Source organism: Triturus cristatus, chromosome 2_2 (genome assembly GCF_964204655.1).
Source record: "Triturus cristatus chromosome 2_2, aTriCri1.1, whole genome shotgun sequence".
In the NCBI taxonomy this organism is placed as follows: Eukaryota; Metazoa; Chordata; class Amphibia; order Caudata; family Salamandridae; genus Triturus; species Triturus cristatus.
In genome coordinates this window covers 158,140,008-158,212,096 of record NC_140582.1, presented here as the reverse complement: position 1 = coordinate 158,212,096, position 72,089 = coordinate 158,140,008, and positions in this window count along the sequence as shown.

The following is a 72,089-nucleotide window of genomic DNA, read 5'->3' as shown; positions in this document are numbered from 1 at the left end:
GAGTTTGTAGGGAAAGTTATGAAGAGTGTGTGTGCGGGTCTGGGTATTAATCAAAAATTCCACAGTGCGAATCACCCACAGTCAGCGGGTTTGGTTGAAGGGTACAATGGCACCCTGAAGCTGAAACTTGCTAAAATTCAAGCTTCCACTGGTCTCTCTTGGCCAGACGCACTGCCTTTAGCTCTACTGTCCACCAGAGCGACTGTACACTCTCGAGTAGGGCTTAGCCCATATGAGATTGTGTTCGGTCGTCCTGCTAATGTCTGGGGAGTCCCTAGGCCAAAGGAATTCAAACAGATTGAATACCCAATGTTGATTGATTATCTTTATGATCTGACTGCTAAATTAAGCCTTATTCATCAACAGGTATTCGAATCCTTGCCGAAACTGCCAGAGAGTCCAGGCCACACGTTGAAACCAGGCGACCAAGTTGTAGTTCGGAACTTTGAACGAACTCGAAACCTCCAGCCAAGATTCGTGGGTCCGTTCCAGGTACTCCTCACAACAAGAACTGCAGTCCGCCTAGCTGGAAGGAAAAACTGGGTACACGCTAGCCATACAAAGCGTGTCCCTCTCCCACTCCCCTATGACAATTGGGTTAGACAGGGACTTGGTGTATCCGAGACAGAACCTGTTCCTAGGCACATCCCTTTCAGTGATGCAGAGTACATAACGGACCACCCACGAACTGAAACACAGAACTTTGACATCTCAGCAGGAACCGCTCCTTTGAATCCTGGACCGAGTATTGCACAAAGTGAACATTTGCCACCTGTGGAGTCGAACATTTCCGCACCTGTAGACCAGCTATTTCAAGATCAGACAAGACCCGGAAAGTACAGATATAATCTACGTTCTCATGTTATGAACCAATGACATTGCATAATTGCCTTTCCGTTTGAAAATTGTTTTGATCTTACTGCATTCCATTCAGTCAGGAAGTTTGCTCTAAATTTTTATCTTTTTGTTTTTATTGTTTCTCTCACCTTGCCGCCTGGGTTACCGTAGGGTCGTAACGTGTGCCTTGTTTTAATTTGCAGGGAATCAGACATAAGGTCGGTTTCTTCTGTCTATCTTGGGAATCCCCGGGGTAAACAGAGGCAAGTTTTTAACAGGTACAAACCATCCGTTGCGAACGGTTGTAGAAGATGGAGCTTCCTGAACTGCGACGGGTTAATGTCATAAATGTGCACAAGACAAAGCTATATGACATATTGTATAGCAAATGTTTTCTAATGCAATGTACTCTGACACTTCTAATTGTTTTGATAACTTTGGTAGGAGGAATTATTTTTGGTATTCAGTTGATCTTTACACCTGTTACATCTACAGTATCCCCCCATGTTCCTGTTTCTCCGACTGTTGTTTCTCTTCATTCTTTCCACCCTTTTCCTGCCCACGAACAAGCTCGAAGCTCTGAGTTTATAAATAACACTTTCATTCAACTCTTGCACCAACATCAACTAGTGGTTAATACAACAAACTGCTGGGTGTGTGGCTTGATACCACATACCATGGACAATGTTATGTTATGTTATGTTATTTGGTATTTTTATAGCGCACAGCTGCCCCAGCAAAGGGGCGTCCTGGCATCCCTTATCTGGTCCTGCCCTTTAGTTATAATGGATCATTCTGGGCATTTCAGACCATGTTCGCTTATGCCCTAGAGACCTATCCTCCACGACCTCCGCGTTCCACTCGGTATAACTCTGCTAATAGAGCCTTGGTAAAAGGAATCACTGACATGGTTAGAGATGTCAATAATACTCCGTTAATTCCCAAGGATGAATTGCGAGTTTACATGGGTTGGAATGTTACGGAATATGGCATTACTCTGGGTGAGAACAAACGTAAAAGCTCGACTCCGATCTGGGTCGTTCCCCACCAAGGTCAGGTCTGTTTGCAAGGAAATGGGAGGAATCCGAAAGCTCGACTAGGGAAGAGTGACTGTATCGAAACATATGTTTTCCCGTCACAGTCTTCCCCTGCATTCTTAGCTGCTAAGGGTACTTATTTTGTTTGCCAAGACAGAGCATACACATGGCTGCCTGCTGACTTCTCAGGCTCATGTTATATCGCTCAACTGCTACCTCCGACATACACTGCTACACCGGACTATCACAAAACTAGAGCTGTGAGAGGTGTTTTCAGTAAAGAAGATACTACTGGCCAAGAAGCAGGAGACTTCTTCAAAGGTTTCCTTCCGTTCTGGGGGCCTATGGCCAACAGTAGAAACTTACGTCAACTAACACGGGTAGTTGAATCCACTATCACCGAAACAGCGGGTGCCCTTAGTAACCTGACAGCTGAGCTTCAAGCGGATCGCCTCATGACGTTACAGAACCGTATGGTTCTTGATGTTTTACTTGCAGATCGAGGTGGAGTGTGTAAGATGATCCAATCGAGTTGCTGCGTTTTTATCCCAGATAATGCGCCAACGGTGTACAAGGCCATCTCTAAGTTACATAAGATCTCTGACTCTATTCATGTAGAGGAAGGTGACTGGTCATTAATGGGATGGTTCTGGAGCCTGTTGTCTGCGTGGGGATGGAAGGTTCTGATAGTCACTGGTGTTGCATTAGTATTTTTATTTTCGTGCTGTCTCATTGTTCAGTGTGGTCCTGCCTTATGTAACGTCTGCATTTCAACATGCGTAAGAAGACCACCTGTTTTTAGACATACGCCACGGGATAGAGTAATGCTCCAACAACATATCAGTGACCTGATGAATATAGAAATGGATTCTGACATAGAGTGAGTTATTGCCTATGTAAGGGCAAAAGGACGGTCTGAGGTTCTGTAGCGATCCGAACCCGTGAATTCGGTATCGTAGTACTGACACGGTTTTGGTACCAATGAACCGCAAATGATCCATTACATGCATGACAGTGTTTTCGCTACGCAACTAGCATGAATTCACTGAGAAATAGGGCATTCTGTTGTAAAGTCATGGCATCCATTTTAGTTACGGCATCCATTTTGTTTCTTGCCCTCACATAGTCAATGAACGGGCGATGACCCCGGCAGAGTCACCTTGTTAAGGACACGTAAGCCGAGCCCCGAGAAAGGCTGACACTACATGACTAGGCAGAATCAAGCTGCCTCCCCTGCCTGAGGCCAGCCCTGCCATACTGGTTCTCGTGTCCGTTGTCCTGACTGAAAGGCCGAAGACGGTAGCCATGCCCGTTTATGATCCATAAACACCTCTTATCCTCCTTTTCAATCCTTTGCACCTGGCTCTGCTCCTCTCCTTCTGGGCTTTTACAATGGGGAGGTTACGATTTTTATGATGGGGAGGATCGGGTAAAGAATGGAAAACTGACAAGGGGATCTGATCGAATACCGAAATCCTACAAATTATTGTTTGATGTCTATTTACTGTTTGTTTGGGATACCGGGTTGGGCATGAGAAATATTCGTGTAATGTAGCCTAAAGACATTTTGCGTGTATTTAAAGAGTAACCCACTTAACACAATTTGAACAGTCTCGTAGATTCTGCCTCTGTGTGGTTCCTATGACTTCTGTGTCTCTGCAGTAAATAAACCTTGGTCTTTGACGCCACCATCGAGAAGCCCGTGTCTCTGTTTATTTGTGCACCGAGACAGGAGGAACTCAGGGGTCTTTGGGTGTTGTTTCCCAGACACCTCTGGACTCTTAAAAGTCCAGAACCTCAAATGGTATTAGCGTAGTAGAAGCATGCAATGTAAATGCATGCGCAATAAAGAGACCTACGAAGAAAAAGATGCATGATAAAGGAAAGTCGAAGTAGTAGTCTCGTTGTAATGGTAGTTTACCCCCGCCACAGGGTGCAAGGTTTGCTCCAAACACCTCTTTTTTCAATGGGAGCCTGTGTACTTATTCAGAACACAGGCTCCCATTAAACACAATGTAAGTCCAACTGAACGATGTTGGGAAGCATCGTAATTGAACATTTGGACTTGCAGGACCCAATTCATTCAGAAAAGTTTCCGAACAACATTGTAATTGGCAACTGAATATACCAAAAACGAACAAACAGCACAATAAGGCCCTGATCACAATTCTGATGGTCCATGGACCTCCAGAATCGTGGGGCATGGCGGTCTCCCAACTGCCCTATTACAAGTTGGGTGTTAGGACCGCAACAGCCCCACAGCTGCTGTCAGGGAACCACCGTTCCTGGCAGTGTTGCGAGTGTCAGGAGGCTGTAATATGCTTGGTGGGACTACGGCGGTCCCATCAAGCATGTTAGAAGTTTCCTTTATGCCACAGTTTTCGTGGTAAAAACCGTGCTGGAGAGGAAATAAATGGGGCCCTACAGGGCCCCTGGGGCCTAACACCATGTGGATGCACACAGGGGGGCACCACTTGTGTCCCCCTGTGTGCATGCACACCAGTTCCTCACATGGCATGTGTTAGACCTGGCGATTTCTGGTTGGCTAAGGCTTGCGCCAAAGTCAGGCAGAAACCACCACTCTAGTCAGGGCAAGGAAGTTACACGCCAAAGATAACCCCTGCTCACCCCCTTGGTAGCTTGGCACGAGCAGTCAGGCTTATCTCTGAGGCGATGTGTAAAGCGTTTGCGCGCGCACCCAGCAACAACACCCAAGGCCCACCACAAAGGAAACTCCACACAAGGTATTCTATAAAAATAGCCTTTGTATTATACACAACACATTAGATAAAAATACACACTTTACAATGTGCCAACAGGCATGGGCAGAATTTACAAGGGATTATGTACAAGACAGGGCCACCTGGACCACTGTCAGGAAGTAGCACTTTTTAGATATTTAGCACACAAAATATATACGATCACTGTAGCACAAAAATAATCTGTATAGCACACAACCAGTACTTACTGGTATCGGGGAAGTACCACCTACGTAACCCTAACTACTTTAGGAGACTGTCACGCAGGGAACTAGAACCTCACTAGCACCACCTGTACTAGGAGAAAGCAACAACCACCTACGTATCCCAATACCTGTAGGGGTAATAGAACGTTACACATGATGCATCACATTCAGAGGTGTATGGAAGGAAAACACATGATGCCTAAAACATTCAGAGGTGTAGAGCAATGGCACATGACGCATCAAAACACATTCAGAGGTGCAGGTAGGAACACACATGATGCATAAAACATTCAGAGGTGTAAAAGCAATGGCACATGATGCATCAACACACATTCAGAGGTGCAAGTAGGAACACAATTGCGCAAAACTCCTATGCCACCACCTGTGGCAGTCCCTGGGCCAACTGGCCTGGAAGGGGCTAGGACGCCCTGCGTTCAGCAAAGTCAGGCTGCGCCAGCTGCGCAGACTAGAACAAGAATGGTCCCCCACCTAAACGTGGCAGCTGCCCACTAAGTGCTGGGCAGCTGGAAAACGAACTTTAGGCACTCTGCGTGCCTCTGGAGCCCTCTCTGGGCTCTGACCATTAAAAATGCCCTCTAGAGCCCTCGTGGCTCTGCACAACGTTGGAGCCTCACTGGGCTCAACCCACAATGCCCCGGGAGCCTTCACGGCTCTGAACCAACATGCCCCCGAGGTCGGAGCGTTCACTGCGCTCTTCGTTGGAGTCCCTCTCCGGGACTCGAATCACCACAATGCCCCCGTTCGTTGGAGCGTCAACGCTCGAGGTGCTCAGGCCCCCTAGAGCCTCACGGGGCTCGAGAAATGCTGTGGCCACCTTGTGGAGCCTCACGGGGCTCGATCACTGCCCCCGCACCCCCAGCACATGCGCGGAGTCCCCCAGCCCTTCTCAACACTCACCGGGCTGCTCGGGGACTCCCGCGTCGTCTTCTCTTTCCCTGGTCCTGGCCGAAGGGAGGACTCCGAGGATTCTTCGTCCCGCGGAGGGGCAGGCACCGACAATGTGCCTCGCGCCCCCTCCGCACCAGCTCCGGCCGCACCGTTCTGCAAGGTCCAGCGCGGGGTGGGCTCCTGCCTGGATCTTCGGCCCTTCGGACACCCTGCAACCGCGCGGGGCTCCCTCAGCTCACGGGAGCCCCGGACTTCCTCGTAGCTCCGCCTCTCCTTCCGGCTTAAGGCCCCGCCCACGTCCCAGTCAGCGCTGCCTGACTTCCTGCAAGCCCGGCCGCGGCGGTGATCTCCTCGGCAATGAGAGGGGTAGGCTCCCTCGCCAACGAGTATAACGGCGGGGTGGGCACCCGACGAACTTGGCAAACACCGGCAGAATCGCGGGGTGGGCACCCGCTATCAGATTCCCAAGCGCTCACAGCGCTATAAAGCAACACAGCGCTCCCAGCGCTATGAACAAAGGAAGGTCCAGCAAAACAGCGCGCCCAGCGCTAGGAAGTCCCAAAAGCGCTCCCAGGCGCTGCAAGCAATGTCCAGCCACAAAAAAAGGTCCCTCAGAGAGCAGGGGGCAAAGGCTGGGCCCAGAGCCAGCTCACAGGGCCCTCCAGCAGGGAGGCAGTCCCCAGTGGCGGTCTCTCCTGGCGCCCAGCAGCAGCAGGCCCCCCCTCAAGTGGATCCTGCAAGAGAACAACCCATGTAAGGGGACACAGCCCCTTTTTATACTATACAAGTCTTTGTCTAAGGTGCAGGGAAGGGGCGAACCAGTTACATCTGGTTCCTGAGCACTTTGTTTTGCTCAGCCCCTCTCCCTATTCACTGGCAGGGCTAGAGTCATTAGACGCACCACAGGGGCCGGCGCCAGCATTGTGTGGGGGAATCCCTGTCCTATTCAGGACCCAGGTACACTCCTCCCCAGCCATCAACCTGCTAACTCCCCATTCACCACTGGGTGACTCCTCCTGACTCTGGGGAATTCCCTAGTCCGTCACCTGACCTCACCAGCCAATCGCCAGACAAGCCACACATTTCAGACTGCACACTGAAGTGCCCACTTCTAGAAGTGGCACTTCCACACCAGGTACATGCACACTGCACACATCAACGCGCAGCATTCCCTCCCACGAGTCCGCACATACCAAACACGGGCCTGCACACCCCACGCATCAGGAACTACCGGGACACATACATTCCCCCATGCATTCCTATGGGAGGGCAGGCCACCCTCACAACACGCACGCACTTTACCCTGGGACACAGCGGTAAAGTGCGCCGAAGTCAATAAAATCACTAAACCAAGTCACAATATTAAGCAAAAAAGTTTCGGGGTGAACCGGCCAGAAGGGCCAAGTCCAACACAACCCCCTTCCAGCCAAAACGCAGGGTAGACCAATCACCACCGTGATGGACTTCCCTGCTTGGGGCGATAGAACACGGACGCGGGCCCGCCACTGCCGGGACACCCTCCTGTTCTACGCCACGGTGAACCCCTGGGGTTTCTTCTCAAACCACTCTCCGGACCAACTGGGCTACCCCACTGGTACTCCCAAGCTGTCCGCGGCCAAGACCAGGCCCTAGGCCACCCAGGTGCCACTGGTCCTTGCCTAACCACAGAGTGGGGGGTAGTAACCCCTGGCACATAGCAGCCATTCTCCACTCTACCCTTCATCAGGGCAGTTCTAAACTGCCACTGATCTTCCAGCCTAGGGTCTGTACCCTCAGACTGACCAAAAGTCACGGGTGAGGCTCTCCTCCCCCTACCTCTTCTCCTAGGGTTCCGCCCTCTCCTCCTTTGAGAGGCACCCTCGTAACATACCTCACCAACCAGCTCAGGACCCCTCCCTGAGAGCTGGTCTACCAACCTAGGGTTTAACCCCTCAGGTTGCACCGGGGTCAGAGGTGGGCTCTCCCACCCTCTGCACCCCCTTCCAGAGTCCTGCTCCCTACCAACTGGGGCGGCCCCTCTGGAAGAAGAACCGGTCAGGACACTGGTTACAGTAGTCAGACCCTTCAGGTCAGGCTGCTCCTGAACCTGGCCTTCCAACCTCCGGTCTAAAACCTTCGGTGGAATAATTGCCTGGCACTCCAGGACTTCTGGGGATTTGCACACCATCCCCCCGAGGCTGACACATGACCCATGTGTCGTGTGACTGTCTGTCTGGCGCAGATCTCCCGTCCCCTGTCCACCTGACAGTGCGCAAAGATCCCCCAGAACAGAAGTGGCGCCACCCGGGTCCCCCCAAGAAGATCTAGCCCAACTGGCTAGTCCCTGGTCCACTGGCGCATCCACTGGGAAACTCATCCCCCAACCACTCCTCACGCTGGACTCCTGTACCCTCCCTACCGGAGCGGTACTGCCAGCCTCTAGAACCACAGGAGCCCTGCTTACAGGCGCTCCAGGTCCTCTACTCACTATGTGATCCTCCTCAAATGGGCTAACAGGACAGCCTAGGTCCCCAACTGGGTGTTCCCTCCTGAAACCACCCAAGTCCCGAGGCAGGGTTTCGTACGTCTGGGGACCCTCGGTCACCCACTTACCCCCGCTCCACTGAGCCGGGCCGTAAGCCCCTACACCCTCCTCGCTACTCTGGGACCTAGCTGGGCTACACGGAGCCTCTTCCACCACGCTGGGCTGGAAGGTACCTGAACCACAACTTGAGTCACTAGTGTGGGAAGAACTATCCCATTCCTCATCATAACTGGGGGTCTGTTCCCATCGGTCTGCTTCCGCTGCCAGCTCCCACGGATCAGTGTGCCCCCATGCTAACAGGTGTTGGCGCAACTCGGGATAAAAACTACTGGATAGCTGCTCTCTGACGAGCAGATCATACAGTTTTTCAAAATCCTCCTTCGTGCTACCCCATACCCAATCAAACAGTGCATCCTCGCATTCCTCCACAAACTTCTCCCAAGACTGGTGAGGCAGCTTCTTCCTGCCCCTGAACTTCAACCTACATTCCTCCTCCCGGGAACTAGGTACCATACTGGGGGAACTGGGAATGGGACTCTCTGCACTGGTCTCTCTATTGCTACCACCACTGGACTCAACCCTCCCTGGGGAGCCCAGAAAACTACCACTGCGCTCTGGGGACAACTTACCCTCTAGAGCTAATCTCTCCCTGGCGAAGGCCCTCTCAGCCTCCGCCATCCTCTCCTGCGCTAAGACCCTCTCGGTCTCCAGCTTTTTCTCTGCCATAGTCAGCTGCGCCATCCCCCGGGCATGCTCCAACCTGAGCTTCTCCATGGCCAGCTGATGCTCCCTCTCTTCCCTCCTATCCACCCACTCCTCTGGGGACAGGGAAAGGGATGGGGTGCTGCTCCTGACACTGGACCCAGCAAGGGACTCCCTATCTATGGGGTCTCCACTCTCTACTGACGTCCCTGTCAGGTAACCTTCCTCCTCCTCAGATTCCTCAGGGCTCTCCTCAGACCCACCACCCTCTCGGCGTGCGGCCCGGGCCCTATCTTCCTCGCTGCGCTCCCGCTCCCACTCCTCCTTTTGCCAAAGGATCAGGTTGTCCCTCAGTTTGGACTGGGTATCTGACTCACCCACCTCTATGTCCCTCTCCTCACAGAACCCTACCAGCTCCAACCTACTGTACCTAATACCTAAACAGACTACAGAAGTTAAAAGCAGGCTCCATTTTGGCGGACGTTCCTGAGAAGAGTTCAACACAAGGAACCTGGGGGTCGGAGCTACACAGGAGTACACAATTCACAAAAGGTTTCAGTGAGCTCTCTATCCTGGAGAACTCACACTCACTGTCTAGTGCCCCACACACCATCCACACACAACCCTCCCCTCGGACTGGTAAGGCAGTTTCTACCACCCCTGATCCCTCAACCTGACCACCACGTGACACAGGTACCAAACTCTGGGCGCAGGGCGGGGGACAAATGTACTGGACACAATTACTCAATGATACCTTCAGGGGAAATAAAGGAACTTCAAAAACAATAATCCCTAAAATGTGGTTATCTAATGCAGAGTTTTGTGGTGTAGCCAGTCGCTGCTGCGGTACAGCGCAAACGCAAGTCCAAATCCCACCGCTGAACACCAATGTTAGACCTGGCGATTTCTGGTTGGCTAAGGCTTGCGCCAAAGTCAGGCAGAAACCACCACTCTAGTCAGGGCAAGGAAGTTACACGCCAAAGATAACCCCTGCTCACCCCCTTGGTAGCTTGGCACGAGCAGTCAGGCTTATCTCTGAGGCGATGTGTAAAGCGTTTGCGCGCGCACCCAGCAACAACACCCAAGGCCCACCACAAAGGAAACTCCACACAAGGTATTCTATAAAAATAGCCTTTGTATTATACACAACACATTAGATAAAAATACACACTTTACAATGTGCCAACAGGCACGGGCAGAATTTACAAGGGATTATGTACAAGACAGGGCCACCTGGACCACTGTCAGGAAGTAGCACTTTTTAGATATTTAGCACACAAAATATATACGATCACTGTAGCACAAAAATAATCTGTATAGCACACAACCAGTACTTACTGGTATCGGGGAAGTACCACCTACGTAACCCTAACTACTTTAGGAGACTGTCACGCAGGGAACTAGAACCTCACTAGCACCACCTGTACTAGGAGAAAGCAACAACCACCTACGTATCCCAATACCTGTAGGGGTAATAGAACGTTACACATGATGCATCACATTCAGAGGTGTATGGAAGGAAAACACATGATGCCTAAAACATTCAGAGGTGTAGAGCAATGGCACATGACGCATCAAAACACATTCAGAGGTGCAGGTAGGAACACACATGATGCATAAAACATTCAGAGGTGTAAAAGCAATGGCACATGATGCATCAACACACATTCAGAGGTGCAAGTAGGAACACAATTGCGCAAAACTCCTATGCCACCACCTGTGGCCGTCCCTGGGCCAACTGGCCTGGAAGGGGCTAGGACGCCCTGCGTTCAGCAAAGTCAGGCTGCGCCAGCTGCGCAGACTAGAACAAGAATGGTCCCCCACCTAAACGTGGCAGCTGCCCACTAAGTGCTGGGCAGCTGGAAAACGAACTTTAGGCACTCTGCGTGCCTCTGGAGCCCTCTCTGGGCTCTGACCATTAAAAATGCCCTCTAGAGCCCTCGTGGCTCTGCACAACGTTGGAGCCTCACTGGGCTCAACCCACAATGCCCCGGGAGCCTTCACGGCTCTGAACCAACATGCCCCCGAGGTCGGAGCGTTCACTGCGCTCTTCGTTGGAGTCCCTCTCCGGGACTCGAATCACCACAATGCCCCCGTTCGTTGGAGCGTCAACGCTCGAGGTGCTCAGGCCCCCTAGAGCCTCACGGGGCTCGAGAAATGCTGTGGCCACCTTGTGGAGCCTCACGGGGCTCGATCACTGCCCCCGCACCCCCAGCACATGCGCGGAGTCCCCCAGCCCTTCTCAACACTCACCGGGCTGCTCGGGGACTCCCGCGTCGTCTTCTCTTTCCCTGGTCCTGGCCGAAGGGAGGACTCCGAGGATTCTTCGTCCCGCGGAGGGGCAGGCACCGACAATGTGCCTCGCGCCCCCTCCGCACCAGCTCCGGCCGCACCGTTCTGCAAGGTCCAGCGCGGGGTGGGCTCCTGCCTGGATCTTCGGCCCTTCGGACACCCTGCAACCGCGCGGGGCTCCCTCAGCTCACGGGAGCCCCGGACTTCCTCGTAGCTCCGCCTCTCCTTCCGGCTTAAGGCCCCGCCCACGTCCCAGTCAGCGCTGCCTGACTTCCTGCAAGCCCGGCCGCGGCGGTGATCTCCTCGGCAATGAGAGGGGTAGGCTCCCTCGCCAACGAGTATAACGGCGGGGTGGGCACCCGCCGAACTTGGCAAACACCGGCAGAATCGCGGGGTGGGCACCCGCTATCAGATTCCCAAGCGCTCACAGCGCTATAAAGCAACACAGCGCTCCCAGCGCTATGAACAAAGGAAGGTCCAGCAAAACAGCGCGCCCAGCGCTAGGAAGTCCCAAAAGCGCTCCCAGGCGCTGCAAGCAATGTCCAGCCACAAAAAAAGGTCCCTCAGAGAGCAGGGGGCAAAGGCTGGGCCCAGAGCCAGCTCACAGGGCCCTCCAGCAGGGAGGCAGTCCCCAGTGGCGGTCTCTCCTGGCGCCCAGCAGCAGCAGGCCCCCCCTCAAGTGGATCCTGCAAGAGAAAAACCCATGTAAGGGGACACAGCCCCTTTTTATACTATACAAGTCTTTGTCTAAGGTGCAGGGAAGGGGCGAACCAGTTACATCTGGTTCCTGAGCACTTTGTTTTGCTCAGCCCCTCTCCCTATTCACTGGCAGGGCTAGGGTCATTAGACGCACCACAGGGGCCGGCGCCAGCATTGTGTGGGGGAATCCCTGTCCTATTCAGGACCCAGGTACACTCCTCCCCAGCCATCAACCTGCTAACTCCCCATTCACCACTGGGTGACTCCTCCTGACTCTGGGGAATTCCCTAGTCCGTCACCTGACCTCACCAGCCAATCGCCAGACAAGCCACACATTTCAGACTGCACACTGAAGTGCCCACTTCTAGAAGTGGCACTTCCACACCAGGTACATGCACGCTGCACACATCAACGCGCAGCATTCCCTCCCACGAGTCCGCACATACCAAACACGGGCCTGCACACCCCACGCATCAGGAACTACCGGGACACATACATTCCCCCATGCATTCCTATGGGAGGGCAGGCCACCCTCACAACACGCACGCACTTTACCCTGGGACACAGCGGTAAAGTGCGCCGAAGTCAATAAAATCACTAAACCAAGTCACAATATTAAGCAAAAAAGTTTCGGGGTGAACCGGCCAGAAGGGCCAAGTCCAACAGCATGGAATTTGCAGTCCATGCCGTGCAGGAATTGTTTTTGGCGTTCCCATTGCGATGACCATTTTCAGGGCACCACCATGGGAATGTCAAAAACAAAGGCTGCCATCCAGAAGGAAACTTCTAATCTGACAGATGGTCTGACTGTGGCTTTGGTGGAGCTGTGGTGGGGGGACATGGTGCCGCACCACCAAAGTCTTAATCTGATCGTAAGTAACTTCTAGACCTTCCCTATACCCCCTCAAAACACTTTAAAAAAATATTTAAAAAAAAACCTAACTGTTCTTTTAATAAGCACTTTGGAACACCATCACCTTAGCCACTGATCCCTTTTTGTAAAATTACCATGAAATGTCTATTTGTCTGTTTTAACTACACACATTGATGAATAATGTTCCTAACTGCTTTTTAACAGCATGGGGGATATTCACATCAAACGGCGATAATTATCGCTAAGCTCGGTTAGCATGACTTTTTTTATCGCTGTGTAACACCGGAAATGATCGCCTTTTAGCGGCATATTCCCAACACGCCGCTAGCAGGCGATAGTTCCCTGTACTGGGTCAAAAGTCAAGCGATAAGTTTAGTGTTACGGCAATAAATATTCTCCCGCTAATGTGAAAAAGGTGGCGATGGTCCAATTAGCGATCCGAAACGGATCGCTAACCAGCACCAGGCTTGTATTTCCCAAGGTAGGAGGGAAAAATCACTATAAAACGCCCACTAAGCAGCCCAAACATAAAAAAAGCAGGAAGTTTTGAAAGAAGCCATGGAGGAAGCTGGACCAAGCACAGAGGCCAACAACAACCCCACAAACACCCAGGGGTACCAGCCAGAGACCCTGGGGAGTTCCAAGGAGAAGAGGAAGAGGAAGACGGGGTTCAGTCAGCAGGAAAACAAGGTCCTGATTGCGGAGGTGACCGAACACCAATAACAATTTTTTCTAACCTCCAATGTGTCATTGGAAACCAAAAATGCAATATGGCAGTCCATCGTGTCCAAGGGGAATGCTGTTGGAGAGGTGAGGAGGACAATGGATGATTGCTAGAAGCTCTGGCATGATGTCAAGAGCAAAACCAAGTTGAAACTTGCCAACCTGAAAGCAGCAATCCAGACTGGAGTTGGGAGTCCAGCACCACAGGAGGAGCTGGATCCGTTGGAGGAACAGGTGACCGCTGTCATCAGCGAGGAGACGGTGGTTGGAGTTTTGGGACAGGATACTGCTGAACAGGAGCTGTCACAACAGCAACAGGGTGAGTACCAATCAGGGACTGGGGGGACGGGGATATGGGCCCAATGGCACCCATGGACAATTCAATATATTGCAGTGCACACCCACAATGAACGCGGAACTTGTCATAGATCCCCTTGGCCAAGTTGGCATAGACTGTCTTGACTCCCGGGCCCTGCACTCCTGTATAACACGCAAACTACACCTATGTGCAGAATGCGTAAACTTTCCCCGGTTAAAACCCTTCCCTGTCCTGTGCCAGCCAGCACTCCATAAGTAAATTAAGCCTGGGTGAAGCACTACGCTACGCTCGCGTAGTTTGCGAAGTTCGCGCTACTTCGCACTACGCGAACTGCACGTAGCACAGTGCAAACACGCGTAGCGTAGTGTTGCGTAATGCTGTGGTCAATTTTTGCTTGCTCGCGGTCCTCAACGTCAAGTTGGCGACCGCGAGCAAGCAAAATGACATCCCGGCGAGACTTTTTCCTTGTTCGCAATCAGCAACTTCAAGTTGGCGATCGCGAGCATGGAAAATAAACCTCCCGGCGAGATTCCCAAAGCGAGGAGGTCAGGTTTCTCATTGCGAGTGGTCGCGTATGCTCGCGACCGCTCGCGATGAGAAACTACCAGTTCCCGTTGAGAAAGCTGAAGCTCGAGTAAAAATCTACTCGAGCAGCAGAAAACTACAGCTCGCACTGTGCAAGATGCCATTTTCAATGATTGCACAGTGCCGGTTGCTTGTCCGCACTGTGCAATCATTGAAAACGACATCTGGCACAGTGCGAACAAGGTACTACGCAGTTCGCAAAGTGCTACGCGTAGCTTGCGTAGTGCGAACTTCACTTTGCGTAGCTTCGCGAAGTGCTACTTCGCGAACTACGCCCAGGCCTAAAGTAAATGTGAATGTGCCTATGTGTATTTGAATTATGATTGTATTGTACACCACTGTATTGCTTAAGCCTATTGTCATTGTTTGTTTTATTAGTGGCCTTTGGATGTGTATCAATGCTTGTTTAACTCGTTGCCCCTGGATTTAGCAATTTCTGAACCCTAGATTTAGCAATGACAAAACGGATCAGAAGTCGCGCTGTTTCCAGCACCTTGTTGAACTTAAAAGCGGAACAGAACTCGCGCTGCTTTCAGCGCCGGTGAAGAGACCCGACCCGATTCAATATCGGAATCAGGAGACTGCCGCATGTAACGCCGCTTACGACGTAGCAGCCATTTTGGGTGTGGCATGAGTATATAATGCCACACCCAACTTCTGGAAGCTGCTTAGCCTTCCGGATTCGTTCAAGGACAGCTGACTGCTTACCTGTTTCCTGACGGGGATTCTTCTTGACTCCTGAAAACTTCAGAAAAGCAGCGCAGCTCTTCAGAGGATACCTGAGGAAGGAAAAGACAAAACAAAAGCTAAGTGAAATATTCCTTATTTCTGGCGCCCATCGCAAGACAGTACAGAACTGGAAAGTACAATTTTTGGAACCTTTTCTTAGCAACAAGGCTTGGAAGGCTTTAAGAGGAACTTAAGGACTTTAATACGTATAGCATTTTATTTTGCATTTGCAAGTTGTTGTGTATAAATATTTTCTATTTTAGAACTACGTGATGGCATAAAGACATTGGGGGTCAGAGATGAGTAAGTGAAACTTGGGTATGTACTAAAAGGTATTTGAGAACTTAAAGCCAGAGGAATTGGTAACTTATTCAAATGTTTTCATGTTCCAGGGAAAATCATACATTCTTCTACAACTAAAGGAGAACAGGCAACCATCATACTAACTTCATCATAAGACTGACTCCACTTCATTACTATCTACATCACCATCGCAAGACTACTGGACGCGACTCCTAACTCCTAAAGATCGCAGGTAGGAAGATTTCTTTAGCATTTCCTGGGGTGAAGGCTTAGTGAGAATTAGTTACTAGTTAAACCACATCACACGGCCACATTCTCACACATATGTATTGTTGCCTCACTGGTCGACAACAGGACATCGCCAGCGCCCAGTATCCGGCCCTCCTCCCTGAGCTCTATCGTGTAGCCTTAAGTGTATTCTGAATCACAGGTTATTTGATAGGGTTCTTGGAAGTTGGCTCATAGCGTCTCTGCGAAACTTGACATGGACACAAAACTATAAATTGCAAGACACATATTGGTGGGCTCACAGACCTGGAACTGTGCTCTGCAATCTCAAACAAATATAGTCCAAGTACCATTTTACACCACACAATAAGGCCTATGTGAAAGAGCAAAGGCACACATTGATTGGACATGCGTCAGGCTGTCAAAAAGGCCCGCTCACGTCAACACCATGCATATGAATGTGCCCATATGTTGGAGTTGTGTGCAAGATTGTGCATGTGCATCAAGGGTGACACAACTGCACATACACAATCTTGCACACAACCCAGACACACGTGCACAATGCTGCATGTCTGCTGACATTGGTGGTGGCATGAGCACTTATGCACATGATCAGTCACACACACACACTGCATCCTCAGGTTTAGTTTCAGAGAGATGTGGCCCTGTGCGGACAATATGTATATGTGGGCTGATGAGGCAAGGAGGCCATGTAGACATCCTGCCACATCTCCAGTAAATGTGTCTGCCTGCTTTTCTGACAGATGCAGTAGGAGGGTCCGGATCGGGGTAGTGGAGTTGGACACACGATGGGCTTGAGTTTGGTAAGTCCATAAATTAATCTAACTAATTACCTTGCGCTTGCTGCATTGCCAATGCGGCGATGCAGCAAGTGCAAGGTAACTAGTTAAAATCATTTCTTCACTAACCTAACTGCAGCACTCGTATGTCCAAATCCACTACACCCCATCCTGCCACTCCCCCTACCTGCACCACTGCACCACACCAACACCTCACAGCACTCCCACTGTGAGCCGTCACTGTGTGTACACCACGTGAGAAACCATCTATTGAGTCTGCATACAAGAAACACATGCAATGTCACAATAAAATGACCGGGCAGCCTACTGGCTCAATGATGCATATGCAAATGCAACAATTGATGGACAGAATGCAGAACAATGTCATACATTCACCCCAGTACAGAGATCTGGGCCTTAATCCATCGTTTTTTTGCTCACCGTGCCATTCCAGTTTGAACCCAGCCATATGCAAATCAGTCTTGACCCTGTGCCTCATGGGAACAGTCCAGCCCGAACTGCCACGCCAGGTCCTCCCTGGACAGGAAACAAGCATCCTAGGACTGGTTTCGGGGTTTCACCCCTCTTCAGCCAGGATAGCTTGATTCCAGTGGCATGGAGAGCACGGGACTCAAGTCTGAGCATACCTGTCCCACTCGGGTGACAAATGCAAAAACAACAATTGATGGACAGAATGCAGAACAATGTCATACATTTACCCCAGTCCAGAGATCTGGGCCTAAATCCATCGGTTTTTTGCTCACCATGCCATTCCAGTTTGAACCCAGCCATATGCAAATCAGTCTTGACCCTGTGCCTCACGGGAACAGTCCAGTCGGAAATGCCAAGCCAGGTCCTCCCTGGACTGGAAACAAGCATGCTAGGACCGGTTTCGGGGTTTCACCCCTCTTCAGCCAGGATAGCTTGATTCCAGTGGCATGGAGAGCACGGAACTCACGTCTGAGCATACCCGTCCCACTCGGGGTGACAAATTCAAAAACAACAATTGATGGACAGAATGCAGAACAATGTCATACATTCACCTCAGTACAGAGATCTGGGCCTAAATCTATCGTTTTTTTGCTCACCATGCCATTCCAGTTTGAACCCAGCCATATGCAAATCAGTCTTGACCCTGTGCCTCATGGGAACAGTCCAGCCCGAACTGCCCAGCCAGGTCCTCACTAGACTGGAAACAAGCATCCTAGGACCGGTTTCGGGGTTTTTACCCCTCTTCAGCCAGGATATCTTGATTCCAGTGGCATGGAGAGCAGGGACTCACGTCTGAGCATACCCGTCCCACTCGGGGTGACAAATGCAAAAACAACAATTGATGGACAGAATGCAGAACAATGCCATACATTCACCCCAGTACAGAGATCTGGGCCTAAATCCATTGTTTTTTTGCTCACCATGCCATTCCAGTTTGAACCCAGCCATATGCAAATCAGTCTTGACCCTGTGCCTCATGGGAACAGTCCAGCCCGAACTGACAAGCCAGGTCCTCCCTGGACTGGAAACAAGCATCCTAGGACCGGTTTCGGGGTTTCACCCCTCTCCAGCCAGGATAGCTTGATTCCAGTGGCATGGAGAGCACGGAACTCACGTCTGAGCATACCCGTCCCACTCAGGGTGACAAATGCAAAAACTACAAATTGATGAACAGAAGGCAGAACAATGTCATACATTCACCCCAGTACAGCGATCTGGGCCTTAATCCATCGTTTTTTGCTCACCATGCCATTCCAGTTTGAACCCAGCCATATGCAAATCAGTCTTGACCCTGTGCCTCATGGGAACAGTCCAGCCCAAGCTGCCCAGCCAGGTCCTCACTAGACTGGAAACAAGCATCCTAGGACCGGTTTCGGGGTTTTTACCCCTCTTCAGCCAGGATAGCTTGATTCCAGTGGCATGGAGAGCAGGGACTCATTTCTGAGCATACCCGTCCCACTCGGGGTGACAAATTCAAAAACAACAATTGATGGACAGAATGCAGAACAATGTCATACATTCACCCCAGTACAGAGATCTGGGCCTAAATCCATTGTTTTTTTGCTCACCATGCCATTCCAGTTTGAACCCGACGCGCTTAAAGACCCGAGAGTCATTTTCAGAGTCTCCACTTACCTGCCGTGAGGTGAACGGCTCTTCAACCGGGGGAATCCTGCTCCCTGTACCTTCTTCCATCGCCGTGAGGGGAACGGCTGTACAGAACACCATTGCCCAGCATCCCCTGGCACCAGTGTAGCGCCTGACGTCATCTGGGCGCGCCGGAGCTCTACAAAAGCAGCCGGGTGCCTCCGCAGCGCGGGACGCGCTTAAAGACCCGAGAGTCATTTTCAGAGTCTCCACTTACCTGCTGTGAGGTGAACGGCTCTTCAACCGGGGGAATCCTGCTCCCTGTACTTTCTTCCATCGCCATGAGGGGAACGTCTGTACCGAACACCATTGCCCAGCATCCCCTGGCACCGGCGTAGCGCCTGACGTCATCTGGGCGCGCCGGAGCTCTACAAAAGCAGCCGGGTGCCTCCGCAGCGCGGGACGCGCTTAAAGACCCAAGAGTCATTTTCAGAGTCTCCACTTACCTGCCCTGAGGTGAACGGCTCTTCAACCGGGGAATCCTGCTCCCTGTACTTTCTTCCATCGGCGTGAGGGGAACGGCTGTACCGAACACCATTGCCCAGCATCCCCTGGCACCGGCGTAGCGCCTGACGTCATCTGGGCGCGCCGGAGCTCTACAAAAGCAGCTGGGTGCCTCCGCAGCGCGGGACGCGCGCGGGCAGCGCCTGGGTGAAGCCCGGGCCAAGGGCGGGCCCGTCCTTGCCCGTCAAGGTCCGTTCAAGGCCGGGCCGGGCAACCCCTCTGACATCTGCCGTGTAACTACAGAACTGTAAGTGTTTCAGCGCGTGCTTGTGTATTGCCCCTCCAGTTTGTGATACCGGATCAATCTAGATTGACCTTGCGTTTAGTATTTGACTGTCAGGATATATTCCACTATCCCCTGTGGATTGCCTTGGCCTGGAGCTAGGCCTGTTGTGGGCCAGTGACTTTGATTTGGGACCTATTTGAACTATTATAGTTGTGTCATTCCTTGCCTGGGGTCATTTGTTCCCTTCTCTTCCATAGTGACTGTTTGTATACTTATCACTTTATGGCTGAGAGTCAAGAGTATTTGTCCTCCGTAAAGCTTGGGGGCTTGGCCAAGGGCACTTTGGACCATTACTTTAGTAAGGCTACCATGGATTTAGAGAGGGAGGACATACTAGCCGAGCGCAGGGCTGAGCGCCGCCAGTCGATTGAGTGTCTGAAAAAAAGGCCACCAACTGATCCATCACAACAAGTTATTTTGTCACTTGTTAATCCCCCCAGTGATGATTTGATTTCCTTAGATGGCGTCCCTGCACTAATCCGGGAGTTATCCCCCTTATCTTTCTCATCTAATTCCTCGGAATCTACACATTTGAAAACTATTCCCCGTTCGTATGACTCCTTGCCAGGAACAGAAGTAATATCAATTCCTTCCTTGACAAATAAAGAGACCTCTAAAAGGAAGACTACAAATTCATTGTTGTATAAGATTCCCTTTCCACCACTTAAAAAAAGGAGAAAAAAGGGGGGAGATGGATGCAGACCTAGGATTAGTCATACCGACTTTGGGAAAAGAGACAAGATTACCAAACCAGTCGCTTCTATCCATAAAATCCCCACGATGCTTGTACAAACCCCAAAGGTTGTTTCTAATATCGTTCCAAACTCAGCGGAAGTAGGCACTTCCCAATACAGTTCCCCTAAGAAAATACATTTAATTGACCCTCTGGAAAGTATTGAACATCTTATAAGGTCTTTCATATTACCAATAATCGAGAGGCTAAAGAGGGTCGAGGAAAGACTGGGGAATATAGAATTGGCCGTTCGCAATAAAGTGGGCCAAACTAGAGATAAAGTGTTGAAGGACTGCCCTCCCGCTGTAATTGAACAACCTTCATGCTTTATCGTGGGAGATGGACCAGCTAGAACTTGCAAGACGACTACTGGCCCTAAAGAGACGATTACTGGCCCTAAAGAGCCGGCTAAACTAACCCCTAGATCTGCAAGACAGTCAGTCTTGCAAATTTCAAATGAAACCCAGAGGGGTGGGGACAAACGAGATGCAAGAAATATGGGTATTGATGAGTGTATGAGCCATAGTATCGTCAGGGGAACTAATTGTAGGGAGCCTCAGGTTGAACTACCACCTGAAGCGGTTCCCTACGTGGTGGTGTTGGCGAGAGTTCCTAAATTGCCAGATGGTAAGAGGGAGGGGTTTTTCAAGCTTAAAAATAAGGTTGTACATTGGCTGAGTCAAAATCGCCCACTCCCCCATAACATTAATGGTGAAATACTTCATGTTCGCCGATAAGACTGGCTGGGAAGCAGAACGAAGGACATTAACGGGGACTTAATTGTCGTTAATTTTAGGGACCGTGCAGTGGTAAGGCATATTCTTAATTGCCCTGCAGGGACTCTTGGTACTTCCATTATTCCCCTGGAGTTAACTTTCTTCTACCCTAGAAACCAAGTGAGTAGAGGCCGTTACCTTGGGGGTCCTTCTTTGCCCATGTCTGTGATTAACTCTTGTCCATTTTGCATAAACGAGCAAAAAATGTTTGAAATTAATCCCCAATCAACGACCCTTGATAATATTCCAAGGTGGGACACCGTATTCCCACGGAATTATGGGAATTATACTGGGAGGTTGGATCATTTAGTCCCATTTACGCCATTGGATGTCTCAAACCGATATGAGGCTCTTTCGAACCTTGACGGTTGCGATTGACAGATGAGGCAAATGACTCAACTACCCCTTGACAAAATTCAGTCTGACCCATTAATAAATCTCGGGCTATTGCAAAATGGTAAACCTGATCCTACGGAACGACAAAGTCCATTGAAGGGGATCTTGATTCCAGAACCAACCGTCCCCCCCTTTATTCTATGCCCCCCTTGTAATTGTGTATCTAGCCAGGGGGCGGTTGCCGGGTCTTCCATATTGAGCAATTCTGCTGGTCTACCGGATCCTCAAACGACTAAGCAATATCCCAATGTTGAAGGTGTTAAAATTATTTCATGGAATGTGGCAGGTCTCATTAAAAAAACTCCTCAATCTGGAGTGGAGTTCATTTATCACCTCCTTTGACATTTGCATGCTGCAAGAAACCTGGATGCTTAAAGAGAGTGTGGCTCCGGGCTTTGCAACATTTGATATTTTGGCATGTAAGAGTAGTAGGGGAAGGCCCTCGGGGGGGGCTGTCCTTGTGGGTTGGCTCCCATTTGGGAGTAAAGGCAAAGGACATCACAACTGACTCCCGGGATGTACAATTTGTACTATTGGACGTAGAGAATGGCCCGAGTATTGCTCTGATAAATGTTTACTCAAGACCTACTAAGAGGGGCCTTGAATCAGAGGCTATTACTGTATTGTCCAAACTATTACAGTTACTTGGCTCCTCTACTGTGGAAATTCTGGGCGGGGATTTTAACTGCCACTTCGAGCCCCTACTGGATCCAAATACGGGAGATCGCGATGACGTGGACTTATTATGAAACATTCCTGATCCACTGACCCCTTTAGTTAAGGTATGGACTCCCCTTGTCTTGCAATTGCAGTCTCTCTCTTTAGCTGCATCACTGCGAGCATGTAATGGAAGGGTGATGCCAGATAGACCTGGGAAAGCAACGTCCAACAGAGCAAACTATACCTCAATAATTGACTACATCTTCATTGAAGCTAAATATTGGGACAGGCTTTATGAATTTGTGGTCATTGAGAGGTTGGATAGTGATCATAACGCTCTAGTTCTGACCCTTAAACCAGGGAGCTTTGGACTCAAAAATCCTGCCCCGGGTGATAACCTCGCGATTGATCCATTGACAATTAAAAATTGTAGAAGGAGAGTAAAGTGGCCAGAACTCCAAATGTCCAAGAATAAGCTGGCGGAACTGTATGGAACAATAATTCCATTTATTGAAGAGATGGGGGAAGTTGGGTCTCTGGGTAGCCCCACTGATATCCACGGCAAATTGGTTATCGCACTAAGGGACATTCTATACCCAGTAAAAAGGGTCATACAGCCAAGGGCTGTATCAGCTCGGTGGTTTAATAAAACCTGCCGTATAGCCAAAAAGGCCCTGCTGCTGGTAATAAAAACTAAGGATAGAGAAGCAATTAGAACAAATCGTTCCTTGTACAAAAAAGCAATTAGTGATGCTAAGAAGGAAGGGGAGGTTGAACTGTGGGAGCAGTTGGGCCATGCGCTCAGTCGTAAGGACGCTAAATTATTTTGGTCTATTGTCGCAAGTGGAGTCAGTGGATATTCTATTGCACCTGCCCCAAATATCGCAGCCTCAACTTGGGAAAGTCACTTCTGTGACCTGTATGGCACACGTGATCCTGATAGTCTGTCTGTTGACATCTCAGACTTTTCTCTAGTCCCAGTGTGTCATGCCCCTTCTGAACTCCTCACTCTGATCGAGGTGGAAACAGCAATTGGGAAAATGCTTCCGAACAAGGCTCCCGGCTTGGATAAACTGCCTGGGGACCTATTTAGGGCTCAACCGAAGATTTGGGCACCCTACCTGGTTGTCTTATTCAATCGCATTTTAAAGGGGGGTGAAGTACCCTATACTTGGCTTGGGGCCGAAATAGTACCCGTCTTTAAAAAGGGCTGTCCACTAACTCCCTCCAACTATAGGCCTATTAGTCTTATAGATACCTCACAAAAATTAATGGGGAGGGTACTCTTGGACAGGGTCCTGGGTTGGATTGAGGAGAACGGGATTTTGACCACATTTCAGGGAGGCTTTAGGGCTGGTACTTCCACTCTAGATCAGATTTTTCGCCTGCAGGTCTTGTACTGGAAAACAGCCTTGGTTGAGGGTGGCAGCCTCTACCTGGTGTTTGTGGACCTGCGGGCAGCCTTCGATCTAGTCCCTCGAACTAAATTGTGGCAAGTGCTGGCAGACCTGGGTCTTCCACCTTACTTATTGGCTGTCCTATCTAGGCTTCACGCCAATAATTATGCCCAAGTAAGGTGTGGTAAACACGGTGAGCTTACTGACCGTTTTCCCGTTCAAAAAGGCGTTCGCCAAGGATGTGTTCTGGCCCCCACATTGTTCAGCCTTTACATTAATGGTCTTATTGACCATTTGAATTGTATAGTAAATAATGACACCCCTAAACTAGCATCAGGACGTGTGCCCGCATTGATGTTCGCAGACGATACCTTATTATTGTCTAGAACATCTTCGGGCATACAAAATGCACTGAATGGTTTTGCAAAGTTTTGTGAGTCAAGAGGCCTTGAAATAAATCTGGGGAAAACTAAATACATGATCTTTAAGCCCCTAAGCGGGTGCGCCCAAACCCAGTCCTATTTGATATTCCTCTTGAGAGAGTTAAAACCTTCGTCTATTTGGGCGTGACCCTAACGGAGAATTTCAGCTGGAGTGCTCAGATTGCCAAGTCAACGCTCAAGCTTGTTCAATTGGCAGGGGGTTTGAATAAAGTTTTTAAAAGATCGAGTTTCAACCCAGTATCTCCCGCCCTTGAAATTTATTGTCGACAGGCAAGAGTGGCTGCAATCTATGGGGCCGAACTCTGGGGACATAAGCAGTCAGTGTCTCTCTCAAGGGCTGAGCAATCTTTTTTAAGATCTCTTCTAGGGCTTCCTTCCAGCACACCGTTGATCCCCTTAGGTTTGATCTTGGGTTAGTCCCAATAGAGGAGATCATCAGTGCAAGACCCATTTTGTACTGGAAGAGGCTGTGGTCAGTGCCTGAACTGTCCTCGTATAAATTAGAATTTGTAGAGATCTGGCCTGCACTTAAATTTAAAAAGATCCCCTGGCTACTGCATATTAATGCAGTTTGTACCCAACTAGGACTCCCAGAATTGTGGGCAAATCCGGAGGCAAGTTGCCCTGGGATACCAAGGAAGGAACTTCTTTCTCTGGTGTCCATGAAAAACTTTTCTTCTCTTTCGAGCTCTTCAGCTATGGGTAGGTTGACCCTAGAATTCCTCATGGTTAAACAAGACCCTAAAATTGAGGAATTCATGGACCAAATAGAACCCCCACTTGCTCGCAAATTGTACATTCAGTTAAGGTATGGTACCCTACCGGTTAGGTCTTTTTCATCCAAGTGGCAGACACAAAACCCGGAAAGCTGTCCTGCTTGTAATTATAAAACAGAGTCTGTTGCACACGTGCTGCTTTTTGTCCTGCTTACCATCTAATTAGGAAATGTTGGCTGATTCCCATTTGTAGGAACCTGGGATTTCGCCACTTTAAGCAGGCTGGCAGGACGCTAGTCTATGATACTCATCCAAACATTGTTTTTGCTGTATCCCGCTATCTTTACAGCATGTGGCGTAGGAGACAAACGTTTTTAACCTAACTACTTTCACATTGATGACTTAAAGTTTAATCTCTTTTAAAAAAATGTTAACTTTAAATGTTATTTATTGTTTTATTGTGTTATTGTAATTGATGATGTATGTATGTGCACTTTTATGGTCTTATGACCGAAATAAAGTTATCAAATGAGTTTGCACCCAGCCATATGCAAATCAGTCTTGACCCTGTGCCTCATGGGAACAGTCCAGCCCGAACTGCCAAGCCAGGTCCTCCCTGGACTGGAAACAAGCATCCTAGGACCGGTTTCGGGATTTCACCCCTCTTCAGCCAGGATAGCTTGATTCCAGTGGTATGGAGAGCACGGGACTCACGTCTGAGCATACCCGTCCCACTCGGGGTGACAAATGCAAAAACAACAATTGATGGACAGAATGCAGAACAATGTCATACATTCACCCCAGTACAGAGATCTGGGCCTAAATCCATTGTTTTTTTGCTCACCATGCCATTCCAGTTTGAACCCAGCCATATGCAAATCAGTCTTGACCCTGTGCCTCATGGGAACAGTCCAGCCCGAACTGCCAAGCCAGGTCCTCCCTGGACTGGAAACAAGCATCCTAGGACCGGTTTCAGGGTTTCACCTCTCTTCAGCTAGGATAGCTTGATTCCAGTGGCATAAAGAGCACGGGACTCACGTCTAAGCATACCCGTCCCACTCGGGGTGATAAATGCAAAAACAACAATTGATGGACAGAATGCAGAACAATGTCATACATTCACCCCAGTACAGAGATCTGGGCCTAAATCCATCGGTTTTTTGCTCACCATGCCATTCTAGTTTGAACCCAGCCATATGCAAATCAGTCTTGACCCTGTGCCTCATGGGAACAGTCCAGCCGGAACTGCCAAGCCAGGTCCTCCCTGGACTGGAAACAAGCATCTTAGGACCGGTTTCGGGGTTTCACCCCTCTTCAGCCAGGATGGCTTTATTCCAGTGGCATGGAGAGCACGGGACTCACGTCTGAGCATACCCGCCCCACTCGGGGTGAAAAATGCAAAAACAACAATTGATGGACAGAATGCAGAACAATGTCATACATTCACCACAGTACATAGATCTCGGCCTAAATCCATTGTTTTTTTGCTCACCATGCCATTCCAGTTTGAACCCAGCCATATGCAAATCAGTCTTGACTCTGTGCCTCATGGGAACAGTCCAGCCCGAACTGCCACGCCGGGTCTTCCCTGGACTGGAAACAAGCATCCTAGGACCGGTTTCGGGGTTTCACCCCTCTTCAGCCAGGATAGCTTGATTCCAGTGGCATGGAGAGCACGGGACTCAAGACTGAGCATACCTGTCCCACTCGGGTGACAAATGCAAAAACAACAATTGATGGACAGAATGCAGAACAATGTCATACATTCACCCCAGTACAGAGATCTGGGCCTAAATCCATCGTTTTTTTGCTCACCATGCCATTCCAGTTTGAACCCAGCCATATGCAAATCAGTCTTGACCCTGTGCCTCATGGGAACAATCCAGCCCGAACTGCCACGCCAGGTCCTCCCTGGACTGGAAACAGGCATCCTAGAACCGCTTTCAGGGTTTCACCCCTCTTCAGCCAGGATAGCTTGATTCCAGTGGCATGGAGAGCACGGGACTCAAGACTGAGCATACCTGTCCCACTCGGGTGACAAATGCAAAAACAACAATTGATGGACAGAATGCAGAACAATGTCATACATTCACCCCAGTACAGAGATCTGGGCCTAAATCCATCGTTTTTTTGCTCACCATGCCATTCCAGTTTGAACCCAGCCATAGGAAAATCAGTCTTGACCCTGTGCCTCATAGGAACAGTCCAGCCGGAACTGCCAAGTCAGGTCCTCCCTGGACTGGAAACAAGCATCCTAGGACCGGTTTCGGGGTTTCACCCCTCTGCAGCCAGGATAGCTTGATTCCAGTGGCATGGAGAGCACGGGACTCACGTCTGAGCATACCCGTCCCACTCGGGGTGACAAATGCAAAAACTACAAATTGATGGACAGAAGGCAGAACAATGTCATACATTCACCCCAGTACAGCGATCTGGGCCTTAATCCATCGTTTTTTTGCTCACCATACCATTCCAGTTTTAACCCAGCCATATGCAAATCAGTCTTGACCCTGTGCCTCATGGGAACAGTCCAGCCCGAACTGCCAAGCCAGGTCCTCCGTGGACTGGAAACAAGCATCCTAGGACCGGTTTTGGAGTTTCACCCCTCTTCAGCCAGGATAGCTTGATTCCAGTGGCATGGAGAGCACAGGACTCACGTCTGAGCATACCCGTCCCACTCGGGGTGACAAATGCAAAAACAACAATTTTGATGGACAGAATGCAGAACAATGTCATACATTCACCCCAGTACAGAGATCTGGGTTCTAAATCCATTGTTTTTTTGCTCACCATGCCATTCCAGTTTGAACCCAGCCATATGTAAATCAGTCTTGACCCTGTGCCTCATGGGAACAGTCCAGCCCGAACTGTCAAGCCAGGTCCTCCCTGGACTGGAAACAAGCATCCTAGGACCAGTTTCGGGGTTTCACCCCTCTTCAGCCAGGATAGCTTGATTCCAGTGGCATGGAGAGCACGGGACTCACGTCTGAGCATACCCGTCCCACTCGGGGTGACAAATGCAAAAATAACAGTTGATGGACAGAATGCAGAACAATGTCATACATTCACCCCAGTACAGAGATCTGGGCCTAAATCCATTGTTTTTTTGCTCACCATGCCATTCCAGATTGAACCCAGCCATATGCAAATCAGTCTTGACCCTGTGCCTCAAGGGAACAGTCCAGCCCAAACTGCCAAGCCAGGTCCTCCCTGGACTGGAAACAAGCATCTTAGGACCGGTTTCGGGGTTTCACCCCTCTTCAGCTAGGATAGCTTGATTCCCGTGGCATGGAGAGCACGGGACTCACGTCTGAGCATACCCGTCCCACTCGCGGTGACAAATGCAAAAACAACAATTGATGGACAGAATGCAGAACAATGTCATACATTCACCCCAGTACAGAGATCTGGGCCTAAATCCATCGTTTTTTGCTCACCATGCCATTCCAGTTTGAACCCAGCCATATGCAAATCAGTCTTGACCCTGTGCCTCATGGGAACAGGCCAGCCCGAACTGCCACGCCAGGTCCTTCCTGGACAGGAAACAAGCATCCTAGGACCGGTTTCGGGGTTTCAACCCTCTTCAGCCAGGATAGCTTGATTCCAGTGGCATGGAGAGCACGGGACTCACGTCTGAGCATACCCGTCTCACTCGGGGTGACAAATGCAAAAACAACAATTGAAGGACAGAATGCAGAACAATGTCATACATTCACCCCAGTACAGAGATCTGGGCCTAAATCCATCGTTGTTTTGCTCACCATGCCATTCCAGTTTGAACCCAACCATATGCAAATCAGTCTTGACCCTGTGCCTCATGGGAACAGTCCAGCCCGAACTGCCAAGCCAGGTCCTCCCTGGACTGGAAACAAGCATCCTAGGACCGGTTTCGGGGTTTCACCCCTCTTCAGCCAGGATAGCTTGATTCCAGTGGCATGGAGAGCACGGGACTCACGTCTGCGCATACCCATCCCACTCGGGGTGACAAATGCAAAAACAACAATTGATGGACAGAATGCAGAATAATGCCATACATTCACCCCAGCACAGAGATCTGGGCCTAAATCCATCGTTCTTTTGCTCACCATGCCATTCAAGTTTGAACCCAGCCATATGCAAATCAGTCTTGGCCCTGTGCTTCGTGGGAACAGTCCAGCCCAAACTGCCAAGCCAGGTCCTCCCTGGACTGGAAACAAGCATCCTTGGACCGGTTTCGGGGTTTTACCCCTCTTCTGCCAGGATAGCTTGATTCCAGTGGCATGGAGAGCAGGGGACTCACGTCTGAGCATACCCTTCCCACTCGGGGTGACAAATGCAAAAACAACAATTGATGGACAGAATGCAGAACAATGTCATACATTCACCCCAGTACAGAGATCTGGGCCTAAATCCATCGTTTTTTTTTTACTCACCATGCCATTCCAGTTTGAACCCAGCTATATGCAAATCAGTCTTGACCCTGTGCCTCATGGGAACAGTCCAGGCCGAACTGCCAAGCCAGGTCCTCCCTGGACTGGAAACAAGAATTTTAGGAACGGTTTCGGGGTTTCACCCCTCTTCAGCCAGGACAGCTTGATTCCAGTGGCATGGAGAGCACGGGACTGATGTCTGAGCATTCCCGTCCCACTCGGGGTAACAAATGCAAAAACAACAATTGATGGACAGAATGCAGAACAATGTCATACATTCACCCCAGTACAGAGATCTGGGCCTACATCCATCGTTTTTTTGCTCACCATGCCATTCCAGTTTTCACCCAGCCATATGCAAATCATTCTTGACCCTGTGTCTCATGGGAACAGTCCAACCCGAACTGCCAAGCCAAGTCCTCCCTGGACTGGAAACAGGCATCCTAGGACCGGTTTCGGGGTTTCACCCCTCTTCAGCCAGGATAGGTTGATTCCAGTGGCATGGAGAGCACGGGACTCACGTCTGAGCATACCCGTCCCACTCGGGGTGACAAATGCAAAAACAACAATTAATGGACAGAATGCAGAACAATGTCATACATTCACCCCAGCAGAAAGATCTGGGCCTAAATCCATTGTTTGTTTTGCTCACCATGCCATTCCAGTTTGAACCCAGCCATATGCAAGTCAGTCTTGACCATGTGCCTCATGGGAACAGTCCAGCCCGAACTGCCAAGCCATGTCCTCCCTGGACTGGAAACAAGATCCTAGGACCGGTTTCAGGGTTTCACCCCTCTTCAGCCAGGATAGCTTGATACCAGTGGGATGGAGAGCACGGGACTTACGTCTGAACATACCCGTCCCACTCGGGGTGACAAATGCAAAACAACAATTGATGGACAGAATGCAGAACAATGTCATACATTCACCCCAGTACAGAGATCTGGGCCTAAATCCATTGTTTTTTTGCTCACCATGCCATTCCAGTTTGAACCCAGCCATATGCAAATCAGTCTTGACCCTGTGCCTCATGGGAACAGTCCAGCCCGAACTGCCAAGCCAGGTCCTCCCTGGACTGGAAACAAGCATCATAGGACCGGTTTCAGGGTTTCACCCCTCTTCAGCTAGGATAGCTTGATTCCAGTGGCATGGAGAGCACGGGACTCAATACTGAGCATACCTGTCCCACTCGGGTGACAAATGCAAAAACAACAATTGATGGACAGAATGCAGAACAAAGTCATACATTCACCCCAGCAGAAAGATCTGGGCCTAAATCCATTGTTTGTTTTGCTCACCATGCCATTCCAGTTTGAACCCAGCCATATGCAAGTCAGTCTTGACCATGTGCCTCACGGGAACAGTCCAGCCGGAACTGCCAAGCCAGGTCCTCCCTGGACTGGAAACAAGCATCTTAGGACCGGTTTCAGGGTTTCACCCCTCTTCAGCCAGGATGGCTTGATTCCAGTGGCATGGAGAGCACGGGACTCACGTCTGAGCATACCCGCCCCACTCGGGGTGACAAATGCAAAAACAACAATTGATGGACAGAATGCAGAACAATGTCATACATTCACCACAGTACAGAGATCTCGGCCTAAATCCATTGTTTTTTTGCTCACCATGCCATTCCAGTTTGAACCCAGCCATATGCAAATCAGTCTTGACCCTGTGCCTCATGGGAACAATCCAGCCCGAACTGCCACGCCAGGTCCTCCCTGGACTGGAAACAAGCATCCTAGGACCGCTTTCAGGGTTTCACCCCTCTTCAGCGAGGATAGCTTGATTCCAGTGGCATGGAGAGCACGGGACTCAAGACTGAGCATGCCTGTCCCACTCGGGTGACAAATGCAAAAACAACAATTGATGGACAGAATGCAGAACAATGTCATACATTCACCCCAGTACAGAGATCTGGGCCTAAATCCATCGTTTTTTTGCTCACCATGCCATTCCAGTTTGAACCCAGCCATAGGCAAATCAGTCTTGACCCTGTGCCTCATGGGAACAGTCCAGCCGGAACTGCCAAGTCAGGTCCTCCCTGGACTGGAAACAAGCATCCTAGGACCAGTTTCGGGGTTTCACCCCTCTTCAGCCAGGATAGCTTGATTCCAGTGGCATGGAGAGCACGGGACTCACGTCTGAGCATACCCGTCCCACTCGGGGTGACAAATGCAAAAACTACAAATTGATGGACAGAAGGCAGAACAATGTCATACATTCACCCCAGTACAGCGATCTGGGCCTTAATCCATTTTTTTTTTGCTCACCATGCCATTCCAGTTTTAACCCAGCCATATGCAAATCAGTCTTGACCCTGTGCCTCATGGGAACAGTCCAGCCCGAACTGCCAAGCCAGGTCCTCCGTGGACTGGAAACAAGCATCCTAGGACCGGTATTGGAGTTTCACCCCTCTTCAGACAGGATAGCTTGATTCCAGTGGCATGGAGAGCACAGGACTCACGTCTGAGCCTACCCGTCCCACTCAGGGTGACAAATGCAAAAACAACAATTGATGGACAGAATGCAGAACAATGTCATACATTCACCCCAGTACAGAGATCTGGGTTCTAAATCCATTGTTTTTTTGCTCACCATGCCATTCCAGTTTGAACCCAGCCATATGCAAATCAGTCTTGACCCTGTGCCTCATGGGAACAGTCCAGCCCGAACTGTCAAGCCAGGTCCTCCCTGGACTGGAAACAAGCATCCTAGGACCAGTTTCGGGGTTTCACCCCTCTTCAGCCAGGATAGCTTGATTCCAGTGGCATGGAGAGCACGGGACTCACGTCTGAGCATACCTGTCCCACTCGGGGTGACAAATGCAAAAATAACAGTTGATGGACAGAATGCAGAACAATGTCATACATTCACCCCAGTACAGAGATCTGGGCCTAAATCCATTGTTTTTTTGCTCACCATGCCATTCCAGTTTGAACCCAGCCATATGCAAATCAGTCTTGACCCTGTGCCTCATGGGAACAGTCCAGCCCAAACTGCCAAGCCAGGTCCTCCCTGGACTGGAAACAAGCATCTTAAGACCGGTTTCGGGGTTTCACCCCTCTTCAGCTAGGATAGCTTGATTCCTGTGGCATGGAGAGCACGGGACTCACGTCTGAGCATACCCTTCCCACTCGCGGTGACAAATGCAAAAACAACAATTGATGGACAGAATGCAGAACAATGTCATACATTCACCCCAGTACAGAGATCTGGGCCTAAATCCATCGTTTTTTGCTCACCATGCCATTCCAGTTTGAACCCAGCCATATGCAAATCAGTCTTGACCCTGTGCCTCATGGGAACAGTCCAGCCCGAACTGCCACGCCAGGTCCTTCCTGGACAGGAAACAAGCATCCTAGGACCGGTTTCGGGGTTTCACCCCTCTTCAGCCAGGATAGCTTGATTCCAGTGGCATGGAGAGCACGGGACTCACGTCTGAGCATACCCGTCTCACTCGGGGTGACAAATGCAAAAACAACAATTGAAGGACAGAATGCAGAACAATGTTATACATTCACCCCAGTACAGAGATCTGGGCCTAAATCCATCGTTGTTTCCTCACCATGCCATTCCAGTTTGAACCCAACCATATGCAAATCAGTCTTGACCCTGTGCCTCATGGGAACAGTCCAGCACGAACTGCCAAGCCAGGTCCTCCCTGGACTGGAAACAAGCATCCTAGGACCGGTTTCGGGGTTTCACCCCTCTTCAGCCAGGATAGCTTGATTCCAGTGGCATGGAGAGCACGGGACTCACGTCTGAGCATACCCATCCCACTCGGGGTGACAAATACAAAAACAACAATTGATGGACAGAATGCAGAACAATGCCATACATTCACCCCAGTACAGAGATCTGGGCCTAAGTCCATCGTTCTTTTGCTCACCATGCCATTCAAGTTTGAACCCAGCCATATGCAAATCAGTCTTGGCCCTGTGCCTCGTGGGAACAGTCCAGCCCAAACTGCCAAGCCAGGTCCTCCCTGGACTGGAAACAAGCATCCTTGGACCGGTTTCGGGGTTTCACCCCTCTTCTGCCAGGATAGCTTGATTCCAGTGGCATGGAGAGCAGGGGACTCACGTCTGAGCATACCCTTCCCACTCGGGGTGACAAATGCAAAAACAACAATTGATGGACAGAATACAGAACAATGTCATACATTCACCCCAGTACAGAGATCTGGGCCTAAATCCATCGTTTTTTTTTACTCACCATGCCATTCCAGTTTGAACCCAGCTATATGGAAATCAGTCTTGACCCTGTGCCTCATGGGAACAGTCCAGGCCGAACTGCCAAGCCAGGTCCTCCCTGGACTGGAAACAAGAATTTTAGGACCGGTTTCGGGGTTTCACCCCTCTTCAGCCAGGACAGCTTGATTCCAGTGGCATGGAGAGCACGGGACTCATGTCTGAGCATTCCCGTCCCACTCGGGGTGACAAATGCAAAAACAACAATTGATGGACAGAATGCAGAACAATGTCATACATTCACCCCAGTACAGAGATCTGGGCCTACATCCATCGTTTTTTTGCTCACCATGCCATTCCAGTTTGAACCCAGCCATATGCAAATCAGTCTTGACCCTGTGCCTCATGGGAACAGTCCAGCCCGAACTGCCAAGCCAGGTCCTCCCTGGACAGGAAACAAGCATCCTAGGACCGGTTTCGGGGTTTCACCCCTCTTCAGCCAGGATAGCTTGATTCCAGTGGCATGGAGAGCACGGGACTCAAGTCTGAGCATACCTGTCCCACTCGGGTGACAAATGCAAAAACAACAATTGATGGACAGAATGCAGAACAATGTCATACATTCACCCCAGTACAGAGATCTGGGCCTAAATCCATAGTTTTTTTGCTCACCATGCCATTCCAGTTTGAACCCAGCCATATGCAAATCAGTCTTGACCCTGTGCCTCATGGGAACAGTCCAGCCAGAACTGCCAAGCCAGGTCCTCCCTGGACTGGAAACAAGCATCCTAGGACTGGTTTCGGGGTTTCACCCCTCTTCAGCCAGGATAGCTTGATTCCAGTGGCATGGAGAGCACGGGACTCACGTCTGAGCGTACCCGTCCCACTCGGGGTGACAAATGCAAAAACTACAAATTGATAGACAGAATGCAGAACAATGTCATACATTCACCCCAGTACAGCGATCTGGGCCTTAATCCATCGTTTTTTTGCTCACCATGCCATTCCAGTTTGAACCCAGCCATATGCAAATCAATCTTGACTCTCTGCCTAATGAGAACAGTCCAGCCCGAACTGCCAAGCCAGGTCCTCCCTGGACTGGAAACAAGCATCCTAGGACCGGTTTCGGGGTTTCACCCCTCTTCAGCCAGGATAGCTTGATTCCAGTGGCATGGAGAGCACGGGACTCACGTCTGAGCATACCCATCCCACTCGGGGTGACACAAGCAAAAACAACAATTGATGGACAGAATACACAACAATGCCATACATTCACCCCAGTACAGAGATCTGGGCCTAAATCCATCGTTCTTTTGCTCACCATGCCATTCCAGTTTGAACCCAGCCATATGCAAATCAGTCTTGACCCTGTGCCTCATGGGAACAGTCCAGCCCGAACTGCCACGCCAGTCCCTCCCTGGACAGGAAACAAGCATCCTAGGACCGGTTTCGGGGTTTCACCCCTCTTCAGCCAGGATAGCTTGATTCCAGTGGCATGGAGAGCACGGGACTCACGTCTGAGTATACCCTTCCCACTCGGGGTGACAAATGCAAAAACAACAATTGATGGACAGAATGCAGAACAATGTCATACATTCACCCCAGTACAGAGATCTGGGCCTAAATCCATCGTTTTTTTTTACTCACCATGCCATTCCAGTTTTAACCCAGCTATATGCAAATCAGTCTTGACCCTGTGCCTCATTGGAACAATCCAGGCCGAACTGCCAAGCCAGGTCCTCCCTGGACTGGAAACAATAATTTTAGGACCGGTTTCGGGGTTTCACCCCTCTTCAGCCAGGACAGCTTGATTCCAGTGGCATGGAGAGCACGGGACTCATGTCTGAGCATTCCCGTCCCACTCAGGGTGACAAATGCAAAAACAACAATTGATGGACAGAATGCAGAACAATGTCATACATTCACCCCAGTATAGAGAACTGGGCCTACATCCATCGTTTTTTTGCTCACCATGCCATTCCAGTTTGAACCCAGCCATATGCAAATCATTCTTGACCCTGTGCCTCATGGGAACAGTCCAACCCGAACTGCCAAGCCAGGTCCTCCCTGGACTGGAAACAGGCATCCTAGGACCGGTTTCGGGGTTTTACCCCTCTTCAGCCAGAATAGGTTGATTCCAGTGGCATGAAGAGCACAGGGACTCACATCTGAGCATACCCGTCCCACTCGGGGTGACAAATGCAAAAACAACAATTGATGGACAGAATGGAGAACAATGTCATACATTCACCCCAGCAGAAAGATCTGGGCCTAAATCCATTGTTTGTTTTGCTCACCATGCCATTCCAGTTTGAACCCAGCCATATGCAAGTCAGTCTTGACCATGTGCCTCATGGGAACAGTCCAGCCCGAACTGCCAAGCCAGGTCCTCCCTGGACTGGAAACAAGCATCCTAGGACCGGTTTTGGGGTTTCACCCCTGTTCAGCCAGGATAGCTTTATTCCAGTGGCATGGAGAGCACGGGACTCACGTCTGAACATACCCGTCCCACTCGGGGTGACAAATGCAAAACAACAATTGATGGACACAATGCAGAACAATGCCATACATTCACCCCGGTACAGAGATCTGGGCCTAAATCCATCGTTTTTTTGCTCACCATGCCATTCCAGTTTGAACCCAGCCATAGGCAAATCAGTCTTGACCCTGTGCCTCATGGGAACAGTCCAGCCCGAACTGCCAAGCCAGGTCCTCCCTGGACAGGAAACAAGCATCCTAGGACCGGTTTCGGGGTTTCACCCCTCTTCAGCCAGGATAGCTTGATTCCAGTGGCATGGAGAGCACGGGACTCAAGTCTGAGCATACCTGTCCCACTCGGGTGACAAATGCAAAAACAACAATTGATGGACAGAATGCAGAACAATGTCATACATTCACCCCAGTACAGAGATCTGGGCCTAAATCCATCGTTTTTTTGCTCACCATGCCATTCCAGTTTGAACCCAGCCATATGCAAATCAGTCTTGACCCTGTGCCTCATGGGAACAGTCCAGCCGGAACTGCCAAGCCAGGTCCTCCCTGGACTGGAAACAAGCATCCTAGGACTGGTTTCGGGGTTTCATCCCTCTTCAGCCAGGATAGCTTGATTCCAGTGGCATGGAGAGCACGGGACTCACGTCTGAGCGTACCCGTCCCACTCGGGGTGACAAATGCAAAAACTACAAATTGATGGACAGAATGCAGAACAATGTCATACATTCACCCCAGTACAGTGATCTGGGCCTTAATCCATTGTTTTTTTGCTCACCATGCCATTCCAGTTTGAACCCAGCCATATGCAAATCTGTCTTGACCCTGTGCCTAATGGGAACAGTCCAGCCCGAACTGCCAAGCCAGGTCCTCCCCGGACTGGAAACAAGCACCCTAGGACCGGTTTCGGGGTTTCACCCCTCTTCAGCTAGGATAGCTTGATTCCAGTGTCATGGAGAGCACGGGACTCACGTCTGAGCATACCCGCCCCACTCGGTGTGACAAATGCAAAAACAACAATTGATGGACAGAATGCAGAACAATGTCATACATTCACCCCAGTACAGGGATCTGGGCCTAAATCCATCGTTGTTTTGCTCACCATGCCATTCCAGTTTGAACTCAACCATATGCAAATCAGTCATGACCCTGTGCCTCATGGGAACAGTCCAGCCCGAAATGTCAAGCCAGGTCCTCCGTGGACTGGAAACAAGCATCCTAGGACCGGTTTCGGGGTTTTACCCCTCTTCAGCCAGGATAGCTTGATTCCAGTGGCATGGAGAGCACGGGACTCACGTCTGAGCATACCCATCCCACTCGGGGTGACAAATGCAAAAACAACAATTGATGGACAGAATGCAGAACAATGCCATACATTCACCCCAGTACAGAGATCTGGGCCTAAATGCATCGTTCTTTTGCTCACCATGCCATTCCAGTTTGAACCCAGCCATATGCAAATCAGTCTTGACCCTGTGCCTCGTGGGAACAGTCCAGCCCAAACTGCCAAACCAGGTCCTCCCTGGACTGGAAACAAGCATCCTAGGACCGGTTTCGGGGTTTCACCCCTTTTCGGCCAGGATAGCTTGATTCCAGTGGCATGGAGAGCACGGGACTCACATCTGAGCATACCCGTCCCATTCGGGGTGACAAATGCAAAAACAACAATTGATGGACCGAATGCAGAACAATGTCATACATTCACCCCAGTACAGAGATCTGGGCCTAAATCCATTGTTTTTTTTTACTCACCATGCCATTCCAGTTTGAACCCAGCTATATGCAAATCAGTCTTGAACCTGTGCCTCATGGGAATAGTCCAGGCCGAACTGTTAAGCCAGGTCCTCCCTGGACTGGAAACAAGCATTTTAGGACCGGTTTCGGGGTTTCAACCCTCTTCAGCCAGGACAGCTTGATTCCAGTGGCATGGAGAGCACGGGACTCATGTCTGAGCATTCCCGTCCCACTCGGGGTGACAAATGCAAAAACAACAATTGATGGACAGAATGCAGAACAATGTCATACATTCAACCCAGTACAGAGATTTGGGCCTAAATCCATCGTTTTTTTGCTCACCATGCCATTCCAGTTTGAACCCAGCCATATGCAAATCAGTCTTGACCCTGTGCCTCATGAAAACAGTCCAGCCGGAACGGCCAAGCCAGGTCCTACCTGGACTGGAAACAAGCATCCTAGGACCGGTTTCGGGGTTTCACCCCTCTTCAGCCAGGCTAGCTTGATTCCAGTGGCATGGAGAGCACGGGACTCAAGTCTGAGCATACCTGTCCCACTCGGGTGACAAATGCAAAAACAACAATTGATGGACAGAATGCAGAACAATGTCATACATTCACCCCAGTACAGAGATCTGGGCCTACATCCATCGGTTTTTTCGCTCACCATGCCATTCCAGTTTGAACCCAGCCATATGCAAATCATTCTTGACCCTGTGCCTCATGAGAACAGTCCAACCCGAACTGCCAAGCCAGGTCCTCCCTGGACTGGAAACATGCATCTTAGGAACGGTTTCGGGGTTTCACCCCTCTTCAGCCAGGATAGGTTGATTCCAGTGGCATGGAGAGCACGGGACTCACGTCTGAATATACCCGTCCCACTCGGGGTGACAGATGCAAAAACAATTGATGGACAGAATGCAGAACAATGTCATACATTCACCCCAGTACAGAGATCTGGGTCTAAATCCATCGTTTTTTTGCTCACCATGCCATTCCAGTTTGAACTCAGCCATATGCAAATCAGTCTTGACCCTGTGCCTCATGGGAACAGTCCAGCCCGAACTGCCAAGCCAGGTCCTCCCTGGACAGGAAACAAGCATCCTAGGACCGGTTTCGGGGTTTCACCCCTCTTCAGCCAGGATAGCTTGATTCCAGTGGCATGGAGAGCACAGGACTCAAGTCTTAGCATACCTGTCCCACTCGGGTGACAAATGCAAAAACAACAATTGATGGACAGAATGCAGAACAATGTCATACATTCACCCCAGTACAGAGATTTGGGCCTAAATCCATCGTTTTTTTGCTCACCATGCCATTCCAGTTTGAACCCAGCCATATGCAAATCAGTCTTGACCCTGTGCCTCATGGGAACAGTCCAGCCGGAACGGCCAGGCCAGGTCCTCCCGGGACTGGAAACAAGCATCCTAGGACCGGTTTCGGGGTTTTTCCCCTCTTCAGCCAGGATAGCTTGATTCCAGTGGCATGGAGAGCACGGGACTCACGTCTGAGCGTACCCGTCCCACTCGGGGTGACAAATGCAAAAACTACAAATTGATGGACAGAATGCAGAACAATGTCATACATTCACCCCAGTACAGCAATCTGGGCCTTAATCCATAGTTTTTTTGCTCACCATGCCATTCCAGTTTGAACCCAGCCATATGCAAATCAATCTTGACCCTGTGCCTAATGGGAACAGTCCAGCCCGAACTGCCACGCCAGGTCCTCCCTGGACTGGAAACAAGCACCCTAGGACCGGTTTCGGGGTTTCACCCCTCTTCAGCTAGGATAGCTTGATTCCAGTGGCATAAAGAGCACGGGACTCACGTCTGAGCATACCCGTCCCACTCGGGGTGATAAATGCAAAAACAACAATTGATGGACAGAATGCAGAACAATGTCATACATTCACCCCAGTACAGAGATCTGGGCCTAAATCCATCGGTTTTTTGCTCACCATGCCATTCTAGTTCGAACCCAGCCATATGCAAATCAGTCTTGACCCTGTGCCTCATGGGAACAGTCCAGCCGGAACTGCCAAGCCAGGTCCTCCCTGGACTGGAAACAAGCATCTTAGGACCGGTTTCAGGGTTTCACCCCTCTTCAGCCAGGATGGCTTGATTCCAGTGGCATGGAGAGCACGGGACTCACGTCTGAGCATACCCGCCCCACTCGGGGTGACAAATGCAAAAACAACAATTGATGGACAGAATGCAGAACAATGTCATACATTCACAACAGTACAGAGATCTCGGCTTAAATCCATAGTTTTTTTGCTCACCATGCCATTCCAGTTTGAACCCAGCCATATGCAAATCAGTCTTGACTCGGTGCCTCATGGGAACAGTCCAGCCCGAACTGCCACGCCGGGTCTTCCCTGGACTGGAAACAAGCATCCTAGGACCGGTTTCGGGGTTTCACCCCTCTTCAGCCAGGATAGCTTGATTCCAGTGGCATGGAGAGCACGGGACTCAAGACTGAGCATACCTGTCCCACTCGGGTGACAAATGCAAAAACAACAATTGATGGACAGAATGCAGAACAATGTCATACATTCACCCCAGTACAGAGATCTGGGCCTAAATCCATCGTTTTTTTGCTCACCATGCCATTCCAGTTTGAACCCAGCCATAGGCAAATCAGTCTTGACCCTGTGCCTCATGGGAACAGTCCAGCCCGAACTGTCAAGCCAGGTCCTCCGTGGACTGGAAACAAGCACCCTAGGACCGGTTTCGGGGTTTTACCCCTCTTCAGCCAGGATAGCTTGATTCCAGTGGCATGGAGAGCACGGGACTCACGTCTGAGCATACCCATCCCACTCGGGGTGACAAATGCAAAAACAACAATTGATGAACAGAATGCAGAACAATGCCATACATTCACCCCAGTACAGAGATCTGGGCCTAAATGCATCGTTCTTTTGCTCACCATGCCATTCCAGTTTGAACCCAGCCATATGCAAATCAGTCTTGACCCTGTGCCTCGTGGGAACAGTCCAGCCCAAACTGCCAAACCAGGTCCTCCCTGGACTGGAAACAAGCATCCTAGGAACGGTTTCGGGGTTTCACCCCTTTTCGGCCAGGATAGCTTGATTCCAGTGGCATGGAGAGCACGGGACTCACATCTAAGCATACCCGTCGCATTCGGGGTGACAAATGCAAAAACAACAATTGATGGACCGAATGCAGAACAATGTCATACATTCACCCCAGTACAGAGATCTGGGCTAAATCCATTGTTTTTTTTTACTCACCATGCCATTCCAGTTTGAACCCAGCTATATGCAAATCAGTCTTGAACCTGTGCCTCATGGGAATAGTCCAGGCCGAACTGTTAAGCCAGGTCCTCCCTGGACTGGAAACAAGCATTTTAGGACCGGTTTCGGGGTTTCAACCCTCTTCAGCCAGGACAGCTTGATTCCAGTGGCATGGAGAGCACGGGACTCATGTCTGAGCATTACCGTCCCACTCGGGGTGACAAATGCAAAAACAACAATTGATGGACAGAATGCAGAACAATGTCATACATTCACCCCAGTACAGAGATTTGGGCCTAAATCCATCGTTTTTTTGCTCACCATGCCATTCCAGTTTGAACCCAGCCATATGCAAATCAGTCTTGACCCTGTGCCTCATGAAAACAGTCCAGCCGGAACGGCCAAGCCAGGTCCTACCTGGACTGGAAACGAGCATCCTAGGACCGGTTTCGGGGTTTCACCCCTCTTCAGCCAGGATAGCTTGATTCCAGTGGCATGGAGAGCACGGGACTCAAGTCTGAGCATACCTGTCCCACTCGGGTGACAAATGCAAAAACAACAATTGATGGACAGAATGCAGAACAATGTCATACATTCACCCCAGTACAGAGATCTGGGCCTACATCCATCGGTTTTTTCGCTCACCATGCCATTCCAGTTTGAACCCAGCCATATGCAAATCATTCTTGACCCTGTGCCTCATGAGAACAGTCCAACCCGAACTGCCAAGCCAGGTCCTCCCTGGACTGGAAACATGCATCTTAGGAACGGTTTCGGGGTTTCACCCCTCTTCAGCCAGGATAGGTTGATTCCAGTGGCATGGAGAGCACGGGACTCACGTCTGAATATACCCGTCCCACTCGGGGTGACAGATGCAAAAACAACAATTGATGGACAGAATGCAGAACAATGTCATACATTCACCCCAGTACAGAGATCTGGGCCTAAATCCATCGTTTTTTTGCTCACCATGCCATTCCAGTTTGAACTCAGCCAAATGCAAATCAGTCTTGACCCTGTGCCTCATGGGAACAGTCCAGCCCGAACTGCCAAGCCAGGTCCTCCCTGGACAGGAAACAAGCATCCTAGGACCGGTTTCGGGGTTTCACCCCTCTTCAGCCAGGATAGCTTGATTCCAGTGGCATGGAGAGCACAGGACTCAAGTCTGAGCATACCTGTCCCACTCGGGTGACAAATGCAAAAACAACAATTGATGGACAGAATGCAGAACAATGTCATACATTCACCCCAGTACAGAGATTTGGGCCTAAATCCATCGTTTTTTTGCTCACCATGCCATTCCAGTTTGAACCCAGCCATATGCAAATCAGTCTTGACCCTGTGCCTCATGGGAACAGTCCAGCCGGAACGGCCAGGCCAGGTCCTCCCGGGACTGGAAACAAGCATCCTAGGACCGGTTTCGGGGTTTTTCCCCTCTTCAGCCAGGATAGCTTGATTCCAGTGGCATGGAGAGCACGGGACTCACGTCTGAGCGTACCCGTCCCACTCGGGGTGACAAATGCAAAAACTACAAATTGATGGACAGAATGCAGAACAATGTCATACATTCACCCCAGTACAGCAATCTGGGCCTTAATCCATCGTTTTTTTGCTCACCATGCCATTCCAGTTTGAACCCAGCCATATGCAAATCAATCTTGACCCTGTGCCTAATGGGAACAGTCCAGCCCGAACTGCCACGCCAGGTCCTCCCTGGACTGGAAACAAGCACCCTAGGACCGGTTTCGGGGTTTCACCCCTCTTCAGCTAGGGTAGCTTGATTCCAGTGGCATGGAGAGCACGGGACTCACGTCTGAGCATACCCGCCCCACTCGGTGTGACAAATGCAAAAACAACAATTGATGGACAGAATGCAGAACAATGTCATACATTCACCCCAGTACAGGGATCTGGGCCTAAATCCATCGTTGTTTTGCTCACCATGCCATTCCAGTTTGAACTCAACCATATGCAAATCAGTCCTGACCCTGTGCCTCATGGGAACAGTCAGCCCGAACTGTCAAGCCAGGTCCTCCGTGGACTGGAAACAAGCATCCTAGGACCGGTTTCGGGGTTTTACCCCTCTTCAGCCAGGATAGCTTGATTCCAGTGGCATGGAGAGCACGGGACTCACGTCTGAGCATACCCATCCCACTCGGGGTGACAAATGCAAAAACAACAATTGATGGACAGAATGCAGAACAATGCCATACATTCACCCCAGTACAGAGATCTGGGCCTAAATGCATCGTTCTTTTGCTCACCATGCCATTCCAGTTTGAACCCAGCCATATGCAAATCAGTCTTGACCCTGTGCCTCGTGGGAACAGTCCAGCCCGAACTGTCAAGCCAGGTCCTCCGTGGACTGGAAACAAGCATCCTAGGACCGGTTTCGGGGTTTCACCCCTTTTCGGCCAGGATAGCTTGATTCCAGTGGCATGGAGAGCACGGGACTCACATCTGAGCATACCCGTCCCATTCGGGGTGACAAATGCAAAAACAACAATTGATGGACCGAATGCAGAACAATGTCATACATTCACCCCAGTACAGAGATCTGGGCCTAAATCCATTGTTTTTTTTTACTCACCATGCCATTCCAGTTTGAACCCAGCTATATGCAAATCAGTCTTGAACCTGTGCCTCATGGGAATAGTCCAGGCCGAACTGTTAAGCCAGGTCCTCCCTGGACTGAAAACAAGCATTTTAGGACCGGTTTCGGGGTTTCAACCCTCTTCAGCCAGGACAGCTTGATTCCAGTGGCATGGAGAGCACGGGACTCATGTCTGAGCATTCCCGTCCCACTCGGGGTGACAAATGTAAAAACAACAATTGATGGACAGAATGCAGAACAATGTCATACATTCACCCCAGTACAGAGATTTGGGCCTAAATCCATCGTTTTTTTGCTCACCATGCCATTCCAGTTTGAACCCAGCCATATGCAAATCAGTCTTGACCCTGTGCCTCATGAAAACAGTCCAGCCGGAACGGCCAAGCCAGGTCCTACCTGGACTGGAAACAAGCATCCTAGGACCGGTTTCGGGGTTTCACCCCTCTTCAGCCAGGATAGCTTGATTCCAGTGGCATGGAGAGCACGGGACTCAAGTCTGAGCATACCTGTCCCACTCGGGTGACAAATGCAAAAACAACAATTGATGGACAGAATGCAGAACAATGTCATACATTCACCCCAGTACAGAGATCTGGGCCTACATCCATCGGTTTTTTCGCTCACCATGCCATTCCAGTTTGAACCCAGCCATATGCAAATCATTCTTGACCCTGTGCCTCATGAGAACAGTCCATCCCGAACTGCCAAGCCAGGTCCTCCCTGGACTGGAAACATGCATCTTAGGAACGGTTTCGGGGTTTCACCCCTCTTCAGCCAGGATAGGTTGATTCCAGTGGCATGGAGAGCACGGGACTCACGTCTGAATATACCCGTCCCACTCGGGGTGACAGATGCAAAAACAACAATTGATGGACAGAATGCAGAACAATGTCATACATTCACCCCAGTACAGAGATCTGGGCCTAAATCCATTGTTTTTTTTTACTCACCATGCCATTCCAGTTTGAACCCAGCTATATGCAAATCAGTCTTGAACCTGTGCCTCATGGGAATAGTCCAGGCCGAACTGTTAAGCCAGGTCCTCCCTGGACTGAAAACAAGCATTTTAGGACCGGTTTCGGGGTTTCAACCCTCTTCAGCCAGGACAGCTTGATTCCAGTGGCATGGAGAGCACGGGACTCATGTCTGAGCATTCCCGTCCCACTCGGGGTGACAAATGTAAAAACAACAATTGATGGACAGAATGCAGAACAATGTCATACATTCACCCCAGTACAGAGATTTGGGCCTAAATCCATCGTTTTTTTGCTCACCATGCCATTCCAGTTTGAACCCAGCCATATGCAAATCAGTCTTGACCCTGTGCCTCATGAAAACAGTCCAGCCGGAACGGCCAAGCCAGGTCCTACCTGGACTGGAAACAAGCATCCTAGGACCGGTTTCGGGGTTTCACCCCTCTTCAGCCAGGATAGCTTGATTCCAGTGGCATGGAGAGCACGGGACTCAAGTCTGAGCATACCTGTCCCACTCGGGTGACAAATGCAAAAACAACAATTGATGGACAGAATGCAGAACAATGTCATACATTCACCCCAGTACAGAGATCTGGGCCTACATCCATCGGTTTTTTCGCTCACCATGCCATTCCAGTTTGAACCCAGCCATATGCAAATCATTCTTGACCCTGTGCCTCATGAGAACAGTCCATCCCGAACTGCCAAGCCAGGTCCTCCCTGGACTGGAAACATGCATCTTAGGAACGGTTTCGGGGTTTCACCCCTCTTCAGCCAGGATAGGTTGATTCCAGTGGCATGGAGAGCACGGGACTCACGTCTGAATATACCCGTCCCACTCGGGGTGACAGATGCAAAAACAACAATTGATGGACAGAATGCAGAACAATGTCATACATTCACCCCAGTACAGAGATCTGGGCCTAAATCCATCGTTTTTTTGCTCACCATGCCATTCCAGTTTGAACTCAGCCATATGCAAATCAGTCTTGACCCTGTGCCTCATGGGAACAGTCCAGCCCGAACTGCCAAGCCAGGTCCTCCCTGGACAGGAAACAAGCATCCTAGGACCGGTTTCGGGGTTTCACCCCTCTTCAGCCAGGATAGCTTGATTCCAGTAGCATGGAGAGCACAGGACTCAAGTCTGAGCATACCTGTCCCACTCGGGTGACAAATGCAAAAACAACAATTGATGGACAGAATGCAGAACAATGTCATACATTAACCCCAGTACAGAGATTTGGGCCTAAATCCATCGTTTTTTTGCTCACCATGCCATTCCAGTTTGAACCCAGCCATATGCAAATCAGTCTTGACCCTGTGCCTCATGGGAACAGTCCAGCCGGAACGGCCAGGCCAGGTCCTCCCGGGACTGGAAACAAGCATCCTAGGACCGGTTTCGGGGTTTTTCCCCTCTTCAGCCAGGATAGCTTGATTCCAGTGGCATGGAGAGCACGGGACTCACGTCTGAGCGTACCCGTCCCACTCGGGGTGACAAATGCAAAAACTACAAATTGATGGACAGAATGCAGAACAATGTCATACATTCACCCCAGTACAGCAATCTGGGCCTTAATCCATCGTTTTTTTGCTCACCATGCCATTCCAGTTTGAACCCAGCCATATGCAAATCAATCTTGACCCTGTGCCTAATGGGAACAGTCCAGCCCGAACTGCCACGCCAGGTCCTCCCTGGACTGGAAACAAGCACCCTAGGACCGGTTTCGGGGTTTCACCCCTCTTCAGCTAGGATAGCTTGATTCCAGTGGCATAAAGAGCACGGGACTCACGTCTGAGCATACCCGTCCCACTCGGGGTGATAAATGCAAAAACAACAATTGATGGACAGAATGCAGAACAATGTCATACATTCACCCCAGTACAGAGATCTGGGCCTAAATCCATCGGTTTTTTGCTCACCATGCCATTCTAGTTTGAACCCAGCCATATGCAAATCAGTCTTGACCCTGTGCCTCATGGGAACAGTCCAGCCGGAACTGCCAAGCCAGGTCCTCCCTGGACTGGAAACAAGCATCTTTGGACCGGTTTCAGGGTTTCACCCCTCTTCAGCCAGGATGGCTTGATTCCAGTGGCATGGAGAGCATGGGACTCACGTCTGAGCATACCCGCCCCACTCGGGGTGACAAATGCAAAAACAACAATTGATGGACAGAATGCAGAACAATGTCATACATTCACCACAGTACAGAGATCTCGGCTTAAATCCATAGTTTTTTTGCTCACCATGCCATTCCAGTTTGAACCCAGCCATATGCAAATCAGTCTTGACTCGGTGCCTCATGGGAACAGTCCAGCCCGAACTGCCACGCCGGGTCTTCCCTGGACTGGAAACAAGCATCCTAGGACCGGTTTCGGGGTTTCACCCCTCTTCAGCCAGGATAGCTTGATTCCAGTGGCATGGAGAGCACGGGACTCAAGACTGAGCATACCTGTCCCACTCGGGTGACAAATGCAAAAACAACAATTGATGGACAGAATGCAGAACAATGTCATACATTCACCCCAGTACAGAGATCTGGGCCTAAATCCATCGTTTTTTTGCTCACCATGCCATTCCAGTTTGAACCCAGCCATAGGCAAATCAGTCTTGACCCTGTGCCTCATGGGAACAGTCCAGCCAGAACTGCCAAGTCAGGTCCTCCCTGGACTGGAAACAAGCATCCTAGGACCGGTTTCGGGGTTTCACCCCTCTTCAGCCAGGATAGCTTGATTCCAGTGGCATGGAGAGCACGGGACTCACGTCTGAGCATACCCGTCCCACTCGGGGTGACAAATGCAAAAACTACAAATTGATGGACAGAAGGCAGAACAATGTCATACATTCACCCCAGTACAGCGATCTGGGCCTTAATCCATCGTTTTTTTGCTCACCATGCCATTCCAGTTTTAACCCAGCCATATGCAAATCAGTCTTGACCCTCTGCCTCATGGGAACAGTCCAGCCCGAACTGCCAAGCCAGGTCCTCCGTGGACTGGAAACAAGCATCCTAGGACCGGTTTTGGAGTTTCACCCCTCTTCAGCCAGGATAGCTTGATTCCAGTGGCATGGAGAGCACAGGACTCACGTCTGAGCATACCCGTCCCACTCGGGGTGACAAATGCAAAAACAACAATTGATGGACAGAATGCAGAACAATGTCATACATTCACCCCAGTACAGAGATCTGGGTTCTAAATCCATTGTTTTTTTGCTCACCATGCCATTCCAGTTTGAACCCAGCCATATGCAAATCAGTCTTGACCCTGTGCCTCATGGGAACAGTCCAGCCCGAACTGTCCAGCCAGGTCCTCCCTGGACTGGAAACAAGCATCCTAGGACCAGTTTCGGGGTTTCACCCCTCTTCAGCCAGGATAGCTTGATTCCAGTGGCATGGAGAGCACGGGACTCACGTCTGAGCATACCCGTCCCACTCGGGGTGACAAATGCAAAAATAACAGTTGATGGACAGAATGCAGAACAATGTCATACATTCACCCCAGTACAAAGATCTGGGCCTAAATCCATTGTTTTTTTGCTCACCATGCCATTCCAGTTTGAACCCAGCCATATGCAAATCAGTCTTGACCCTGTGCCTCATGGGAACAGTCCAGCCCGAACTGCCACGCCAGGTCCTTCCTGGACAGGAAACAAGCATCCTAGGACCGGTTTCGGGGTTTCACCCCTCTTCAGCCAGGATAGCTTGATTCCAGTGGCATGGAGAACACGGGACTCACGTCTGAGCATACCCGTCTCACTCGGGGTGACAAATGCAAAAACAACAATTGAAGGACAGAATGCAGAACAATGTCATACATTCACCCCAGTACAGAGATCTGGGCCTAAATCCATCGTTGTTTTGCTCACCATGCCATTCCAGTTTGAACCCAACCATATGCAAATCAGTCTTGACCCTGTGCCTCATGGGAACAGTCCAGCCCGAACTGCCAAGCCAGGTCCTCCCTGGACTGGAAACATGCATCCTAGGACCGGTTTCGGGGTTTCACCCCTCTTCAGCCAGGATAGCTTGATTCCAGTGGCATGGAGAGCACGGGACTCACGTCTGAGCATACCCGTCTCACTCGGGGTGACAAATGCAAAAACAACAATTGAAGGACAGAATGCAGAACAATGTCATACATTCACCCCAGTACAGAGATCTGGGCCTAAATCCATCGTTGTTTTGCTCACCATGCCATTCCAGTTTGAACCCAACCATATGCAAATCAGTCTTGACCCTGTGCCTCATGGGAACAGTCCAGCCCGAACTGCCAAGCCAGGTCCTCCCTGGACTGGAAACAAGCATCCTAGGACCGGTTTGGGGTTTCACCCCTCTTCAGCCAGGATAGCTTAATTCCAGTGGCATGGAGAGCACGGGACTCACGTCTGAGCATACCCATCCCACTCGGGGTGACAAATACAAAAACAACAATTGATGGACAGAATGCAGAACAATGCCATACATTCACCCCAGTACAGAGATCTGGGCCTAAATCCATCGTTCTTTTGCTCACCATGCCATTCAAGTTTGAACCCAGCCATATGCAAATCAGTCTTGGCCCTGTGCCTCGTGGGAACAGTCCAGCCCAAACTGCCAAGCCAGGTCCTCCCTGGACTGGAAACAAGCATCCTTGGACCGGTTTCGGGGTTTCACCCCTCTTCTGCCAGGATAGCTTGATTCCAGTGGCATGGAGAGCAGGGGACTCACGTCTGAGCATACCCTTCCCACTCGGGGTGACAAATGCAAAAACAACAATTGATGGACAGAATGCAGAACAATGTCATACATTCACCCCAGTACAGAGATCTGGGCCTAAATCCATCGGTTTTCTTTACTCACCATGCCATTCCAGTTTGAACCCAGCTATATGCAAATCAGTCTTGACCCTGTGCCTCATGGGAACAGTCAAGGCCGAACTGCCAAGCCAGGTCCTCCCTGGACTGGAAACAAGAGTTTTAGGACCGGTTTCGGGGTTTCACCCCTCTTCAGCCAGGACAGCTTGATTCCAGTGGCATGGAGAGCACGGGACTCATGTCTGAGCATTCCCGTCCCACTCGGGGTGACAAATGCAAAAACAACAATTGATGGACAGAATGCAGAACAATGTCATACATTCACTCCAGTACAGAGATCTGGGCCTACATCCATCGTTTTTTTGCTCACCAAGCCATTCCAGTTTGAACCAAGCCATATGCAAATCATTCTTGACCCTGTGCCTCATGGGAACAGTCCAACCCGAACTGCCAAGCCAAGTCTTTCCTGGACTGGAAACAGGCATCCTAGGACCGGTTTCGGGGTTTCACCCCTCTTCAGCCAGGATAGGTTGATTCCAGTGGCATGGAGAGCACGGGACTCACGTCTGAGCATACCCGTCCCACTCGGGGTGACAAATGCAAAAACAACAATTAATGGACAGAATGCTGAACAGTGTCATACATTCACCCCAGCAGAAAGATCTGGGCCTAAATCCATTGTTTGTTTTGCTCACCATGCCATTCCAGTTTGAACCCAGCCATATGCAAGTCAGTCTTGACCATGTGCCTCATGGGAACAGTCCAGCCCGAACTGCCAAGCCAGGTCCTCCCTGGACTGGAAACAAGCATCCTAGGACCGGTTTCGGGGTTTCACCCCTCTTCAGCCAGGATAGCTTGATTCCAGTGGGATGGAGAGCACGGGACTTACGTCTGAACATACCCGTCCCACTCGGGGTGACAAATGCAAAACAACAATTGATGGACAGAATGCAGAACAATGTCATACATTCACCCCAGTACAGAGATCTGGGCCTAAATCCATCGGTTTTTTGCTCACCATGCCATTCTAGTTTGAACCCAGCCATATGCAAATCAGTCTTGACCCTGTGCCTCATGGGAACAGTCCAGCCGGAACTGCCAAGCCAGGTCCTCCCTGGACTGGAAACAAGCATCTTAGGACCGGTTTCAGGGTTTCACCCCTCTTCAGCCAGGATGGCTTGATTCCAGTGGCATGGAGAGCATGGGACTCACGTCTGAGCATACCCGCCCCACTCGGGGTGACAAATGCAAAAACAACAATTGATGGACAGAATGCAGAACAATGTCATACATTCACCACAGTACAGAGATATCGGCTTAAATCCATAGTTTTTTTGCTCACCATGCCATTCCAGTTTGAACCCAGCCATATGCAAATCAGTCTTGACTCGGTGCCTCATGGGAACAGTCCAGCCCGAACTGCCACGCCGGGTCTTCCCTGGACTGGAAACAAGCATCCTAGGACCGGTTTCGGGGTTTCACCCCTCTTCAGCCAGGATAGCTTGATTCCAGTGGCATGGAGAGCACGGGACTCAAGACTGAGCATACCTGTCCCACTCGGGTGACAAATGCAAAAACAACAATTGATGGACAGAATGCAGAACAATGTCATACATTCACCCCAGTACAGAGATCTGGGCCTAAATCCATCGTTTTTTTGCTCACCATGCCATTCCAGTTTGAACCCAGCCATAGGCAAATCAGTCTTGACCCTGTGCCTCATGGGAACAGTCCAGCCAGAACTGCCAAGTCAGGTCCTCCCTGGACTGGAAACAAGCATCCTAGGACCGGTTTCGGGGTTTCACCCCTCTTCAGCCAGGATAGCTTGATTCCAGTGGCATGGAGAGCACGGGACTCACGTCTGAGCATACCCGTCCCACTCGGGGTGACAAATGCAAAAACTACAAATTGATGGACAGAAGGCAGAACAATGTCATACATTCACCCCAGTACAGCGATCTGGGCCTTAATCCATCGTTTTTTTGCTCACCATGCCATTCCAGTTTTAACCCAGCCATATGCAAATCAGTCTTGACCCTCTGCCTCATGGGAACAGTCCAGCCCGAACTGCCAAGCCAGGTCCTCCGTGGACTGGAAACAAGCATCCTAGGACCGGTTTTGGAGTTTCACCCCTCTTCAGCCAGGATAGCTTGATTCCAGTGGCATGGAGAGCACAGGACTCACGTCTGAGCATACCCGTCCCACTCGGGGTGACAAATGCAAAAACAACAATTGATGGACAGAATGCAGAACAATGTCATACATTCACCCCAGTACAGAGATCTGGGTTCTAAATCCATTGTTTTTTTGCTCACCATGCCATTCCAGTTTGAACCCAGCCATATGCAAATCAGTCTTGACCCTGTGCCTCATGGGAACAGTCCAGCCCGAACTGTCCAGCCAGGTCCTCCCTGGACTGGAAACAAGCATCCTAGGACCAGTTTCGGGGTTTCACCCCTCTTCAGCCAGGATAGCTTGATTCCAGTGGCATGGAGAGCACGGGACTCACGTCTGAGCATACCCGTCCCACTCGGGGTGACAAATGCAAAAATAACAGTTGATGGACAGAATGCAGAACAATGTCATACATTCACCCCAGTACAAAGATCTGGGCCTAAATCCATTGTTTTTTTGCTCACCATGCCATTCCAGTTTGAACCCAGCCATATGCAAATCAGTCTTGACCCTGTGCCTCATGGGAACAGTCCAGCCCGAACTGCCACGCCAGGTCCTTCCTGGACAGGAAACAAGCATCCTAGGACCGGTTTCGGGGTTTCACCCCTCTTCAGCCAGGATAGCTTGATTCCAGTGGCATGGAGAACACGGGACTCACGTCTGAGCATACCCGTCTCACTCGGGGTGACAAATGCAAAAACAACAATTGAAGGACAGAATGCAGAACAATGTCATACATTCACCCCAGTACAGAGATCTGGGCCTAAATCCATCGTTGTTTTGCTCACCATGCCATTCCAGTTTGAACCCAACCATATGCAAATCAGTCTTGACCCTGTGCCTCATGGGAACAGTCCAGCCCGAACTGCCAAGCCAGGTCCTCCCTGGACTGGAAACATGCATCCTAGGACCGGTTTCGGGGTTTCACCCCTCTTCAGCCAGGATAGCTTGATTCCAGTGGCATGGAGAGCACGGGACTCACGTCTGAGCATACCCGTCTCACTCGGGGTGACAAATGCAAAAACAACAATTGAAGGACAGAATGCAGAACAATGTCATACATTCACCCCAGTACAGAGATCTGGGCCTAAATCCATCGTTGTTTTGCTCACCATGCCATTCCAGTTTGAACCCAACCATATGCAAATCAGTCTTGACCCTGTGCCTCATGGGAACAGTCCAGCCCGAACTGCCAAGCCAGGTCCTCCCTGGACTGGAAACAAGCATCCTAGGACCGGTTTGGGGTTTCACCCCTCTTCAGCCAGGATAGCTTAATTCCAGTGGCATGGAGAGCACGGGACTCACGTCTGAGCATACCCATCCCACTCGGGGTGACAAATACAAAAACAACAATTGATGGACAGAATGCAGAACAATGCCATACATTCACCCCAGTACAGAGATCTGGGCCTAAATCCATCGTTCTTTTGCTCACCATGCCATTCAAGTTTGAACCCAGCCATATGCAAATCAGTCTTGGCCCTGTGCCTCGTGGGAACAGTCCAGCCCAAACTGCCAAGCCAGGTCCTCCCTGGACTGGAAACAAGCATCCTTGGACCGGTTTCGGGGTTTCACCCCTCTTCTGCCAGGATAGCTTGATTCCAGTGGCATGGAGAGCAGGGGACTCACGTCTGAGCATACCCTTCCCACTCGGGGTGACAAATGCAAAAACAACAATTGATGGACAGAATGCAGAACAATGTCATACATTCACCCCAGTACAGAGATCTGGGCCTAAATCCATCGGTTTTCTTTACTCACCATGCCATTCCAGTTTGAACCCAGCTATATGCAAATCAGTCTTGACCCTGTGCCTCATGGGAACAGTCAAGGCCGAACTGCCAAGCCAGGTCCTCCCTGGACTGGAAACAAGAGTTTTAGGACCGGTTTCGGGGTTTCACCCCTCTTCAGCCAGGACAGCTTGATTCCAGTGGCATGGAGAGCACGGGACTCATGTCTGAGCATTCCCGTCCCACTCGGGGTGACAAATGCAAAAACAACAATTGATGGACAGAATGCAGAACAATGTCATACATTCACTCCAGTACAGAGATCTGGGCCTACATCCATCGTTTTTTTGCTCACCAAGCCATTCCAGTTTGAACCAAGCCATATGCAAATCATTCTTGACCCTGTGCCTCATGGGAACAGTCCAACCCGAACTGCCAAGCCAAGTCTTTCCTGGACTGGAAACAGGCATCCTAGGACCGGTTTCGGGGTTTCACCCCTCTTCAGCCAGGATAGGTTGATTCCAGTGGCATGGAGAGCACGGGACTCACGTCTGAGCATACCCGTCCCACTCGGGGTGACAAATGCAAAAACAACAATTAATGGACAGAATGCTGAACAGTGTCATACATTCACCCCAGCAGAAAGATCTGGGCCTAAATCCATTGTTTGTTTTGCTCACCATGCCATTCCAGTTTGAACCCAGCCATATGCAAGTCAGTCTTGACCATGTGCCTCATGGGAACAGTCCAGCCCGAACTGCCAAGCCAGGTCCTCCCTGGACTGGAAACAAGCATCCTAGGACCGGTTTCGGGGTTTCACCCCTCTTCAGCCAGGATAGCTTGATTCCAGTGGGATGGAGAGCACGGGACTTACGTCTGAACATACCCGTCCCACTCGGGGTGACAAATGCAAAACAACAATTGATGGACAGAATGCAGAACAATGTCATACATTCACCCCAGTACAGAGATCTGGGCCTAAATCCATCGGTTTTTTGCTCACCATGCCATTCTAGTTTGAACCCAGCCATATGCAAATCAGTCTTGACCCTGTGCCTCATGGGAACAGTCCAGCCGGAACTGCCAAGCCAGGTCCTCCCTGGACTGGAAACAAGCATCTTAGGACCGGTTTCAGGGTTTCACCCCTCTTCAGCCAGGATGGCTTGATTCCAGTGGCATGGAGAGCATGGGACTCACGTCTGAGCATACCCGCCCCACTCGGGGTGACAAATGCAAAAACAACAATTGATGGACAGAATGCAGAACAATGTCATACATTCACCACAGTACAGAGATATCGGCTTAAATCCATAGTTTTTTTGCTCACCATGCCATTCCAGTTTGAACCCAGCCATATGCAAATCAGTCTTGACTCGGTGCCTCATGGGAACAGTCCAGCCCGAACTGCCACGCCGGGTCTTCCCTGGACTGGAAACAAGCATCCTAGGACCGGTTTCGGGGTTTCACCCCTCTTCAGCCAGGATAGCTTGATTCCAGTGGCATGGAGAGCACGGGACTCAAGACTGAGCATACCTGTCCCACTCGGGTGACAAATGCAAAAACAACAATTGATGGACAGAATGCAGAACAATGTCATACATTCACCCCAGTACAGAGATCTGGGCCTAAATCCATCGTTTTTTTGCTCACCATGCCATTCCAGTTTGAACCCAGCCATAGGCAAATCAGTCTTGACCCTGTGCCTCATGGGAACAGTCCAGCCGGAACTGCCAAGTCAGATCCTCCCTGGACTGGAAACAAGCATCCTAGGACCGGTTTCGGGGTTTCACCCCTCTTCAGCCAGGATAGCTTGATTCCAGTGGCATGGAGAGCACGGGACTCACGTCTGAGCATACCCGTCCCACTCGGGGTGACAAATGCAAAAACTACAAATTGATGGACAGAAGGCAGAACAATGTCATACATTCACCCCAGTACAGCGATCTGGGCCTTAATCCATCGTTTTTTTGCTCACCATGCCATTCCAGTTTTAACCCAGCCATATGCAAATCAGTCTTGACCCTCTGCCTCATGGGAACAGTCCAGCCCGAACTGCCAAGCCAGGTCCTCCGTGGACTGGAAACAAGCATCCTAGGACCGGTTTTGGAGTTTCACCCCTCTTCAGCCAGGATAGCTTGATTCCAGTGGCATGGAGAGCACAGGACTCACGTCTGAGCATACCCGTCCCACTCGGGGTGACAAATGCAAAAACAACAATTGATGGACAGAATGCAGAACAATGTCATACATTCACCCCAGTACAGAGATCTGGGTTCTAAATCCATTGTTTTTTTGCTCACCATGCCATTCCAGTTTGAACCCAGCCATAAGCAAATCAGTCTTGACCCTGTGCCTCATGGGAACAGTCCAGCCCGAACTGTCCAGCCAGGTCCTCCCTGGACTGGAAACAAGCATCCTAGGACCAGTTTCGGGGTTTCACCCCTCTTCAGCCAGGATAGCTTGATTCCAGTGGCATGGAGAGCACGGGACTCACGTCTGAGCATACCCGTCCCACTCGGGGTGACAAATGCAAAAATAACAGTTGATGGACAGAATGCAGAACAATGTCATACATTCACCCCAGTACAAAGATCTGGGCCTAAATCCATTGTTTTTTTGCTCACCATGCCATTCCAGTTTGAACCCAGCCATATGCAAATCAGTCTTGACCCTGTGCCTCATGGGAACAGTCCAGCCCAAACTGCCAAGCCAGGTCCTCCCTGGACTGGAAACAAGCATCTTAAGACCGGTTTCGGGGTTTTACCCCTCTTCAGCTAGGATAGCTTGATTCCCGTGGCATGGAGAGCACGGGACTCACGTCTGAGCATACCCGTCCCACTCGCGGTGACAAATGCAAAAACAATTGATGGACAGAATGCAGAACAATGTCATACATTCACCCCAGTACAGAGATCTGGGCCTAAATCCATCGTTTTTTGCTCACCATGCCATTCCAGTTTGAACCCAGCCATATGCAAATCAGTCTTGACCCTGTGCCTCATGGGAACAGTCCAGCCCGAACTGCCACGCCAGGTCCTTCCTGGACAGGAAACAAGCATCCTAGGACCGGTTTCGGGGTTTCACCCCTCTTCAGCCAGGATAGCTTGATTCCAGTGGCATGGAGAACACGGGACTCACGTCTGAGCATACCCGTCTCACTCGGGGTGACAAATGCAAAAACAACAATTGAAGGACAGAATGCAGAACAATGTCATACATTCACCCCAGTACAGAGATCTGGGCCTAAATCCATCGTTGTTTTGCTCACCATGCCATTCCAGTTTGAACCCAACCATATGCAAATCAGTCTTGACCCTGTGCCTCATGGGAACAGTCCAGCCCGAACTGCCAAGCCAGGTCCTCCCTGGACTGGAAACATGCATCCTAGGACCGGTTTCGGGGTTTCACCCCTCTTCAGCCAGGATAGCTTGATTCCAGTGGCATGGAGAGCACGGGACTCACGTCTGAGCATACCCATCCCACTCGGGGTGACAAATACAAAAACAACAATTGATGGACAGAATGCAGGACAATGCCATACATTCACCCCAGTACAGAGATCTGGGCCTAAATCCATTGTTCTTTTGCTCACCATGCCATTCAAGTTTGAACCCAGCCATATGCAAATCAGTCTTGGCCCTGTGCCTCGTGGGAACAGTCCAGCCCAAACTGCCAAGCCAGGTCCTCCTTGGACTGGAAACAAGCATCCTTGGACCGGTTTTGGGGTTTCACCCCTCTTCTGCCAGGATAGCTTGATTCCAGTGGCATGGAGAGCAGGGGACTCACGTCTGAGCATACCCTTCCCACTCGGGGTGACAAATGCAAAAACAACAATTGATGGACAGAATGCAGAACAATGTCATACATTCACCCCAGTACAGAGATCTGGGCCTAAATCCATCGGTTTTCTTTACTCACCATGCCATTCCAGTTTGAACCCAGCTATATGCAAATCAGTCTTGACCCTGTGCCTCATGGGAACAGTCCAGCCCAAACTGCCAAGCCAGGTCCTCCCTGGACTGGAAACAAGCATCTTAAGACCGGTTTCGGGGTTTCACCCCTCTTCAGCTAGGATAGCTTGATTCCCGTGGCATGGAGAGCACGGGACTCACGTCTGAGCATACCCGTCCCACTCGCGGTGACGAATGCAAAAACAACAATTGATGGACAGAATGCAGAACAATGTCATACATTCACCCCAGTACAGAGATCAGGGCCTAAATCCATCGTTTTTTGCTCACCATGCCATTCCAGTTTGAACCCAGCCATATGCAAATCAGTCTTGACCCTGTGCCTCATGGGAACAGTCCAGCCCGAACTGCCACGCCAGGTCCTTCCTGGACAGGAAACAAGCATCCTAGGACCGGTTTCGGGGTTTCACCCCTCTTCAGCCAGGATAGCTTGATTCCAGTGGCATGGAGAGCACGGGACTCACGTCTGAGCATACCCGTCTCACTCGGGGTGACAAATGCAAAAACAACAATTGAAGGACAGAATGCAGAACAATGTCATACATTCACCCCAGTACAGAGATCTGGGCCTAAATCCATCGTTGTTTTGCTCACCATGCCATTCCAGTTTGAACCCAACCATATGCAAATCAGTCTTGACCCTGTGCCTCATGGGAACAGTCCAGCCCGAACTGCCAAGCCAGGTCCTCCCTGGACTGGAAACAAGCATCCTAGGACCGGTTTCGGGGTTTCACCCCTCTTCAGCCAGGATAGCTTAATTCCAGTGGCATGGAGAGCACGGGACTCACGTCTGAGCATACCCATCCCACTCGGGGTGACAAATACAAAAACAACAATTGATGGACAGAATGCAGAACAATGCCATACATTCACCCCAGTACAGAGATCTGGGCCTAAATCCATCGTTCTTTTGCTCACCATGCCATTCAAGTTTGAACCCAGCCATATGCAAATCAGTCTTGGCCCTGTGCCTCGTGGGAACAGTCCAGCCCAAACTGCCAAGCCAGGTCCTCCCTGGACTGGAAACAAGCATCCTTGGACCGGTTTCGGGGTTTCACCCCTCTTCTGCCAGGATAGCTTGATTCCAGTGGCATGGAGAGCAGGGGACTCACGTCTGAGCATACCCTTCCCACTCGGGGTGACAAATGCAAAAACAACAATTGATGGACAGAATGCAGAACAATGTCATACATTCACCCCAGTACAGAGATCTGGGCCTAAATCCATCGGTTTTCTTTACTCACCATGCCATTCCAGTTTGAACCCAGCTATATGCAAATCAGTCTTGACCCTGTGCCTCATGGGAACAGTCAAGGCCGAACTGCCAAGCCAGGTCCTCCCTGGACTGGAAACAAGAATTTTAGGACCGGTTTCGGGGTTTCACCCCTCTTCAGCCAGGACAGCTTGATTCCAGTGGCATGGAGAGCACGGGACTCATGTCTGAGCATTCCCGTCCCACTCGGGGTGACAAATGCAAAAACAACAATTGATGGACAGAATGCAGAACAATGTCATACATTCACTCCAGTACAGAGATCTGGGCCTACATCCATCGTTTTTTTGCTCACCAAGCCATTCCAGTTTGAACCAAGCCATATGCAAATCATTCTTGACCCTGTGCCTCATGGGAACAGTCCAACCCGAACTGCCAAGCCAAGTCTTCCCTGGACTGGAAACAGGCATCCTAGGACCGGTTTCGGGGTTTCACCCCTCTTCAGCCAGGATAGGTTGATTCCAGTGGCATGGAGAGCACGGGACTCACGTCTGAGCATACCCGTCCCACTCGGGGTGACAAATGCAAAAACAACAATTAATGGACAGAATGCTGAACAGTGTCATACATTCACCCCAGCAGAAAGATCTGGGCCTAAATCCATTGTTTGTTTTGCTCACCATGCCATTCCAGTTTGAACCCAGCCATATGCAAGTCAGTCTTGACCATGTGCCTCATGGGAACAGTCCAGCCCGAACTGCCAAGCCAGGTCCTCCCTGGACTGGAAACAAGCATCCTAGGACCGGTTTCGGGGTTTCACCCCTCTTCAGCCAGGATAGCTTGATTCCAGTGGGATGGAGAGCACGGGACTTACGTCTGAACATACCCGTCCCACTCGGGGTGACAAATGCAAAACAACAATTGATGGACAGAATGCAGAACAATGTCATACATTCACCCCAGTACAGAGATCTGGGCCTAAATCCATCGTTGTTTTGCTCACCATGCCATTCCAGTTTGAACCCAACCATATGCAAATCAGTCTTGACCCTGTGCCTCATGGGAACAGTCCAGCCCGAACTGCCAAGCCAGGTCCTCCCTGGACTGGAAACAAGCATCTTAAGACCGGTTTCGGGGTTTCACCCCTCTTCAGCTAGGATAGCTTGATTCCCGTGGCATGGAGAGCACGGGACTCACGTCTGAGCATACCCGTCCCACTCGCGGTGACAAATGCAAAAACAACAATTGATGGACAGAATGCAGAACAATGTCATACATTCACCCCAGTACAGAGATCAGGGCCTAAATACATCGTTTTTTGCTCACCATGCCATTCCAGTTTGAACCCAACCATATGCAAATCAGTCTTGACCCTGTGCCTCATGGGAACAGTCCAGCCCGAACTGCCAAGCCAGGTCCTCCCTGGACTGGAAACAAGCATCCTAGGACCGGTTTCGGGGTTTCACCCCTCTTCAGCCAGGATAGCTTGATTCCAGTGGCATGGAGAGCACGGGACTCACGTCTGAGCATACCCATCCCACTTGGGGTGACAAATACAAAAACAACAATTGATGGACAGAATGCAGAACAATGCCATACATTCACCCCAGTACAGAGATCTGGGCCTAAATCCATCGTTCTTTTGCTCACCATGCCATTCAAGTTTGAACCCAGCCATATGCAAATCAGTCTTGGCCCTGTGCCTCGTGGGAACAGTCCAGCCCAAACTGCCAAGCCAGGTCCTCCCTGGACTGGAAACAAGCATCCTTGGACCGGTTTCGGGGTTTCACCCCTCTTCTGCCAGGATAGCTTGATTCCAGTGGCATGGAGAGCAGGGGACTCACGTCTGAGCATACCCTTCCCACTCGGGGTGACAAATGCAAAAACAACAATTGATGGACAGAATGCAGAACAATGTCATACATTCACCCCAGTACAGAGATCTGGGCCTAAATCCATCGGTTTTCTTTACTCACCATGCCATTCCAGTTTGAACCCAGCTATATGCAAATCAGTCTTGACCCTGTGCCTCATGGGAACAGTCCAGGCCGAACTGCCAAGCCAGGTCCTCCCTGGACTGGAAACAAGAATTTTAGGACCGGTTTCGGGGTTTCACCCCTCTTCAGCCACGACAGCTTGATTCCAGTGGCATGGAGAGCACGGGACTCATGCCTGAGCATTCCTGTCCCACTCGGGGTGACAAATGCAAAAACAACAATTGATGGACAGAATGCAGAACAATGTCATACATTCACTCCAGTACAGAGATCTGGGCCTACATCCATCGTTTTTTTGCTCACCATGCCATTCCAGTTTGAACCAAGCCATATGCAAATCATTCTTGACCCTGTGCCTCATGGGAACAGTCCAACCCGAACTGCCAAGCCAAGTCCTCCCTGGACTGGAAACAGGCATCCTAGGACCGGTTTCGGGGTTTCACCCCTCTTCAGCCAGGATAGGTTGATTCCAGTGGCATGGAGAGCACGGGACTCACGTCTGAGCATACCCGTCCCACTCGGGGTGACAAATGCAAAAACAACAATTAATGGACAGAATGCAGAACAATGTCATACATTCACCCCAGCAGAAAGATCTGGGCCTAAATCCATTGTTTGTTTTGCTCACCATGCCATTCCAGTTTGAACCCAGCCATATGCAAGTCAGTCTTGACCATGTGCCTCATGGGAACAGTCCAGCCCGAACTGCCAAGCCAGGTCCTCCCTGGACTGGAAACAAGCATCCTAGGACCGGTTTCGGGGTTTCACCCCTCTTCAGCCAGGATAGCTTGATTCCAGTGGGATGGAGAGCACGGGACTTACGTCTGAACATACCCGTCCCACTCGGGGTGACAAATGCAAAACAACAATTGATGGACAGAATGCAGAACAATGTCATACATTCACCCCAGTACAGAGATCTGGGCCTAAATCCATCGTTGTTTTGCTCACCATGCCATTCCAGTTTGAACCCAACCATATGCAAATCAGTCTTGACCCTGTGCCTCATGGGAACAGTCCAGCCCGAACTGCCAAGCCAGGTCCTCCCTGGACTGGAAACAAGCATCCTAGGACCGGTTTCAGGGTTTCACCCCTCTTCAGCCAGGATAGCTTGATTCCAGTGGCATGGAGAGCACGGGACTCACGTCTGAGCATACCCATCCCACTCGGGGTGACAAATACAAAAACAACAATTGATGGACAGAATGCAGAACAATGCCATACATTCACCCCAGTACAGAGATCTGGGCCTAAATCCATCGTTCTTTTGCTCACCATGCCATTCAAGTTTGAACCCATCCATATGCAAATCAGTCTTGGCCCTGTGCCTCGTGGGAACAGTCCAGCCCAAATTGCCAAGCCAGGTCCTCCCTGGACTGGAAACAAGCATCCTTGGACCGGTTTCGGGGTTTCACCCCTCTTCTGCCAGGATAGCTTGATTCCAGTGGCATGGAGAGCAGGGGACTCACCTCTGAGCATACCCTTCCCACTCGGGGTGACAAATGCAAAAACAACAATTGATGGACAGAATGCAGAACAATGTCATACATTCACCCCAGTACAGAGATCTGGGCCTAAATCCATCGGTTTTCTTTACTCACCATGCCATTCCAGTTTGAACCCAGCTATATGCAAATCAGTCTTGACCCTGTGCCTCATGGGAACAGTCCAGGCCGAACTGCCAAGCCAGGTCCTCCCTGGACTGGAAACAAGAATTTTAGGACCGGTTTCGGGGTTTCACCCCTCTTCAGCCAGGACAGCTTGATTCCAGTGGCATGGAGAGCACGGGACTCATGTCTGAGCATTCCCGTCCCACTCGGGGTGACAAATGCAAAAACAACAATTGATGGACAGAATGCAGAACAATGTCATACATTCACCCCAGTACAGAGATCTGGGCCTACATCCATCGTTTTCTTTACTCACCATGCCATTCCAGTTTGAACCCAGCTATATGCAAATCAGTCTTGACCCTGTGCCTCATGGGAACAGTCCAGGCCGAACTGCCAAGCCAGGTCCTCCCTGGACTGGAAACAAGAATTTTAGGACCTGTTTCGGGGTTTCACCCCTCTTCAGCCAGGACAGCTTGATTCCAGTGGCATGGAGAGCACGGGACTCACGTCTGAGCATACCCATCCCACTCGGGGTGACAAATGCAAAAACAACAATTAATGGACAGAATGCAGAACAATGTCATACATTCACCCCAGCAGAAAGATCTGGGCCTAAATCCATTGTTTGTTTTGCTCACCATGCCATTCCAGTTTGAACCCAGCCATATGCAAATCAGTCTTGACCCTGTGCCTCATGGGAACAGTCCAGCCCGAACTGCCAAGCCAGGTCCTCCCTGGACTGGAAACAAGCATCCTAGGACCGGTTTCGGGGTTTCACCCCTCTTCAGTCAGGATAGCTTGATTCCAGTGGCATGGAGAGCACAGGACTCACGTCTGAGCATACCCGTCCCATTCGGGGTGACAAATGCAAAAACAACAATTGATGGACAGAATGCAGAACAATGTCATACATTCACCCCAGTACAGAGATCTGGGCCTAAATCCATCGTTTTTTTGCTCACCATGCCATTCCAGTTTGAACCCAGCCATATGCAAATCAGTCTTGACCCTGTGCCTCATGGGAACAGTCCAGCCCGAACTGCCAAGCCAGGTCCTCCCTGGACTGGAAACAAGAATTTTAGGACCGGTTTCGGGGTTTCACCCCTCTTCAGCCAGGACAGCTTGATTCCAGTGGCATGGAGAGCACGGGACTCATGCCTGAGCATTCCCGTCCCACTCGGGGTGACAAATGCAAAAACAACAATTGATGGACAGAATGCAGAACAATGTCATACATTCACTCCAGTACAGAGATCTGGGCCTACATCCATCGTTTTTTTGCTCACCATGCCATTCCAGTTTGAACCAAGCCATATGCAAATCATTCTTGACCCTGTGCCTCATGGGAACAGTCCAACCCGAACTGCCAAGCCAAGTCCTCCCTGGACTGGAAACAGGCATCCTAGGACCGGTTTCGGGGTTTCACCCCTCTTCAGCCAGGATAGGTTGATTCCAGTGGCATGGAGAGCACGGGACTCACGTCTGAGCATACCCGTCCCACTCGGGGTGACAAATGCAAAAACAACAATTAATGGACAGAATGCAGAACAATGTCATACATTCACCCCAGCAGAAAGATCTGGGCCTAAATCCATTGTTTGTTTTGCTCACCATGCCATTCCAGTTTGAACCCAGCCATATGCAAGTCAGTCTTGACCATGTGCCTCATGGGAACAGTCCAGTCCGAACTGCCAAGCCAGGTCCTCCCTGGACTGGAAACAAGCATCCTAGGACCGGTTTCGGGGTTTCACCCCTCTTCAGCCAGGATAGCTTGATTCCAGTGGGATGGAGAGCACGGGACTTACGTCTGAACATACCCGTCCCACTCGGGGTGACAAATGCAAAACAACAATTGATGGACAGAATGCAGAACAATGTCATACATTCACCCCAGTACAGAGATCTGGGCCTAAATCCATCGTTGTTTTGCTCACCATGCCATTCCAGTTTGAACCCAACCATATGCAAATCAGTCTTGACCCTGTGCCTCATGGGAACAGTCCAGCCCGAACTGCCAAGCCAGGTCCTCCCTGGACTGGAAACAAGCATCCTAGGACCGGTTTCAGGGTTTCACCCCTCTTCAGCCAGGATAGCTTGATTCCAGTGGCATGGAGAGCACGGGACTCACGTCTGAGCATACCCATCCCACTCGGGGTGACAAATACAAAAACAACAATTGATGGACAGAATGCAGAACAATGCCATACATTCACCCCAGTACAGAGATCTGGGCCTAAATCCATCGTTCTTTTGCTCACCATGCCATTCAAGTTTGAACCCATCCATATGCAAATCAGTCTTGGCCCTGTGCCTCGTGGGAACAGTCCAGCCCAAATTGCCAAGCCAGGTCCTCCCTGGACTGGAAACAAGCATCCTTGGACCGGTTTCGGGGTTTCACCCCTCTTCTGCCAGGATAGCTTGATTCCAGTGGCATGGAGAGCAGGGGACTCACCTCTAAGCATACCCTTCCCACTCGGGGTGACAAATGCAAAAACAACAATTGATGGACAGAATGCAGAACAATGTCATACATTCACCCCAGTACAGAGATCTCGGCCTAAATCCATCGGTTTTCTTTACTCACCATGCCATTCCAGTTTGAACCCAGCTATATGCAAATCAGTCTTGACCCTGTGCCTCATGGGAACAGTCCAGGCCGAACTGCCAAGCCAGGTCCTCCCTGGACTGGAAACAAGAATTTTAGGACCGGTTTCGGGGTTTCACCCCTCTTCAGCCAGGACAGCTTGATTCCAGTGGCATGGAGAGCACGGGACTCATGTCTGAGCATTCCCGTCCCACTCGGGGTGACAAATGCAAAAACAACAATTGATGGACAGAATGCAGAACAATGTCATACATTCACCCCAGTACAGAGATCTGGGCCTACATCCATCGTTTTCTTTACTCACCGTGCCATTCCAGTTTGAACCCAGCTATATGCAAATCAGTCTTGACCCTGTGCCTCATGGGAACAGTCCAGGCCGAACTGCCAAGCCAGGTCCTCCCTGGACTGGAAACAAGAATTTTAGGACCGGTTTCGGGGTTTCACCCCTCTTCAGCCAGGACAGCTTGATTCCAGTGGCATGGAGAGCACGGGACTCACGTCTGAGCATACCCATCCCACTCGGGGTGACAAATGCAAAAACAACAATTAATGGACAGAATGCAGAACAATGTCATACATTCACCCCAGCAGAAAGATCTGGGCCTAAATCCATTGTTTGTTTTGCTCACCATGCCATTCCAGTTTGAACCCAGCCATATGCAAATCAGTCTTGACCCTGTGCCTCATGGGAACAGTCCAGCCCGAACTGCCAAGCCAGGTCCTCCCTGGACTGGAAACAAGCATCCTAGGACCGGTTTCGGGGTTTCACCCCTCTTCAGTCAGGATAGCTTGATTCTAGTGGCATGGAGAGCACAGGACTCACGTCTGAGCATACCCGTCCCATTCGGGGTGACAAATGCAAAAACAACAATTGATGGACAGAATGCAGAACAATGTCATACATTCACCCCAGTACAGAGATCTGGGCCTAAATCCATCGTTTTTTTGCTCACCATGCCATTCCAGTTTGAACCCAGCCATATGCAAATCAGTCTTGACCCTGTGCCTCATGGGAACAGTCCAGCCCGAACTGCCAAGCCAGGTCCTCCCTGGACTGGAAACAAGCATCCTAGGACCGGTTTCGGGGTTTCACCCCTCTTCAGTCAGGATAGCTTGATTCCAGTGGCATGGAGAGCACAGGACTCACGTCTGAGCATACCCGTCCCATTCGGGGTGACAAATGCAAAAACAACAATTGATGGACAGAATGCAGAACAATGCCATACATTCACCTCGGTACAGAGATCTGGGCCTAAATCCATCGTTTTTTTGCTCACCATGCCATTCCAGTTTGAACCCAGCCATAGGCAAATCAGTCTTGACCCTGTGTCTCATGGGAACAGTCCAGCCCGAACTGCCAAGCCAGGTCCTCCCTGGACAGGAAACAAGCATCCTAGGACCGGTTTCGGGGTTTCACCCCTCTTCAGCCAGGATAGCTTGATTCCAGTGGCATGGAGAGCACGGGACTCAAGTCTGAGCATACCTGTCCCACTCAGGTGACAAATGCAAAAACAACAATTGATGGACAGAATGCAGAACAATGTCATACATTCACCCCAGTACAGAGATCTGGGCCTAAATCCATAGTTTTTTTGCTCACCATGCCATTCCAGTTTGAACCCAGCCATATGCAAATCAGTCTTGACCCTGTGCCTCATGGGAACAGTCCAGCTGGAACTGCCAAGCCAGGTCCTCCCTGGACTGGAAACAAGCATCCTAGGACTGGTTTCGGGGTTTCACCCCTCTTCAGCCAGGATAGCTTGATTCCAGTGTCATGGAGAGCACGGGACTCACGTCTGAGCGTACCCGTCCCACTCGGGGTGACAAATGCAAAATCTACAAATTGATGGACAGAATGCAGAACAATGTCATACATTCACCCCAGTACAGCGATCTGGGCCTTAATCCATCGTTTTTTTGCTCACCATGCCATTCCAGTTTGAACCCAGCCATATGCAAATCAATCTTGACTCTGTGCCTGATGGGAACAGTCCAGCCCGAACTGCCAAGCCAGGTCCTCCCTGGACTGGAAACAAGCATCCTAGGACCGGTTTCGGGGTTTCACCCCTCTTCAGCCAGGATAGCTTGATTCCAGTGGCATGGAGAGCACGGGACTCACGTCTGAGCATACCCATCCCACTCGGGGTGACACAAGCAAAAACAACAATTGATGGACAGAATGCACAACAATGCCATACATTCACCCCAGTACAGAGATCTGGGCCTAAATCCATCGTTCTTTTGCTCACCATGCCATTCCAGTTTGAACCCAGCCATATGCAAATCAGTCTTGACCCTGTGCCTCATGGGAACAGTCCAGCCCGAACTGCCACGCCAGTCCCTCCCTGGACAGGAAACAAGCATCCTAGGACCGGTTTCGGGGTTTCACCACTCTTCAGCCAGGATAGCTTTATTCCAGTGGCATGGAGAGCACGGGACTCACGTCTGAGCATACCCGTCTCACTCGGGGTGACAAATGCAAAAACAACAATTGATGGACAGAATGCAGAACAATGCCATACATTCACCCCAGTACAGAGATCTGGGCCTAAATCCATCGTTCTTTTGCTCACCATGCCATTCAAGTTTGAACCCAACCATATGCAAATCAGTATTGGCCCAGGTGCCTCTTGGGAACAGTCCAGCCCAAACTGCCAAGCCTGGTCCTCCCTGGACTGGAAACAAGCATCCTAGGACCGGTTTCGGGGTTTCACCCCTCTTCAGCCAGGATAGCTTGATTCCAGTGGCATGGAGAGCACGGGACTCACGTCTGAGTATACCCTTCCCACTCGGGGTGACAAATGCAAAAACAACAATTGATGGACAGAATGCAGAACAATGTCATACATTCACCCCAGTACAGAGATCTGGGCCTAAATCCATCGTTTTTTTTTACTCACCATGCCATTCCAGTTTTAACCCAGCTATATGCAAATCAGTCTTGACCCTGTGCCTCATTGGAACAGTCCAGGCCGAACTGCCAAGCCAGGTCCTCCCTGGACTGGAAACAAGAATTTTAGGACCGGTTTTGGGGTTTCACCCCTCTTCAGCCAGGACAGCTTGATTCCAGTGGCATGGAGAGCACGGGACTCATGTCTGAGCATTCCCATCCCACTCAGGGTGACAAATGCAAAAACAACAATTGATGGACAGAATGCAGAACAATGTCATACATTCACCCCAGTACAGAGATCTGGGCCTTAATCCATAGTTTTTTTTTACTCACCATGCCATTCCAGTTTTAACCCAGCCATAGGCAAATCAGTCTTGACCCTGTGCCTCATGGGAACAGTCCAGCCCGAACTGCCAAGCCAGGTCCTCCCTGGACAGGAAACAAGCATCCTAGGACCGGTTTCGGGGTTTCACCCCTCTTCAGCCAGGATAGCTTGATTCCAGTGGCATGGAGAGCACGGGACTCAAGTCTGAGCATACCTGTCCCACTCGGGTGACAAATGCAAAAACAACAATTGATGGACAGAATGCAGAACAATGTCATACATTCACCCCAGTACAGAGATCTGGGCCTAAATCCATCGTTTTTTTGCTCACCATGCCATTCCAGTTTGAACCCAGCCATAGGCAAATCAGTCTTGACCCTGTGCCTCATGGGAACAGTCCAGCCCGAACTGCCAAGCCAGGTCCTCCCTGGACTGGAAACAAGAATTTTAGGACCGGTTTTGGGGTTTCACCCCTCTTCAGCCAGGATAGCTTTATTCCAGTGGCATGGAGAGCACGGGACTCACGTCTGAACATACCCGTCCCACTCGGGGTGACAAATGCAAAACAACAATTGATGGACACAATGCAGAACAATGCCATACATTCACCCCGGTACAGAGATCTGGGCCTAAATCCATCGTTTTTTTGCTCACCATGCCATTCCAGTTTGAACCCCGCCATAGGCAAATCAGTCTTGACCCTGTGCCTCATGGGAACAGTCCAGCCCGAACTGCCAAGCCAGGTCCTCCCCGGACTGGAAACAAGCACCCTAGGACCGGTTTCGGGGTTTCACCCCTCTTCAGCTAGGGTAGCTTGATTCCAGTGGCATGGAGAGCACGGGACTCACGTCTGAGCATACCCGCTCCACTCGGTGTGACAAATGCAAAAACAACAATTGATGGACAGAATGCAGAACAATGTCATACATTCACCCCAGTACAGGGATCTGGGCCTAAATCCATCGTTGTTTTGCTCACCATGCCATTCCAGTTTGAACTCAACCATATGCAAATCAGTCCTGACCCTGTGCCTCATGGGAACAGTCCAGCCCGAACTGCCAAGCCAGGTCCTCCGTGGACTGGAAACAAGCATCCTAGGACCGGTTTCGGGGTTTTACCCCTCTTCAGCCAGGATAGCTTGATTCCAGTGGCATGGAGAGCACGGGACTCACGTCTGAGCATACCCATCCCACTCGGGGTGACAAATGCAAAAACAACAATTGATGGACAGAATGCAGAACAATGCCATACATTCACCCCAGTACAGAGATCTGGGCCTAAATCCATCGTTCTTTTGCTCACCATGCCATTCCAGTTTGAACCCAGCCATATGCAAATCAGTCTTGACCCTGTGCCTCGTGGGAACAGTCCAGCCCAAACTGCCAAGCCAGGTCCTCCCTGGACTGGAAACAAGCATCCTAGGACCGGTTTCGGGGTTTCACCCCTTTTCGGCCAGGATAGCTTGATTCCAGTGGCATGGAGAGCACGGGACTCACATCTGAGGATACCAATCCCATTCGGGGTGACAAATGCAAAAACAACAATTGATGGACCGAATGCAGAACAATGTCATACATTCACCCCAGTACAGAGATCTGGGCCTAAATCCATCGTTTTTTTTTACTCACCATGCCATTCCAGTTTGAACCCAGCTATATGCAAATCAGTCTTGAACCTGTGCCTCATGGGAATAGTCCAGGCCGAACTGCCAAGCCAGGTCCTCCCTGGACTGGAAACAAGCATTTTAGGACCGGTTTCGGGGTTTCACCCCTCTTCAGCCAGGACAGCTTGATTCCAGTGGCATGGAGAGCACGGGACTCATGTCTGAGCATTCCCGTCCCACTCGGGGTGACAAATGCAAAAACAACAATTGATGGACAGAATGCAGAACAATGTCATACATTCACCCCAGTACAGAGATTTGGGCCTAAATCCATCGTTTTTTTGCTCACCATGCCATTCCAGTTTGAACCCAGCCATATGCAAATCAGTCTTGACCCTGTGCCTCATGGGAACAGTCCAGCCGGAACGGCCAAGCCGGGTCCTCCCGGGACTGGAAACAAGCATCCTAGGACCGGTTTCGGGGTTTTACCCCTCTTCAGCCAGGATAGCTTGATTCCAGTGGCATGGAGAGCACGGGACTCACGTCTGAGCATACCCGTCCCACTCGGGGTGACAAATGCAAAAACGACAAATTGATGGACAGAATGCAGAACAATGTCATACATTCACCCCAGTACAGCAATCTGGGCCTTAATCCATCATTTTTTTGCTCACCATGCCATTCCAGTTTGAACCCAGCCATATGCAAATCAATCTTGACCCTGTGCCTAATGGGAACAGTCCAGCCCTAACTGCCAAGCCAGGTCCTCCCTGGACTGGAAACAAGCACCCTAGGACCGGTTTCGGGGTTTCACCCCTCTTCAGCTAGGATAGCTTGATTCCAGTGGCATGGAGAGCACGGGACTCACGTCTGAGCATACCCGCCCCACTCGGGGTGACAAATGCAAAAACAACAATTGATGGACAGAATGCAGAACAATGTCATACAATCACCCCAGTACAGAGATCTGGGCCTAAATCCATTGTTGTTTTGCTCACCATGCCATTCCAGTTTGAACCCAGCCATATGCAAATCAGTCCTGACCCTGTGCCTCATGGGAACAGTCCAGCCCGAACTGCCAAGTCAGGTCCTCCCTGGACTGCAAACAAGCATCCTAGGACCGGTTTCGGGGTTTCACCCCTCTTCAGCCAGGATAGCTTGATTCCAGTGGCATGGAGAGCACGGGACTCACGTCTGAGCATACCTATCCCACTTGGGGTGACACAAGCAAAAACAACGATTGATGGACAGAATGCACAACTGTGCCATACATTCACCCCAGTACAGAGATCTGGGCCTAAATCCATCATTGTTTTGCTCACCATGCCATTCCAGTTTGAACCCAGCCATATGCAAATCAGTCTTGACCCTGTGCCTCATGGGAACAGTCCAGCCCGAACTGCCACGCCAGGTCCTCCCTGGACAGGAAACAAGCATCCTAGGACCGGTTTCGGGGTTTCACCCCTCTTCAGCCAGGATAGCTTGATTCCAGTGGCATGGAGAGCACGGGACTCAAGTCTGAGCATACCTGTCCCACTCGGGTGACAAATGCAAAAACAACAATTGATGGACAGAATGCAGAACAATGTCATACATTCACCCCAGTACAGAGATCTGGGCCTAAATCCATCGTTTTTTTGCTCACCATGCCATTCCAGTTTGAACCCAGCCATATGCAAATCAGTCTTGACCCTGTGCCTCATGGGAACAGTCCAGCTGGAACTGCCAATCCAGGTCCTTCCTGGACAGGAAACAAGCATCCTAGGACCAGTTTCGGGGTTTCACCCCTCTTCAGCCAGGATAGCTTGATTCCAGTGGCATGGAGAGCACGGGACTCACGTCTGAGCATACCCGTATCACTCAGGGTGACAAATGCAAAAACAACAATTGATGGACAGAATGCAGAACAATGTCATACATTCACCCCAGTACAGAGATCTGGGCCTAAATCCATCGTTGTTTTGCTCACCATGCCATTCCAGTTTGAACCCAACCATATGCAAATCAGTCTTGACCCTGTGTCTCATGGGAACAGTCCAGCCCGAACTGCCAAGCCAGGTCCTCCCTGGACTGGAAACAAGCATCGTAGGACCGGTTTCGGGGTTTCACCCCTCTTCAGCCAGGATAGCTTGATTCCAGTGGCATGGAGAGCACGGGACTCACGTCTGAGCATACCCATCCCACTCGGGGTGACAAATGCAAAAACAACAATTGATGGACAGAATGCAGAACAATGCCATACATTCACCCCAGTACAGAGATCTGGGCCTAAATCCATCGTTCTTTTGTTCACCATGCCATTCAAGTTTGAACCCAGCCATATGCAAATCAGTCTTGGCCCTGTGCCTCGTGGCAACAGTCCAGCCCAAACTGCCAAGCCAGGTCCTCCCTGGACTGGAAACAAGCATCCTTGGACCGGTTTCGGGGTTTCACCCCTCTTCAGCCAGGATAGCTTGATTCCAGTGGCATGGAGAGCACGGGACTCACATCTGAGCATACCCTTCCCACTCGGGTGACAAATGCAAAAACAACAATTGATGGACAGAATGCAGAACAATGTCATACATTCACCCCAGTGCAGAGATCTGGGCCTAAATCCATGTTTTTTTTTTTTACTCACCATCCCATTCCAGTTTGAACCCAGCTATATGCAAATCAGTCTTGACCCTGTGCCTCATGGGAACAGTCCAGGCCGAACTGCCAAGCCAGGTCCTCCCTGGACTGGAAACAAGAATTTTAGGACCGGTTTCGAGGTTTCACCCCTCTTCAGCCAGGACAGCTTGATTCCAGTGGCATGGAGATCACGGGACTCATGTCTGAGCATTCCCGTCCCACACGGGGTGACAAATGCAAAAACAACAATTGATGGACAGAATGCAGAACAATGTCATACATTCACCCCAGTACAGAGATCTGGGCCTACATCC